Source organism: Microcaecilia unicolor, chromosome 8 (assembly GCF_901765095.1).
Source record: "Microcaecilia unicolor chromosome 8, aMicUni1.1, whole genome shotgun sequence".
Lineage (NCBI taxonomy): Eukaryota > Metazoa > Chordata > Amphibia > Gymnophiona > Siphonopidae > Microcaecilia > Microcaecilia unicolor.
In genome coordinates, this window is record NC_044038.1 from 169073132 (window position 1) to 169145220 (window position 72089).

Below are 72089 nucleotides of genomic sequence, written 5' to 3' on the forward strand. Positions count from 1 at the left end.
CACAGGTGATAGAACTAGCAAAGCAGAAGGGATGGAAGCCCACAAGAAAAGACAAGGAAAGCTAACTGTGCAAACAGCACACTAACCTTGGGACCTAAGGCACTGTGTAGGCATTGGCAATGCAAAGGCACTGAAGACCAGAACACTAGTTCCTTAAGAAGGCCCTGACAGATGAGATCACCCCTTCAGGTCACAGGCAAGGAGCATACAGAAGCCCAGAGAGACCTAACCCACACAGGTGTAGTCTATTGAGGTAATTAGTGTCAGGCTGGAAGCAGCCAGCCCACCCAGCCTGAGACAGAGCTACCTCAGGAACAGCCCACTGAAGTACAGAGATGCCCAATACACACAAGTGTAGAGTAGTGAAGCCATTAGAGCAGCCAGCCCACAGAGACAGAGATAGAGCTAACTCAGGAACCGTATACTGAAGCACAGAGAGGTTAAACCCACACAGGTGCAGTATACTGAGGCAATCAGCGCCATGCTGGAAGTGGCTAGCACCCAGAGACAGAAACAGAGCCAACTCAGAAGTAGACAGAAACCAGCACAGACACTGATTCCCAGAAATAGGGTAAGTCTGAGGGTGGTCACGACCACAGACGTGACACGTGGTTATGAGTCAAAAGCAATGTTAAAGAGGTGGGCTTTCAGTCTAGATTTAAAGGTGGCCAAGGATGGGGCAAGACGTAGGGGCTCAGGAAGTTTATTCCAGGCGTAGGGTGCCGCGAGACAGAAGGCGCGAAGTCTAGAGTTGGCAGTAGTGGAGAATGGAACAGATAAGAAGGATTTATTCATGGAGCAGAGTGCACGGGAAGGGGTGTAGGGAAGGACGAGTGTGGAGAGATAGTGGGGAGCAGCAGAGTGAGTACATTTATAGGTTAGTAGAAGAAGCTTGAACAGGATGCAAAAATGGATAGGGAGCCAGTGAAGCGACTTGAGGAGAGGGGTAGTATGAGTAAAGCGACCCTGGCGGAAGACGAGACGGGCAGCAGAGTTTTGAACCAATTGGAGAGGGGAGAGGTGACTAAGTGGGAGGCCAGCAAGAAGCAGATTGCAGTAATCTAAACGAGAGGTGACAAGGGTGTGGACGAGGGTTTTGGTAGAGTGCTCAGAAAGAAAGGGGCGGATTTTACGGATGTTGTAAAGAAAGAAACGACAGGTCTTGGCGATCTGCTGGATATGAGCAGAGAAGGAGAGAGAAGAGTCAAAGATGACCCCAAGGTTTCGAGCTGAGGAGACAGGGAGAATGAGAGAGCCATCAACAGAAATAGAAAACGGGGGGAATTTGCAAATATATCGCTATTACTGATACAAGAGGCAATTGGTGTCTCCATTTAGGTGCACCAATGCCAATTGCTGAGCACAAAATCCATAGCGGCATCTGTACACCATTATAGAATATTAGCATAAATTGACAAGGGTGCACCTAAGGTTCGGCACGACCATTTCGCCATGTCAATGGGCATATCTATATGCACCAAGTGATGTGCATAACTCATAGTATTCACATGTTACACATGTCAGTTGAAGATACATGCATAGCCTACCCATGCTCGGCCCATGCATTTGCCCCCTAAAATTATGCGCTAAAGCAGTTAGGCTCTATCTTTTGTTTTGACAGTCTCTACAGATATGTGCTAATGTAAACACATATATCATAATATATTGGAAGTTTAACTTAACATGTGTATCAAAGCATTATTGCATAGACTCCATAGTGACTCAATATATCCTTTAATGTTTTTCCCAAGTTTGGCAGCGGCTTTTAAAACATAATTGGTTTTACAGAGTATGTGGATCATTACAAGAAGCCCTTGAGTCTGATTACTACAAGCGTTTTTTCTGGGTGAGGCTTCAAGGTGTGTCCAAACATGAAAAGGTTTCACCAGCCTCCAAGACACTTGAAGTACTTCATAGTTGTTCAAGTTAAACCAAGTGAGCTAAATGTTCATAGGTAATTCTCAACAGCAATAAATATATGAGTGCCAGCACTGAATATGCATGCATAACTTTTTTATTATTATTTTATGACTTTCAACAAACACAATAAACAATTAACCACTTGTTCATGAAAAGCACCATACAAAATTTATGGAGTATAAAAACTCTCAGGAAGAAAATCCAAGCAAAGCTTCATACACAGAGGAGGTCATTTTAGAAGACTCGCATGACGTTTAAATATGTGACACCCTCCTCCCGAAATTTGCTTCTGTTGCAGGCAGAAGGTGGAAGGATTTTCTGGGTGTCACTATGGCACCAGGGGCTGGTAAAGTTGACCCAGTGGGTGGACATGGGAGGAGCCATGCCTCCGGACGCAGGGCAGAGAAGTGATAAAAGGGATTGTGAAAAGTGGATCCAGGTCTTTGGTTGCCCGCCCCCACCGAGACCCTGAGCACCGAGGGGAAAGTCTGGAATGAAGTGGGTGAAAACCTGGAATGTAGTGACTGCTGAATGAGTTCCTTGCCAAGGGTAAAGGGTGCCTGCAGCTGGTTTACCCGGTGTGGGAAACCTTAAGTAGGGTTACCATATTTGGTCCCCCCAAAAAGAGGACACATGCCCTGCCCCCTACCACACCCCACCCAACCCCTGTCACATATCGCCCCACCCCTTTCACCACCACCACCAGCCCCCGTAACATCCCCCTAAGGGTGTCCTCCCCTCCGGCGGCCATTTTGAATTGGCGCCGGGACCATCAGCATTCAGCATTGCAAGGGGAACAGGATTCAGGGCAGCGCTCCGGGCAGAAAAGAGGGGTCTCTTTCCTGCCCCAAAGAGGTCACTAGACCACTAGGGCATTAGAGTAAGTAAGGGGAGGGGAGGCTAGGATAGGACACCATTAGGCCCGCCCGCCAGCCTGCCCGTTTTAGGAAATCCGGACAAACGGCCAGGCTGGAAAAACCCACCCGGTTGCCCGGCCATGTCCTCAAAAAGAGGACATGTCTGGGTAAAAGCGGACATATGGTAACCCTAGCCTTAAGGGAAGGAATGCCTGGTGGCAGAGGACACCACAGGCAGGAGAGGAATGAAAGTGGAGGAGCCTCATTTCTGGCGAGATGCTGCCAGTGCTCAGAAACAAACCTGATCTGGGATGGGCCAGAGATAAGTGGAACATTATTTGAATTTGGCTTACAACCTCTATATGCTCCTGAACTGTATATATTAAACTGCTTTTCAGGAACTGGCTCTGAGTTTGCTGTTCAGTAAAAGGAAAGTTGAAGTTACCGTCCAAGACTGCTGATCATTTTTGGGAGTGGACTACTGTGGAGGGAAGGGAGAGAGAGCCCTTCGGCCTACTGGGATTTAGCCCAGCCCCAGCCTGCACCCAGCTCATCTGAAGTACCAACCTGTTTTGTGAATCCTGGTTCCATGTACCTGACCAGTGGAGCTTAGCTGGCGGCCCTGACTGAGGGAGAAAACCAGGGTCATACATTTGTAAACAGCAAGTTTGCACCTTCTTTATACACATGTATGTCCACAGCATGCACAGTTTTCTGAGCAGGACTTGAGTAGTCCTCAAAGTATGCACACATTTCCAGCTTTGCAAAGGAAACACATGTCAACTCCATGGAGCTCCAGGAAGTGAATGCCGGCTAAATGCTTGGACCTAGGGTTTGCAAGATTGATGGGGAGGTGGGGGGGAGTAACTGTGCTTAGCTGGCATTGAAAACCATCCCAAAATTTAATACAGTTTTGCAAGTGATAATAAACTTGATTTACATGTGTGTGTGGCAGCACTTATACATGTAGGTTGCAAAGTACCTGCTTACACACATATGAACTGGCTCTTCACATTCAAAACTCTGAGTAATGGGAGGAGAGGTGGTTTGAGGACCAAGAGGACACCAGGCAAACTGTCTATCTGGGATCATCTTGAGTTGGACAATCTCTATAGCAGTGATGGCGAACCTATGGCACGCGTGCCAAAGAGGGCACGCAGAGCCCTCTCTGTTGGCACGCACGCCGTCCCCTCAGCCAGTTCCAGCCCCCCTCCAACTAAAAGTCATACCTGCTCGGGGTTAAGGCGGCGTTGGCAGCGGCAGTGAAAAGCGCTGGCTCGGCATGCCTTCAGTCTTCCCTTCTGTCTCTCAAGCTCTGGTCCCGCCCTCATTTCCTGTTTCCGCAAGGGCGGGACCAGAGCTTGAGAGACAGAAGGGAAGGCTGAAAGCGCGCCGAGCCAGCATGCTTTTCACTGCCGCTGCTGACGTTGCCTTAACCCCGACCAGGTATGACTTTTAAATTTCGGAGGTGGGCCCTGGTGCTGGGAGGGAGGGATGCCTGGTGCTGGGAGGGATGCCTGCCTGGTGCTGGGAGGAAGGAAGGTCTGGTGCTGGGAGGGAGGGAGGGAGGGCGGCGAGCGGGAGGGCAGCAGCCCCAATGAGAAAAACCTAACGGGAGGTGCAGACCTCCCGTTAGGTTTTCCACGGTGACTTCCTCAGAAAACGGTAGTGCATCACATCGGATTAGTATTTTAATACTAATTTGCTCATTTGCATACCATTTTCATTGGCTGCTACTGTGACAGGAAAATGCCCTTTTCTGCATGTCCCCGGTTTACTACTTGCGTTCTAAACTGGCTAGAACCAGTTTAAAACTCTTGTTGCTGTTATTCAGGTTAAATTGCCCTGTTGGCACTTTGAGATAAATAATTAGATTTTGGATTGCTGTTTGGGCACTCGGTCTCTGAAAGGTTCGCCATCACTGCTCTATAGAATGGTCCCAGTTGCACTTTTTTGATATTATCAGGTGCCTGCAGGGTTGGTCTAAGAGTTAGGCAAGACTAGGCAGTCATCTACGGCAACTGCTTCTTGGGAGCAGAAAAAGTATGTCGTGACAGAACCATGGGTAGATATTTATATGTGATGATCATGACTGATGATATGTTTGTTATTAACTCTGGGGCCCTTTTACTAAGCCGCAGTAGGCTCTACGCATGTGCAGTGCGTGCCCAAATGAGACTAGCACCAGGTCAGCGCGTCCTGATGGTAGTTTCAGATTTGACGCATGCCCATAACGTGTGGATGAATTATTTCTTTATTTCCCGGTAATTGGCAGTTAGCATGCACCGACGGAGCGTGAGCCCTTACCACTAGATCAATGGGTGGCGTTAAGGGCTCAGGCCAGTTTTGGGTACGCACTGGTTTCATTTTTACTGCAGGCCCTTTTCCTGTCCCACTAAAAAAAGTCATTTTTTTGTAGATGCGGTAAAAAATGGCCCGGTGCGCACCCAATACACCTGTCTACACTACCACAGGCCACTTAGTAAAAGGACTCCTCTTACTGTGCATGTTGACTTGTGATCCGCATAGTTGTAGGCGGAATAACATTTTTTAAATAAACAAATAAATGACTGTTAAGTTTAATTATGTTCTGGTGGGGAAGCAGCTAGCTAGGGGCTTGAAAGTTAATGGTGGGGGGGGGGGGGCTTTTAAGGCTGAAGATTTGCGTAAAGTGCCCTTTCCCCTTGCACCAGCTCTAGATGCCTGGGACTGTAAAGCGACAACGTTTTGCAACACTCAGCCACAGACATACAGCTGCAGGGACATTCACTGAAGGGGTGTTACCAAAGGGGCAATTTCGATCCTGAAGCAAAAGTCCAAAACACAGTATCTCTTGATAAATAGTAGATATATTAAGCCAGAACATAGTCTGTATTAGTTTTGGTTAAGAATGATATTGTGGGATTTTATTCAGAGAAATCACGTTTTTGGACTTTTTCCATATTTACATTCACAACAATTACTGTGTTTTGGCTTTTTAGGGCAGTATAGTGCTTAGCACAGATTTAATGAATCTGGCCCTAAAGTGCTTAACACACTTTAGTAAAAGACCCCCTATGTTTCCTTCCTAAAATGGAACCTGGCTAATACATCATGAATTAGTGGTAAAATAATTTAACTTAATTTAACATATTTATATTCCACCCAACCAGCCAGTTCAGAGCAGATTACAAAAATAATATCAATATACGTGGAGGAGCATTACCTCCCAAATCTGAATAGAAAACATAATTTTTGAAACCGCAAACTATCTTTTTTTTATTTTTTCAAAAATACCATTTGTAACAAGGTTTTGTGCTCTGTGCGTTTATCTTTTCAGGCTATTTTCAGGAAAAAAATGTACAAGTGAAAAACAGAAAATCAAGCATTGGGATGTAGGAGGGGGGCCAGCATTTTTAGTGGACTGGTCTCCAGGCATACCAAGAGAGCAATGGAGCACCCTAGGGGGCACTGCTGTGGACATCATATAAATGCTCACAGCTACACATCTCACCGTTGCTCATTTAGCTTGTCTAATGATCCCTCCAAAGCCCACCCAAAACCCACTACCCCAAATGCACACCACTACAATAGTCATTATGGGTGATGGGGCACCTATATGTGGGTATAGTAGGGTTTTGGTGACTTTGGGAGGGGTCACCATTTCCACCACAAGTGTAACAGGTAGGGGGCGGTATGGGCCTAGGACCACCTATCTACAATGAACTGTACCCACCACTAGACTACTCCAGGAACCTGCATGCTGCTCTAATGGACCTGAGTATAACATTTGAGGCTGTCATAGAGGCTGGTGAGTACTATTTTTATTCACACATTTTGGGGGTGGAGGAGGTCAAGAATCACTAGGGGACTAAGGGGGGAGTCATCCCTGATTCCCTCCAGTGGTCATTTGGTCATTTAGGGCATCTTTTTGTGCCTTATTTATTCTGCAAACAAGTCTAGACCAAAACGTTGAAGTTTTTAGGTCCATTATGGCTATAAAACACCCAAGTGCACTCTATACCTACCCTAATCCTGCCTTCAAAATGCCCCCAACACACTCTCTTGTGATTTGGACACTGCAGATGAAATGCTTAGATGAATGTCTGCAAAACAGGTTTCAAAAATACCAATTTGAACGTTTTGAGAAAAAATCCATCCAAACGGTGCTTTATGACACTTTTTGGACGTTTTTCTCTCTTGAAAATGAGCCTAAAGATTCTCATAAAATACAACACATAATCAATAAATCAAAACAACAAAACTAATAAAAATACAATACTCAAGTTTCAAACAGATGAGAAGCTATCAGTCAATAGAGCTAACCAAATATTTGTTAAATAACCACACCTTCAGATTTCATCAAAATAGCATATAGTTCCTGATATTACGGGTAGCCCACATTGATAACTACGCCCCTGGGGATGCAATTTTGCACAAGTAGCAAAAGTCGTTGTGCATCCCATGTTAAGTGGTATTTTAGTGTGCATACTAAAACTTTTAGTAAGTGTGTGCTACAAAAGATTTTTCACAGACCCAGTACTGTAGAACAGCATTAAAATGAATTAATTTGAAGATGAAAAAATTAGAAAGCGTCTTATCCTCATTTTGACATAGGAAATTCTGCTAATCCAAGCATTGATTTAACTGTGTGAATAATTATTATCACATGTTTTTCAACTAGTTGTTATGCCAAAGAGAAATGTGATTAATTTTCACAACTTTAATGAGCCGCCGCATGAGCACATTTAATTGCAGTTTACTCGTATGTTTGCAAGCTCTTAAGTTGTAATTTCAAGGAGACAAATCCTTTCTCAACAGATAAAATATTATCATAATTGTTATTTCAAAGAAATGCACCTACCTAGCTCTGAGCTACTGAGAGGAGTCTTACCTTCTGCTGGGATCACATAAAACAGAAATGAAAGCTGTATTTCGCACGAATGTGACAGAGTAAAGAGTAAAATTCATGTTGAAGCACATCAACTTATATTGGCACTCTTTGATATATTGGGACTCATGTATTTAAAAAATCCAAATTTGTCATAAAGTAGTAGATGGATGATTTTCTCTCAAAAACGTCCAAGTTGTGATTTTTGACACTCCAATTTTACTTGCTTTTTTTTCCACAGTTTGTCCAAATTCCAAGGGGGCATGTTGGAGATGTGTTTTGGGTGGGACATAGGCGACACCAAAAATAGATATTTTTTCTGCAATAATGAAACAAAATGAAAAATGTCTAGGGTCAAAATTAAGACTTTTTGGCTAGACCTGTTTCAATCACAAATAAGTGAGCAAAAAGTGCCCTAAATAACCAAATAACCACTGTAGGGATTAAGACATAACCCTCCCTTACTCCCCCAGTGGTCACAGACTCTCTCCCAGCCACCTAAGAGTGACAGTGACAGTACATACCAGACTCTATGACAGCTTCAGATATGATGACCATGTTTGTTAGAGCAGCAGGCAGGTCCCAAGAGTAGTCTAGTGGTCAATGAAGTGGAATCTAAAGAAGGGGACCCAGGCCCTTATCCCACTCTAACTGGTACACTTGTGGTGGAATGTGTGAGCCCTCCAAAAATAACTAAATACCTACTGAATCTACATATAGGGTTATTGTAGTGGAGTACTGTGAGGTACAAAAGGTTTTTCTCTGTTCCCAGAGGGCTCACCATACAATATAAAGGGGTTGTGGTGAGATGTGTACCTGGTACTTTTTATGTGAAGTCCACTGCAGTGCCCGCTTGACTGCCCTACTTCTCTCCTGAGATGTCTGTGTGGCCAGTCTACTAAGAATGATGGCCTCCAGACATCCCAGTGACTGGTTTTTGGGTGTTTTTCTCTTGGATCTTTTTTTTTTTTGTCCAAAATGGTCCAAAACAAAAATGCACTGAACACAAAACGTTTAGAAAAAAGGTGCTTTTTGAACCAAAAAGATACATGTGTTTCAGGTTCAAAAATGGCTATATAGGTTCACCATTCGATTTTTGGATGTTTTTAGCAAAACGTTCAAAATTGGACTTAGACATTTTATTGAAAAATGCTGACCATCACTGGTTGAATTTCAGGCCTTTTATGCTTTTATTTATTCATTTTCAGCAAAGAAAAATGAGACCCACTATTACAAAATTTAGGGGTCTTTTAACCAATCTGTGGGGGAAAAGGGCCCTGTGCTAACCGTGGGGGCATTTTTCCCGTGCGTCAGGACCCTTTTTACCTCAGCAGGTAAAAAGCCCCCAGACAAACATGGCCATGCGGTAAGAGAACTCTTACCACCACCCACTGAGGTGGCGATAAGGGCTCCCACAGTAACCCGGTGTTAACTGAGCAGCACGTGGCGATGCCCAATTACCACTGAGTTACCACTGTGCAAGCCATTTCCAGGGGCTTTCTATTTCCCCCAGAAATTGCGCTCGCTTGGAGCGGAGATACCAGCGGCAGCCATGCTGGGCTTGCAGTAGTCCCAATTTAGCATTCAGTAAGCCCGTGTTGGGCTTACTAATGCTTTGTAAAAGACCTCCTTAGAGCAAGCAATACTTTTACAAAACAAAGGGTTTAAACAAGGAAACAGAATGGTTGTAAATGGTGGGAGGTTATTGCTATTTATGGATATAGTGGGATTTGTTAACCACCTTTATGAAGAGATTCATGTTATATCATTACATCATCAACCTATATCGGTAGACATTTACATTTCAGCATTTTTTGGCAGTTAGTGAGATTGATGATATTCCGCTTACTGGAGTTTGGAATTCCCTTTTGGTAAGCCGCCTGATTTACTTATTTTTGTGTTTATATTAAACTTTATTTGGTGATTTATTTATTTTAAATATTTAGATTTTGCTCACATCTTTTTCAGTGGTAGCTCAAGGTGAGTTACATTCAGGTACTCTGGATATTTCTCTGTCCCAGGAGGGCTCACAATCTAAGTTTATACCTGAGGCAATGGAGGGTTAGGTAACTTGCCCAAGATCACAAGAAGCAGCAATGAGATTTGAACTGGCCACCTCTGGATTGCAAGACCAGTGCTCTAACCACGAGGCCACTCCTCCACTCTTTTAATTTGTGGTAATCTTTGCATTGCTGTGCACTAACCACATGTTCAAAATTTTAGGGAACGATTTTTAGGGGGGTGTCAAAGTGGAGGGTGGGCATTCCTGTGCTAACCAATTAACACATGGATAACACAAAAAAGGAGGCAGTAAATACTCCCATGGTAATTTTTTTTTAATGGTCACACACTAATGGCAATATTAGCACATGGTCATTAATGAAATACATAGAAATTCAGGGTTCTTTATGGCCATGGTAAAAATGACCTTAGCGCAGGGGGATAACCTGCATAAGAGTGCATTAAGCCCATTTGCTACCATAGCTTAGTAAAAGGACGCCTAAACCTTATGAAAATATACTATTGAAAAACTACTTCAAACTAGCCTTTGGAAATTTTGCAACGTGATGAGGGGAATAAAATGCATGGAGCTGGCATCATTTATGGCCATCGTTCATAATGATAACTGAGCTCTTCAGTCTGTAACTTGTGGAAATATAACTAGAGTGAGCATATCTGACTGCAGGCTATGTCAAAATAAAGACAACACTATATTATCAAAAATACTAACACCCAAACCGTTTTTTGGTAAAAATGTATTCCTGCTGAAAAGAAAGGCCCCAGGACTAAGGGGAAGAAAGATCTATTTAGTGGGTATTTCATAATAAAATGCAGGAATACTTTCCAAATTGTCAATCATAAGCTGAAACTGAGGCCAAAGGAAAAGTTTTCTATCCCAGAACATGTAATAACACATTGGTTTAAAAATAATTTAATATTAGGTATTTCCTGTTCCCTCACTGCTTACCACAAATGTTTACAATCACATTTTCTTCAAAATCTTTTCTGCATCTGTTGCAATTTCTCCTTTCACCATTGTCCACAACTATTTATGACCCTCCTGTTTTCCAAAGCTTTTTAAGTGCAATATTTCCTGAAACTAGGCAGATTATTGTAGGGGCTTTAATAAGTTTTGGCACAATCAAATGTATGAATAATGCACCGTTCATACTTCTCTGCAGTCTTGTCCTTTCTTGACATTTTGAACAAGATTTCCAGGAGGCCCAGCTGGTGGGTAAAGTTAAGTGCTGGTACATAACTGTATAAGAACATAAGAAAATAAGAGTAGCCATTCTGGGTCAGACCAATGGTCCATCTAGCCCAGTATCCTGTTTTCCAAACAGTGGCCATGCCAGGTCACAAGTACCTGGCAGAAACCCAAATCGTGGCAGCATTCCATGTAGAACCCCAAAGAATAGCAAGATTCTGGAATCCTAAAGAGTGACGATTCCATGCAGAATCTCAGAGTAGCAACACTCCATACTACAAATCCCAAGGTAAGCAGTTACTACCCATGTCTGTCTCAATAGCAGACTATGGACTTTTCCTCCAGGAATTTGTCCAAACCTTTTTTAAACCCTGATACACTAACTGCTGTTACCACATCTTCCAGCAAAGAGTTCCAGAGCTTAACAATTTGTTGAGTTTATAGAATATGCCTAGTGCCCCGTCTGAGCAACTAAATTTAGTTATGGGAAGTTATGCCAAGAAAAACGGTGTAAATGCCAATGCCTAAATTAGACATGGACCAGGTATATTCTATAACCATGTGCATACATTTTAGAAACATCCACAACCCGCTCATTCCACACCCATGGCCATGGATTTGCACACGCAACTTACGTTGCACTATATAGAATCTGGGGGACTATGAATAAGCACACAATGCACACTATGATCGATAATGCACACTATTACAGAATAGTGCACACTGTTGAGCACTAGTGCATATTATTAACAACCTTGCCACCTAAAAAGAGACTGACTGCAGCCATAAGCAAACACAAACAAATAAGAGCGCAGGTGTGTTCCATTTTGGTAAGCACCAGAGCAGGTGATACGGTGAGAATAGACAAGTGAGGTGTGCTCAGGAAGGGGTTAAACAAAGTTACAGGTGGGAGACAGGATGGAGCATAAGAATCAGCACAGAAATGTGACCCCTTCCCCCCCCCCCCCCCCCCACCCCTTTGCACAGGTACCTGGAGCAGCTCAAGAGGTCTGCTCAACTCTCATGTGGTTTTATGTCGAATGGGACCCCCATTGTATTTGCTGGTAACTTGCTTCACGCTTCACTTATGTATGGAAATAAAGAAAATGATACTGAAAAGACTTGACTAGGTAGCTTTATGAGTTACCCAGAAAAATATTTGGTATCAAAAATGCTGCTCTCTAGACATCTTACATTTTCTCTGGCCAACTTGCTGCCAACATTTATCCAGTTCTTTTGCACCATAGAAATAGCTGCCCTAAATTTATCCAGATAACTTTTTAGTGGACTTATCCAAACTTGTGTTAACTATTTTATTATGCTGCATTGTGTTAACTGCTGTTCCTTAGTTCTTCTCTTGTATGGAAGTTACACATTTCAGTGGCTTCTTCTGGTCACATTGATAAAGAATCATTTCTTCCCAGTGACCTTTAAGTTCTAACCATAAGCATGAGACATTCTTCACTATTTCAACCAGGAAATTAAAAACAAGCCATAAATTACGCACCAGAGTTCTGCTGCCAAACACCCACACAATCTCCTCCCTTACAAACCCACTAAACCACAATCTTTTGGCTTTGTGGCCAATGAATGCCTAAACTGCCAAGAACCTAGGTGAAGCTGAAGTCCTACATCACAAGAAAAAATAGTCTGGTTGTCATGATAATCCACTTTAAAGGTTAAAAGATTAATAAATAGACAAGGCAGGATTAAGCCTTTCAGGGACCCTAGGCAAACATGCACAATGTCCCCCACCCCAACCCCCTATCATAATAAAACTACATTTCACAACTCCGACAAATGGTTCTGACTGACGAGGAAAACCAAGCGCTGCTGTCCAACTTCTCTGATTGGAGGCCAACGCCCAGGGGATGGGGAGAATAGACAGATATCTGTGAATAGTACTGGCTCTATTCCCCCCCCCCCCCCCCCATCTCAGCCTCTCAGCCTCTCACCCTACCCCTGCCACACACATTTACTCATTCTTCTTTTTACCAGAAGTTGACATACCAGGACACAATCTGCCTTCGAAGCCACTGAATTAGCACATCTACTACTACTACTACTTAACATTTCTAAAGCGCTACTAGGGTTACACAGCGCTGTACAGTTTAACAAAGAAGGACAGTCCTTGCTCAAAGGAGCTTACAATCTAATGGACAAAATGTGCAGAGAATCAAATTGGGGCAGTCTAGATTTCCTGAATAGAGGTATAATGGTTAGGTGCCGAAGGCAACATTGAAGAGGTGGACTTTGAGCAAGGATTTGAAGATGAGCAGGGAGGGGGCTTGGCGTATGGCGACCCTCAGGGGGAGGAATGCTGGCTTCGGCCTAACCCCTGGTAAGCCTTTCCTCAGCTGAGACGTGCCCAGCTCTACCACCGGCTGCCTTTCAGGTGCTGTGGAGGACTTGCAGCTCATCTGCATATCCTTACAGCCTTCTCCGGGGTGACACCCAGGTCCACTCCGATCCACTCAGGGCCTCCGCTCTAGGTGTCGCACGCCTAAACGGCGCAGGGCATTTTTCTCTTTACATCTAATCTTCTTCCCAGTTGCTAAAGTACCTCAGTCATTTATGGCCCCTATTCACATTCTCTTCCTAGCCCTGTCCCTTCCTAATCTTTTCCCTCACCCCCTACCTCTCTCCACTACAGGAACTCACTGCCCATCCATCGACTTCATCACCTCACCTTCTCTCCTACCCTCTTCCTCCCTCTTGGCTTTTAATCTCCGCCTCTTTCTTCCGTCCATTTTGCCTTCCCCATTCCACCTAAATACCTCTCGCCTTCGACGCCTTCGTGGCCACACCTCTCCTACTCTCCTCCGCTCTCTTTTACTCCTTCTCTTACTCTCAGCCGGTGACATCAATCCCAATCCTGGCCCCCCTCACCAACTATTATCCCAACTCTACAGATCTCACCGCGACCTCTCTAACCTCATCTCTATTTCTCTACTTCCCTCCTCTTCTCTGCCCTTCTCGTGCGCCCTATGGAATGCCCGCTCTATCTGTAACAAACTCGCCTATATCCAGGACCTCTTTATCTCGCGTCACCTCCATCTGCTCGCCATAACAGAAACCTGGCTCTGCCCTGATGACTCTGCTTCAGTCACAGCCCTGTGCCATGGCGGTTATCTATTTTCACATACTCCTCGCCCTGCTGGCCGTTGGGGCGGTGTTGGACTACTTCTCTCTCCCTCCTCCAGATTTCAACCCCTTCTTCCACCTCAATCTCACTGTTTTTCCTCCTTTGAAGTCCACTCTATCCGCCTTTTCTCTCCTCTGCCTCTTCGAATAGCGGTCATTTATCGTCCCCCTGATAAGTCCCTTTCATCCTTTCTCAGTGACTTTGACGCCTGGCTTGCCTTCTTCCATGATCCTTCCTCCCCCTCTCTCATCCTTGGTGACTTTAATATTCCTGCTAATGATCCTTCCAACTCTTATATTTCCAAGTTACTCACTTTAACGTCCCCCTTTAATCTCCAACTATGCTCCACCTCCCCCACTCATCAAAATGGTCACTGTCTTGATCTTATCTTCTCCTCCAACTGTTCACCCTCTAGTTTCCTTGCCTCTGATCTTCCCTCCTCTGATCACCATCTTATAACTTTCACACTTAAATCTCCTCCCTCCCAGTCCCGTCCTATCTTATCTAATTTATCTAGGAATCATCACGATATTGACCCTTCATCTCTATCCTCCCATGTTTCAAACCTCCTCTCTACTGTGGCACCATCCACGTCTGTCAATGAGGCTGTTTCTTCTTACAACAATACTCTATCCTCTGCCTTAGACACTCTTGCACCTTTGATGACCCGCCCTGTAAGGCGTACAAAACCCCAACCTTGGCTGACTTCTAATATCCGCTACCTACGTTCCTGTACCTGCTCCGCCGAACGTCTCTGGCGGAAATCTCGGGCCCTTGCTGATTTCTTACACTTTAAGTTCATGCTGACCTCCTTCCAATCTGATCTTTTACGTGCCAAACAGGATTATTATATCCAACTGACCAACTCTCTTGGCTCTAATCCTTGACTTCTCTTCACCACATTGAACTCTCTCCTCAAGGTGCCCCCTCCCCCAACTCCCCCTTCATTATCTCCTCAGACCCTTGCTGAATTCTTTCACAACAAGGTTCAAAAGATAAACCTTGCTTTCTCTACCTCACCACCTCTCCCTCCACTAGTCCGTTCCCCTCTCTCTCCTTCCCCTCATTCCCTTCCCTCCTTTCCTGAAGTTACTATTGAGAAAACCACACTTCTCCTTTATTCCTCAAAATGTACCACCTGTTCCTCTGATCCCATTCCCACCCACCTTCTTAATGCCATCTCTCCTGCTCTTATTCCTTTTATCTGTCACATTCTCAACCTCTCATTTTCCACTGCGACTGTCCCTGCTGCCTTTAAACATGCTGTGGTCACACCTCTCCTTAAGAAGCCTTCACTCGGCCCTACTTGTCCCTCTAATTACTGACCCATCTCCCTCCTTCCTTTTCTCTCCAAATTACTTGAACGTGCTGTTCACCGCCGCTGCCTTGATTTTTCTCCTCACATGCTATTCTTGACCCACTACAATCAGGTTTTCGCCCTCTCCACTCAACCAAAACTGCGCTTACTAAAGTCTCCAATGACCTATTACTGGCTAAATCCAGAGGTCAATATTCCATCCTCATTCTTCTTGATCTTTCCACTGCTTTTGACACTGTCGATCACAGCATACTTCTCGATACCCTGTCCTCACTTGGATTCCAGGGCTCTGTCCTTTCCTGGTTCTCTTCCTACCTCTCCCTCCGCACCTTTAGTGTTCACTCTGGTGGATCCTCTTCTACTTCTATCCCTCTGCCTGTCGGCATACCTCAGGGTTCTGTTCTTAGTCCCCTCCTCTTTTCTATCTACACTTCTTCCCTTGGTTCATTAATCTCATCCCATGGCTTTTCCTACCATCTCTATGCTGATGACTCCCAAATCTACCTTTCTACCCCTGATATCTCACCTTGCATCCAAACCAAAGTTTCAGCGTGCTTGTCTGACATTGCTGTCTGGATGTCTCAACGCCACCTGAAATTAAATATGACCAAAACCGAGCTTCTCATTTTCCCCCCCAAACCCACCTCCCCGCTCCCCCCATTTTCTATTTCTGTTGATGGCTCTCTCATTCTCCCTGTCTCCTCAGCTCGAAACCTTGGGGTCATCTTTGACTCTTCTCTCTCCTTCTCTGCTCATATCCAGCAGATTGCCAAGACCTGTTGTTTCTTTCTTTACAACATCCGTAAAATCCGCCCCTTTCTTTCCGAGCACTCTACCAAAACCCTCATCCACACCCTTGTCACCTTTCATTTAGACTACTGCAATCTGCTTCTTGCTGGCCTCCCACTTAGTCACCTCTCCCCTCTCCAGTCGGTTCAAAACTCTGCTGCCCGTCTCGTCTTCCGCCAGGGTCGCTTTACTCATACTACCCCTCTCCTCAAGACCCTTCACTGGCTCCCTATCCGTTTTCGCATCCTGTTCAAACTTCTTCTACTAACCTATAAATGTACTCACTCTGCTGCTCCCCAGTATCTCTCCACACTCGTCCTTCCCTACACCCCTTCCCATGCACTCTGCTCCATGGATAAATCCTTCTTATCTGTTCCATTCTCCACTACTGCCAACTGTAGACTTCGTGCCTTCTGTCTCGCTGCACCCTACACCTGGAATAAACTTCCTGAGCCCCTACGTCTTGCCCCATCCTTGGCCACCTTTAAATCTAGACTGAAAGCCCACCTCTTTAACATTGCTTTTGACTCGTAACCACTTGTAACCACTCGCCTCCACCTACCCTCCTCTCTTCCTTCCCGTTCACATTAATTGATTTGATTTGCTTACTTTATTTTTTTTTTTGTCTATTAGATTGTAAGCTCTTTGAGCAGGGACTGTCTTTCTTCTATGTTTGTGCAGCGCTGCGTAAGCCTTGTAGCGCTATAGAAATGCTAAATAGTAGTAGTAGTAGTAGTATGGGCTCAGGAAGTTTATTCCAAGCATAAGGAAAGGTGAGGCAGAAAGGGCGGAGCCTGGAGTTGGCGGTGGTGGAGAAGGGTGCAGAGAGGAGGGATTTGTCCTGAGAGCAGAGGTTTTGGGTAGGAGCGTAAGGGGAGATAAGGGTAGAGAGGTAATGAGGGGCTACAGATTGAGTGCATTTGTAGGTTAGTAGGAGAAGCTTGAACTGGATGCGAGGGTCCCTTCTAAACATTTGGGTCCTGGGCATGTGCCTAGTTTGCCTATTGCCTTAATCCTGCCCTGAATAGAAATAAACCAACAACAATAACAAAAACAGAAAAAGAAAAGGAAAATAAGGTGGTATCTTTTCATTAGACTAAGAATACATGTTTTGACTAGCTTTCAATGGCCAAAACCTTCTTCCTCGCGTCATAAGCAAAAGATGACAAAACACCAGAATAACTGTTATGTTGCAAGCAAAGACTGTGTGCAGCATACAGAGCTCCTCATGCTAAAATGATTGCAGATACTCTAATGTACAGTAGGACCTGCCTCTAAAGAAAGTGTATCAGGATTATGATCAACCTTTTCCAACATCTTTCATGTTTTGAAATCTCCCAAATCTGGGGAGGAGCTAAGCAAAGTATTTAGATACAATAATGCAGAATGCACGCTTGTTATTATTCTTGTTACACCTCATCATCGCATTAGAAAGCTAAGAATGTCTCGGGAAGCTCTAATTGCTGGAGATTCTTGCATCTCCTCCCAGTCTTCTGGGATTCAGAGCTAAGGGAAGGTCTTAAACATACTTTTTCTAAACAAGGAAACAATTTTCTTTATTTCTGTATTTCTTTTCTGTCTCAGTCTATTAAAGCTTTAAAAATATGTGGTTCAAAAAACAATAGGTTTAGGGAAGTGGAGGTGACAATAGTGAGACCCCTTTTGTTTAGATGTTTTTGCCCAGCCCTATTGAAAACAAAGCCTTTGGTGTATAGAGGATTGTGGGTGAAAAGCCATGACCATCTTCTGGATCTGTGCCAAACTACGAAAAACAATCCACTGTCGACCCATTGCAGCCAATCGAATGGCTTCAGGTTGCCCTAGCAACTTGCAAGATGCTCTAGATTGTGGACATGCTTAATCTCAGTAAATGCTGGTGCAAAAGCTGCAAGCGCTGGGATTCATAGAGAGGAAGAGAAGCAGAGACCTTGGAAAGAGGGAAGAGACCTTCAATGCAATGCAGAGGTTGTGAATTCTGCTTTTTCCCTTTCTGTTCATCCAGCATCACCTTTCCCCCCTCTCTCTTCACAGCTTCTCATCCCCCCCCCCCCCCCAAAAAAAAAGGACATTAGAGCACTTACTGAGTTTCAAGATACAGTTATGAAGTGATTTGCTCACATATTTCTTAGTAGTTCATAAGGAAGGGCAGCTAGAAAATTTTTGTGGGTGTTTTCTGTGGGGGGAAGGGGTTTTTCATTTTTCAGTGCACCTTAGTAAAAGGACCCCTTAATGATTTACATCCTGAATCGGTGTGTGTTAGTGAATACTTTATAGAATTACCCTCTTATGTGTGCTTCGTTTATATTATACTAAGACGTTACTGCTCTCTCAATCCAAACTCCGTTTTACTGGGATTCTGAGGCATTTAGATGTTGCAAGTTCTACAATCAACATACTCACATTATTTTGGTTACATTAACAGCTCCACCTAATCCTTAGAGGCAGGAAAACTTGTTTCCAGATGAAAACCCTCTTACATAATATTTCTGTTTGCATTTTTTTTTCACTTTGTCTGGAAATTAAGGAAGAAACAATGGTGAGGGATTATTTTTCATTTTTAACCTACTTTCAGAACAAAAAGAAAGCTTATGAGATTGCTCTGTGTGTGTGGGTACATGCATGTGTGTGTGAGAAAGAGAGAGAGAGAACAGGCATTTGTGCTTGTGTATCTGAGTGTTTATGTGAGTGTGTATATGTATGTATGTGTGTAAGTGAATGTGTGTTTCTGCGTGTGTGCGTACTTGCATGTGTGTGTGCATACGTGTGTGTGTGTGAGTGAGAGAGAGAGAGAGAACAGGCATTTGTGCTTGTGTAGCTGAGTGTTTTATGTGAGTTTGTGTATATGTATATGTAAGTGCATGTGTATTTCTGCGTGTGTGTGTGTGTTTATGTGCACATGTGGAAGACTGTGTGTGTGTATGTGTTTATATGCACGTGTGCAAAACCATGTGTGTTGTGCTTCTAATCCTCACCAGATTTTCAAGACCTCTCAGAAAGAATACGTAGATTCTGACCAGGGTGTATTTTTCTGGCCCACACATATACATGGTGTGTGCAGACATGCATATCTATGAAAGTCTGCTTCTTATCTGTTCCCTTCTCCACTACTGCCAACTCCAGACTTCGCGCCTTCTGTCTCGCTGCACCCTACGCCTGGAATAAACTTCCTGAGCCCCTACGTCTTGCCCCATCCTTGGCCACCTTTAAATCTAGACTGAAAGCCCACCTCTTTAACATTGCTTTTGACTCGTAACCACTTGTAACCACTCGCCTCCACCTACCCTCCTCTCTTCCTTCCCGTTCACATTAATTGTTTTGTCTATTAGATTGTAAGCTCTTTGAGCAGGGACTGTCTTTCTTCTATGTTTGTGCAGCGCTGCGTATGCCTTGTAGCGCTATAGAAATGCTAAATAGTAGTAGTAGTAGTAGTAGGATGGCACTTCTTGTCTTTTAATTAATATTTGAAATCTAGTAATGAAAAGAATTACACTGACAAGAGCTGCCATATCAAAAAAATACCTATTAGCTAAATAATTGGTCATTATGGAGTTGATAATCAAAGTATTTTAACCAGGCAGGACAGGCCTATGCAGGGCTCTCCGCTAATATTCAGTCAGTCTTAAGCGGTTTGTGTAACCGCTAAAGCCATAGCCGGCTGTTCTGTCAGCAGTTTAGGGGTGGAATCAGTACTTAACCACCTAAGGGGTCCTTTTACTAAGGTGCTCTGAAAAATGGCCTGCGGTAGTGTAAGTGCGTGTTTTGGGTCCACGCAGATCCATTTTTCAGCTCGCCTGCAAAAAATGGATGTGCGGCAAAATCAAAATTGGCGCGTGTCCGTTCTGGGTCTGAGACCTTACCGCCAGCCATTGACCTAACTGTAAGGTCTCACCCGGTAACCGGGAGGTAATGACCTATGTGCATCAAATGCCACTCACTTGGCATGTGTAGCGGATGTTCACCAGAAAATAAAAATTATTTTTCAGATGCGCGTATCGGACGCACACCAAAAATGAAATTACAGCAAGAACCACATGGTAGCTGGGCGGTAACTCCATTTTGGCGCACACTAGGCATGTGTAGACACTTATGCGACTTAGTAAAAGGGCCTCTGTTAACTGGACAGATTGAGCTGCATAATACAGAGTCTTGTCCTTATGTGGTGTAGCATAGGTGCTTAAATGCTAAATTTTGCACCTACCACATAAGAGATAACTGGCTGCATAATCTCAGACAGGGCCCAGCACTGAACACTTGAGTTTAACAGCAGCATAACTAAAAACATTATCATTGCTTTTACTAGGATTTAATTTGTTTATCTCAAGTTTACCTCATTGTTCTGTGTATTACACTGACATTTAATACAATGTAAGTTCTTCATATCAAGCTATACTTGTTATAAACTGCATTGGATTAATTTCTTCGTAAAGGTGGTTAATAAATCCTAACAAATAAATAAATCTATGCCAACCATAGTGTCACAAGCAAATCTGGGTTTCTGATCATTAAAAGTAGAAAAAATGACCACACAGCACAAAACTCATACCCCCCAATAATCGGCTGTCAGCGGATTTTAAACGCTTACCTTTGCTGGCTAGATTAGCCCCCAATATTCAGTGCCAGGCCATTTCCAGACACTGGTGCTGACTATTGGGGCCTAATTTTGGGCAGGCTGGCCATCGGAGCTTATGCAGGCCCAGCCGATATTCAGGCAGGGCCCACCCAAGACAGTTATGCGAGCCCCGGCTGAATATTTGCCAGAACCCGATTAAGCTTCAGTGGCCAGCCATCCTGAAATTAGCCCCAAATATGTAGTGTCAGAACCCAAACCACCAAGGACATCAGGTAGAACCCAGGGGACCTACCTACACCTCGGGGGTGGGGGGTTCGTTCTGAGGGGGGAGGAGAGTGGCTTTTTTCCCATGACCTGGGGGGGAGCGGGGAGGAGAGGGGCTGTTTGGGAGGCTGGAAGGGGATCGGGGGGGGGGGGGGGGGCTTTCCTGGACCAAATTAGTTATGCAGTCCCGGCTGATATTCAGTGCCAGGGCTGCATAACTAAGTGGGTTGATTGAGGACAGCCTCTGACCTGTCCTAAATTAACCTGCTTAGCTATGTGAGTGCCAGCACCAGCATAACCTCAGGCTCCTCCCTAATGCCAACCCCCAGCATCGCCCCTGACCTGCCCATTTTTTTTAGGGCCAGTCAGAGGTAATATTCAGCCATCGCCCTGTTTAGTTCTTCTGAATATCAGGGCTTAGATGGCTCAGAGCCTTTCCTGCCCATTTACATCACTTTGAATAACAGAGGGATTGTGTTGTTCAAAAATAACCTGATAACCAGATCCAGGGCTGGCCCATCTATTAGGTAAGACTATGCAGTCACCTTGGGCAGTACCTTCTGAGGGGCAACTAAGAGCTACAGCAGCCGGGGGGGGGGGGGGGGGGGACCTCAAAGAACCATCAGCACATATTGTGACATGCAATTATATAGAATGTTGAGTGACAATCATAATTGTTGAGTTTAATTTTTTTTTTTTTTTAACTTGAGAAATGTCTGCAGGTTAGGGGCCTGAAAATTAATTGAGAGGTGCGGGGTATGGCTGAGGACTTGCTTAGGGTGCCCACACCACCTTTGCACCAGTTCTGACCAGTTCTTCAAGATTCAAAGTCTGACACCTAGGCAGCACCACTGCCTGAATAGCAAACTAGTACAGAAGAGAAGCGACAGTTATTAAAAAACTCTGTGTTCTAATTGTCGAGGTTGTTTACTGTTTCCAGCCTGCATGGCATTATGGTTGTTACTGACCCACTCTCTACATCAAAGCCTGAAACTGTCAATTATCTCTTCAAAGGAAGCCTGCAGAAAAATCACTGTCCTGTTACCATGGTTAACTCCTTTCTGTAGCAAAATTTGAAAACCAAAAGAGGCAAAGCAAAGGTCTTGTCCAAAAAATAGTACAAACATTCAAAGAATTGGTCAAGCCACACATTTAACTTAGCCTTTTACACTTAATCTTATTGAGAAGGGGGAGGTAAGCACACAGTTTTAGTGGTCCTTTTACTAAGGTGCGCCAAAAAATGGCCTGTGCTGGTGTAGGCACTTGTATTGGACGCGCGCAGGTTCATTTTTCAGCGCGCCTGCAAAAAAGGCCTTTTTTTCTGAAAATGGACGTGCGGCAAAATAAAAATCAGCGCGTGTCCATCTTGGGCATGAGACATTACCACCACCCACTGACATAGCGGTAAGATCTCACGTGTTAACTAGGCGGTAATCGTCAGCATGCATACACTGACGATTATCACCCGGTTAGTGCCACGTGGTATCAAACATATAAACGGCGAGTGACCGTACTCACTCGCAAATGTGCAGTAGAGACTTCCCTCTCTGCCCCGCCCCCGCGTCAATACGTGATGAGGGGGGCGGGACAGAGAGGGAAGTCTCTACTGGCATGCTGCAGACGTCGGAACCGCTCCCCCTCCCCCCTCCCCTGGAGCCGCCGCCGCCGCCCCTCCACCCGGCCCGAGCAGCACTGTAAACTTACATTACCACGCAGCAGCAGGCACATCAGCAAAGCTGCCGTCGGGCTTCCTTCTCTGCCTTTGTCCCACCCTCGCCGACGTTACGTCACATGAGGGCGGGACACAGACAGAGAAGGAAGCCCGCCCTGACGGCAGTTTTGCTGATGAGCCTGCTGCTGCGTGCTGATGTAAGTTTACAGTGCTGCTCGGGCCGGGTGGAGGGGCGGCGGCGGCGACTCCGGGGGAGGCGGGGAGGCACCGACCTCGGGGGGGGGGCTCGGAAACCCCCCCCATTCCAAAAGTAGCCCATTTTCACGGGCTCAACGGCTAATAAAATATAAATTATCTTCTGCCACGCATTTTAAACGCACATCAAAATTAGAATTACCGCCCGGGGCACGTGGTAGCTGGGCAGTAGTTCTAATTAGACGTATGTTGTACGTGCGTAAGCGCCTATGCATCTTAGTAAAAGGGCCCCTTAATAAGGTATGCACCTGACCAACTGAGCTAATTGCACACCATTTGAAAAGTGAATGCAAAAATGGATGACAAGTGCATGAACCAGCTGTCAACATTAGTTTTTGACTCCAGTTGGAAAATGGAGCCTTCCATTCCAGCCCTGGAAAGGATCAATCATCTTCCTCTGACTCAGCTGCAAGCAGGTACAGGGGACCTTTTACGAAGCCGCATAGGCACTAACACGCGCTCAACTCATGCCAACTTGGAGTTACCGCCCTGCTACCGTGTGGCCCTTGCGGTAATTTCTTTTTTTATGCCCGTCCGAAAATTAATTTTTAATTTCTGACGCATGTCAGCTATGCACGTCAAGTGGCATTCTACAGATGTAGGTCGTTACCACCAAGTTAACGTATGATACCTTACTGCTAAGTCAATGGCTGCCGGTAAGGTCTAAGACCCAAAATAGAAACGCGGCAATTTTTATTTTGCCACATGTCCATTTTCAGCAAAAATTTAAAAAGGCATTTTCTGCAGATGTGCTGAAAAATTGATCTGACCGCACCCAAAACCCGCGCCTACACTACCGCAGGCCATTTTTCATTGCACCTTAGTAAAAGGACCCCACAGTGCCTTGCAAAATTCTTCACATGCTTTACATTTTTCACATTCTGCTGCCTAAAAAATGCTGTTCAAAATGCATTAAAGTAGGAATTTGTTTCATTTATCTATAGAACCTATCATACATTTTCAATATGAAAGAACAATTACAAAAATATTCAAAGAGAAATTACAAATAAGAAACCAAAAATCTTGATTTCTTAAGTCTTTACGCCCTTTGTCTTTGCAAACCCAACTTAGTACCAGTTCCAAAAATTACCCTAATACGGGCCTTAAGTTAAATAGACCTTGCCAGTATTGTATGCCTATTGTATGAACTGAATTTGAAGCAAAGGTCTAAATATGTCAAACACAGATCTGCTAAACAAATGCTCGATGAGGTATGAATATTGTATATCACCTCGTGTGAAGATTTTGTTAATTGCTTATCACAAGATGTGAAAAATCAACGTTTGCAAATTTAAAGCAAACAATGATATAGGTTCCCTTATTTTATTGGTTTTCATTTTTTATAGAGGGGTTCCTTTACTAAGTATCGATAAGCCCAACACGGGCTTACCGCTCACTATTCCCGAACTACTGTTGGGCTACCGCAGGAACCCAGCAGTAGTTCCCACCCCCTGCATACGCCATTTCTGGCGCTACAAAAATATCTTCTATTTTTGTAGCACTGATACTTACCCGGCGGTAATCAGGCAGGACTGCACGCTACTCAGTTACCACCAGGTTAGCGCAGGAGTCCTTACCCCACCTCAGTGGGTGGCGGTAAGTTCTCTCCCCTGAAATGGCCGCGTGGCAAGTGGTTCACTTACCACATGGCCATTTCTTGTCCTCAGAAAAAGATAGATCCGATCCACACACCTTTTTTTGTTCAAAAACAATGTAATCAGTGAATCACACATGCACACTCAGAAACACTGCGTGTCTGCATTTATACTTGTAACGAGAGGAAAAACCTCATACTACCGTTGCCACTTGGTTGCTTTTAACCGAAAAAGTAATACTGGCGCACAGTGAAAAGTAATCATGGGTAAAAACCTCTCGTCTGTCTAATTTTGATATAATAATCCAAATCCACTTATCTTTTATCAATGCTCCATTGCTCCGTGGATACTCTTCAATGAGAGTGAGGTCCCAACGGACCCGTTTCACTGTCGCTTCATCAAGGGTCCTCACCATACAACCGTGGGGGCCTGGGAGCCGCAAGCCGTTAATGAATTAAGATAAGTGGATTTGGATTATTATATCAGAATTAGATAGGTGAGAGGTTGTTACCCATGATTACTTTTTATTTTTTCGGTTAAAAGCAACCAAGTGGCAACAGTAGTATGAGGTTTTTCCTCTCATTACAAGTATAAATGCAGACACGCAGTGTTTCTGAGTGTGCATGTGTGATTCACTCATAAAAAGATAGCCTTTTACCCGCTAGCACAGGCCCCCTTTTACCACAGCTTGGTAAAAGGATCCCAGAGTGCCTTAAAACAGGTTAGATAAATGCAAACTTGCAAAATAAACACTATCACACAAAACATACTACTACTACTACTATAAATCATTTCTATAGCGCTACCAGTCGTACGCAGCGCTTCACAAATGAACATGAACAAAAGACAGTCCCTGCTCAAAAGAGCTTACAATCTAAATCAGGACAGACACACGGGACCAATAAGGGTAAGACAGACAGACAGACAGAAGGACACATAGGGAAAGGGACTATTGAAGAGAGGAAGACAAGAAAAGGTTACAAGCAATTGACTCAAAAGCAGCATCAAACAGGTAGGCCTTTAGCCGGGATTTGAAGGCGGCCAGGGATGGAGCTAGTCGTAACAGCTCAGGAAGCCCATTCCAGGCATAAGGTGCGGCGAGACAAAAGGTACGGAGTCTGGAGTTAGCGATGGAGAAGGGTGCAATTAGGAGAGATTTGCCTAGTGAACGGAGTCCTATCACTGGGACACTTTATCACTGAGACAGTTCATCGCTGAGACACTTCATCACTGAGACATTTCATCACGTGGACAAATCATCACTGGGACATTTCATCACTGAGACACTTTATCACTTGGATATTTCATCACTGAGACATTTCATCACTGTAGGCCGGGGCATCTCCGTGAATGATTTTATGAACTAATGTGCAGATCTTGAACGTGATACATTCTTTAAGTTGTAGCCAGTGTAGCTTTTCTCTTAGTGGTTTTGCAGTTTCGTATTTTGTTTTTCCAATATGAGTCTGGCTGCAGTGTTCCGGGCTGTTTGGAGTTTCTCGATGATTTGTTCTTTGCAGCCAGCATAGAGTGCATTGCAGTAATCGAGATGACTCAGCACCATAGACTGTACCAGGTTGCGAAAAATGGCTCTTGGGAAGAATGGTTTTACTCTTTTAAGTTTCCACATTGAGTGGAACATCTTCTTAGTTGTGTTCTTCACATGTGAGATTTCGATCGATGGTAACTCCAAGGATTTTCAGGGTGTCTGACACTGGAAGGGAAAAGTTTGGTGTGGTTATAGTGGTGAATGTACTTATGTTATGTTCAAATTAAAAGTTTGAATCTAAAATGACCCCCAATAACTTAGGATGATCGTCAATTGATAGCACCTCTAGATCCAGATTTTTCCTAAGCAATAGATTATATGCTCCAAACCACACTATTTTCATTTTGAACCTGCTTAGCTTTAAAAAATGATCATTCACCCAACAATCTGACTTAGCTATTACATCTTTTATCAATATCAAGGTATCTTCACACTTCTCCAATGCTGTACACAGTTTGACCCTTTTACTAAGATGTGGTAGGTCTACTGCAAGTCTACCATGCGCTGAAAGAGTACTACCACGGGATATGCTGAGGCAGTACACGCTAATCCTGCACTAGAAAATATATTTATTTATTTATTGGGATTTATTAACCGCCTTTATGAAGAGATTCACCCAAGGCAGTGTACAGTAGGTAGAGTTTAACATCAAACTTACAATTTTGTTAACAGCATAACAATAGTAAAATGACCAAGTATAAACATAAATACAATGAAAGAGGAAAAGCTGAAAATAGCAAATTGGAACCTAATAATAAGACCACGAAACAGGATCAAAAATATACACATTTAACAGCACTGAAATTCAAATAACAGAGACATAATATGATGCAAGCATAATAGTGATGGAATATCTAATAAGCACACAATTAAAACATTCAAATGACATTGCTATGATACTAATGCTTTTCTACAGTACAGTTTACCATATAGCCGAGAGGCCAAATGCAGATATATAGATGGGGACAAGATGTGTGACACAGAGTCAGTTGGGATAAATAAATGGGTGGCTAAACTAAAGGCAAGTTTCTTTGTACAGTTAATCAAGATATAAGGAACTGGTCTAAGATACAGCGTGTGTAGCAAGTTAGTCCAGGTACAGAATGGGTGTTTAGTCAGTCACCCTATTTTACAGCATGGGAGTCTGGTGGCAGAGAGTAAGTAGTAATGGCCACACGCTAATGGGGAAATTAGCACATGACCATGTTAAAAATGTTGAAGGTGGCCACTTTTCAGCCACGCTAGAAAGTGGCTGGAGCATACAGCAAACCCATGTGCTACTATCAGGATCAGCCACTTTCTAGCATGCTTTAGTAAAAGGATCTCAGAACAAAGATATCATCCGCATATGAGGGAACCGATACTCCTAGCATTGACAATGCATCTCCTATCTTACTTAAATTAATATTGAACAGAGTTGGTGAGAGAGGGGAACTTTGCTTTCCCTTCTCCCACAAAATAGCTAATGGGATCCCCTAGCTCAGCCGACACCAGCTAAACAAATCTAGAGTCCCAGTCATCTGAGAATAATAAATGCACAGCAGTTAGCAAGCATAGAAACTAGCTCTGTGGGTGCTTGAGCCCCCCTCCCCCCAATATTAAACAAATTCCTTGACTGTGTCCAGGGAGAGGTGATTTCCATTGGGTTTAGCACCCTCAATAATTTTGAAAAGTTGACTCTTCAAGCTGCTGTTTCTGGCTCTGCTAAATGGGGTTGGGCTGTTGCTTGCAATAAATGCAGTCTGCTGGTAATACTGCACCTTCTTCTTAAAGATTATGGGTGGCATGCGATGAAGCTACAAAGTAGTGAATTTAATATGAATCAGAGAAAAGTTTTCTTCACTCAACGTGTAATTAAACTCTGGAGTTCGTTGCCAGAGAATGTGGTAAAGGAAAGGTGGTTAGCTTAGCAGGGTTTTTAAAAATGTCTGGATGGTTTCCTAAAGAAAAAGTCCATAGACTGTTATTAAATTGACGTGGGGAAAATCCACTGCTTATTTCTGGGATCATCAGCATAAAATGTATTGAACTTTTTTGGGATCTTACCATGTATTTGTGACCTGGATTGGCCACTGTTGGAAACAGGAAGCTGGGCTTGATGGACATGTGATCTGTCCCAGTGTGGCACGTACTTATGTACTTATGAGGCAATTCTGTAAAGTGGCATCTAACTAATAATTGTCACCCAGGCCCCGCCATTATCAGCTAAGGCTTAGGAAGCTTGCATGGACCTCCATGCCCTGCCACGAGTCAAAAAGACCCAAAATGATAATCTTCATTTTAACGGCCTGGTAAAATTAAGGTTCAGCCACACAAATTAGCTTGGGTGTACTGCTAACTGCAACAGCCGTGAAGGCTCTTGGACTTTGATCTAATGACATTCATTTGGAAGGAAAATAGTCCAAATGAAACTGACACAAAAAATGTTCTGGCTGCCCATCCCTACTGCTAGCATGTTGCGTTCTGGCAGGCTAACTGAGTATGCTCATAGTGCCTGTATCAGCCACTTGAAAGTTGAAAAGCTGCCTCTGACCGCCCTGCTTCTTCACTTCTCAGCTAAATTCAGCTTTGGATTTCTTCAGCTGGTGAAACTTGAGGATCACTGCCAGCTACAGCAATGGTGCACCCAGCTGCTGGGGTGGGGGTGGGGTGGAGTTCCTTGAAAAGTAGCCCAGACCTATCCCTGACTATCCCCCTGAGCCTCAGTCTGGTTTCTTAATTACAATGAAACCTTTTTCAGAATGCACATTTTCCTCTTTGTGTATATAGAATTTAAAATTAAAATTGTGTTTTGAATAAAACCCATCATTTCAACCTATAAAAGGTGTATGTTGAAGCTGTGATTAGTAACATGGTAACATAGTAAATGATGGCAGATAAAGACCTGTACGGTCCATCCAGTCTGCCCAACAAGATAAACTTATTTTACATGGTATGTATACCTGAGTTTGATTTGTCCTTGCCATTCTCAGGGCACAGACCGTAGAAGTCTGCTCAGCACTGTTCTTGTACAAAGTTCTGGAGCGTCGAAGCCCCTTAAAATTTACACTCCAGCCTTAATAAATTTAACTAACAATACATTTTCTGATGAGCTTTCAAAGGTAACACTTCCTCATCAGATCAGAAAAAAATCATCGAAAAGCTGATCAAAAAATGTATTTAGTCCAATAAAAAAGGCATCATCTTATTTTCTTTTCTCTGTTTTATTTTATTTTATTTTATTTCTATTGATTGTTGATTGATTTATTGCATTTGTATCCCACATTTTCCCACCTCTTTGCAGGCTCAATGTGGCTTTATCTTTAAAAGTGGACTAGCACGTCTACCACATCCAGGGCTTTTTTGAGGGGGTACTTGAGGGTACTGAGTACCGGCACCTTTTCCATTGTCTACTAAAATTGACCTATGGACCGCAAGTTTTAATGAAATTGCTCAGGCTCTACACACCAATTCTGCCTTGTCATAGATTCTGTGGCTGGTTACAGGGGGCCTGGCCATTGTGGGGTGGGTCCATCAGTGATCACCCCACTCCTGAAGGGTGGACTAACATTTGAGTACCAGCACCCCTTTTTGCCAGAAAAAAAACACTGACCACATCACGCAACTTGGAGGAAGAAATCGTCTATACTTTGCCCCCATACGAGGCGTCTGATTCTTTCCTGTTTGTAAATATAGTGAAGATGTTCAGTCATTAAATCACTCAGTTTAGACGGAAGCAGCCAGGTTCCCTTCCCCTCCCCTGTGGTTGGAGAAATGACTGTGAGTCGTTCAGTTGCTATGCATATTAATGAGCGTATACCGGGGGCAGTGAGGATCGCTTTAAAGGAAGACTAGAAGCCAGGACAGCCAAGGGAGCAGCAGCATCTGACAGACCTGCTTGGGACCTGAGGTAGCCTTGAAGCCCTGGTTTTACAGAAAGAGCAACTTGTCAAAAAGCAATCTGAAGGGACATCTCTCAGGGCTAGCCATGAGGAGACTGATAGGAGCTGCATTGGTGCTGCTCGTCGTAATTTGCTCAGTCAGCGTGCAAGGTGAGCAAACGCGTTCTGAGAATCACCAGGATCTTTTTTTCCGTTCGACTTTTTCGATTTGTCACACCATTTCGTTTACGTTAGACTTTCTCTGAAAGGAGTTCGGTCGACCTTACTTTCATAAACTTTGCAAGGGCAGAGTCTTTCTCGAGTTGGCACTTTGAACCGAACGAGCTGAAATGTTAAGCCTGCTCAGTGGGTTTGGGGGTTCGAGATCGGGGCGAACTTAAAACACAAGTGCTTTCTTTGTATTAACTTCGTATTTGTGCAATCCTAAAACTAAATAAAAACTTTTGAGCTTAAAAAAAAAGTGCTCCCTGCAAGTTCTGATTGAAGTGACTTTGCAGCTTTCCAGTTTTGTCCTGCGCTAACGTGTGAGCACTGGTAAAGCTTATGTCAGAAAGCATAGATTTAGAAGTTGTAGATCGTGTTTTAAATCGTACTTTTAAGATTTAGATATAATACAAATGAGAAGTCGCCTGTGATTTTGTTGTTTGCTATTGCTGTTTTAGGATTTTAGTTAGTGATACTTTATTTAGATCCATTTTTTGCCGATATTCATTTATTTCTTATATACCACCTGCAAGGCATGAAAGCTGTGTAACATTCAGGTACAGGGTTCACAATCTGAGTTTGTACCCGAGGAAATACAGGGTTAAGTTACTCGCCCAAGATCACAAGGAGCTGCGGTTAGGATTTGAACTGGACTCCACTCCGGTTTAAAAAGTGTGGCAATCAGTGCCTTATGGATGACAAAAACCAAACCCCCTAAAACAGTCTCTCTTCTACAGGATCCAAATGCAAATGTTCCAGGAAGGGACCGAAGATAAGATATACAGATGTGCAGAAACTGGAAATCAAGCCAAAATATCCCCACTGCCAAGAAAAAATGGTCATGTATGTAATCAGTCTTCTGCTTTTGGCTTTTATATACCACATCCTTATCTTCAAGATATGTCAATGCTATAGCTTGCACCTGCTAAAACGGACTTTCATTCTCGCTTAACATTTTATATTACTCGTTACAAATAATTGCATTTGTTTCTACAACCTGTCTTGTCCTGGATTTGGTCACAGAATGACCTACTTTTATGGTCCCACAATGCACCGAAAAAAAAATGATTTCTCTCTCTGTCAGCAGAGACAGAATACATCTGCCGATAAGAAATAACTGAGGCATTGTGTTGAGAAGTTACTTCTGCTGTGGTTATATCATCTAAACTGCAAGTTTACTAGACTGATTTTCAACCAAGTTTCTCTTTGGAGTTTTCAGGAGAGCAGTAGCTAGTCAGAAGTTTTATTTTTCCCCTTGGGGATGTGTGTGGGCTGGGAGAAAGACATCTGTTATTGTTTGAACAGTGGGCATAATTGGCAAGAGAGAAAGAGAGCGAGAGAGCTGTTCCATAAATATTACTTTATCTCAACTAAGACAGCTGTAGCAAAAAAAAAAAAAAAAAAACATGGTTAACCCTTAAGGTTCCGTTCAAGAATGAGTTTGTTTGGTGGCAAAGTGAATATGAGGAGACCATCTTAAGAGCCAAAATATATCTGTATTTGCTCAGAGAAAATTCTTGCGCCCTGCAGTTAGCACATAGTCCACCGGATTCTATATAGCGTGACCTAAGTTGCGTGCGCAAATCCAATCGTATTCTGGATTTGCACGTGCAACTTAATTACTTTACTTAACAAGCCAATCAGCACCAATAATTGCCACTTAACAAGCAATTATTGATACTAATTGGCATTAGTTAGAATTTATGTGCAGAACAGTCTAAGCATATTCTGTAATGTGATGTACGTAAATTCTAAGTCGCATAGCTGAAAAGGGGCGTGGCCATGGTTGTGGAATGGGCGGGTCATGGGTGTTTCTAAAATCTATGCACGTTGTTATAGAATACACCCAGTCCATGCGTAATTTAGGCGACATCATTTACACCAAGTTTTACTTGATGTAATTGCCCGCAACTAAATTTAGTCATGCGGAAAGGTGCTCGGCATATTCTATAAACCCCACAGAAACTTAGGCTTATTCTATAAGCCTAAGCATATTTGGTTCAGCACTGATTTTTAGGCATGATATATAGAATCTAGTCCAGTATGGATAGACACTCAGACATTGTTTTCACCCTCTTGCATTAGTAAGAACTATATATTCAATTACTTAACAACAAAAACTAGTTTTCCATTTGCAAGCTGATTAAATGTCATCCTAATTGGAATACCTGTTTATAAACATAGTTCATAGTATAAACAACTGTATTTAACTTGCTGAACCCCTGAACATTTAGGATGTGACCAAAGAACCTATAAATTCAGACATTTGCTAAAAGCAAATTAATTTGCCTATTATATGCAAACAGATAAACCCAAGGTATGAATATTCAAAATGATTTAACCAGACAGGAAGACTCCTGTTCAATTAAATTGTCTTGGCCAGTTCTGCACTGGTATTAACAAGACAATATCACTAAATATCAGCTGTGACCACTGCAGCTCTAGCTGGTTAGTGTGGGGGGTCCAAGGTTTGAGTTGGACAAAGCAAAGACTGATCCAGTTATCAGTGATTTTTAATGTGTTGAGTAAGTAAGCCCACAGCTGTGGCTTTTAAACTGCTGACCACTACCCCCAACCTGAATATGGAGGAGGAAGTTTACAGAAGGAACATTAGTATTTTTCTTGTTGGTCTAGACCAGGGGTTCTCAAACCTGTCCTTGGGACACACCTAACCAGTCAGGTTTTCTGGATATCCACCATGAATATGCATGAGATGGATTTGCATAAATAGAGGTAGTGCATGCAAATTTAACTTGTGTATATTCATTGTAGATGTCCCAAAAATCTGACTGGCTAAGTGTGTCCCAAGGGTTGGATTGAGAACCCCTGATCTAGACCAATACACAATATACAGCAGTCAGCAATTTTTAAAACACCAGCCAGTGATGCTGCTACTCTCACTGATGCTAATGATACTCAGACCAGTACCAAGATAAACTTACCCAGACAATTACCCAGTTAGTGGAACAGTACTGCCACTAACCAGATTAATGCCAGCTTGGCCATGTTCTGCCTCTGGACCACCCTGGCACCACCCACATAGAACTGAGGCAGTCTGTCCAGATTTACAGCTCCACTATCCAGATAGCACCCCCTGAAAATCCGAATATGGACCCAGTGAGCAGGACGTTTCCAGATAGGTGACATTCCTACCCAGATAAGTCCAGTTGAATATTGATCCTAAAGAATATAAACAGATTGCTAAGGCTTGAAGCGCTCAGGTTGGTTATGCTTTGGTACAGAGCAGTGGGTTTCAACCCAGTCCTCAGGGACCACCTGACCAGTCGGATTTTCAAGATAGCCACAATGAATATGCAGGGGAGATATTTGCATGCAACAGAGGAAGTGCAACTAATACATGTCAGGCATAGTCATTGCGGATATCCTGAACACCCAACTGGCCAAGTGGTCCATGAGGACTGGGTTGAAAACCACTGATTTAGAGCATGGAGGGGGGGGGGTCTTGAAGGCATGGTGATATTGTAAGTGCAGATAAAAAGGCACTTCTTGTTGTAAGCTGCAGGGGAAAGTGTTATATGAACTGCATTGGGTCTGACAAAATAGGATTTTGTTTTTATTAGTAAGAATTAAGTACATGCATGCAGTAGCTCATATGTGGTTTCTTAAGGCACCTTAAAAACTTTAATGCACACAAAATTGATTTAATATGCATTAACATATAAATTCACAAGTGGATAACTGATTTCAGTACATTAACAAAAGTTGGGGGACGTGCCAAACTTTCTGAAAATGATCTGGAATGTTTTGCCTGCATGCATCCTTTGTAAGAATTCTGCAACAATGACTTTCAAAAATGAGAAGAGTTTATTTCTGAAGGTATTTCCCTGTGTAAAAGAGAATCAAAAAGCAGAAAGCGACACGCAAATTTGGCCAAGGTGCCTTTTTATCTTGACCGTCTATGCAATCATCTCCTTAAAGTTGGAAAACCACTAATGAAGCCCACTCAGTACTAATGGAGAAAAAGGACCTCAATAAAGAAATGTGACCCCTTAACAAAATCAGGACCCCATAAATTAGCAAACATCACTGGTCCTAAAAAAAACTCCATTAACGTAAAAAGTGCTCTTTCAAAATTCCAAACAGAAAGAACTGTTAATCTTCAATCCACAGTTATATCAAATAATATCAAATGCATATTATCTCAATCAAATAACTGTATAAAGCTTCAAACGCGCTCTTATCTTCAAAAGTAGGTTTACATCCAAAACATCGTGAACTTCCAGCACTGCAATGGTAGTCTAAGAACTAGTTGCAAATTCAAATCACAGAGCCGTTTTCAATCAATCGACATAGCTACTGTATTTTGGGCACTTAGGGTTCCTTTTACGAAGCGGAGGTAAGCCCAATGCAGGCTTAGCACATGCTAATCTGGAACCTCCGCCGTCCCAACGTGAGCAGCGGCAGTAGATCCAGCCCAGCGCATTTCATTTGCCGCACTAGGGAAAATAGCTATTTTCTAGCAGTTAGCTTAGTGGGGTTTTAAAAAGGTTTGGCTAGCTTCCTAAAAGAAAAGTCCGTAAGCCATTATTAAAATGGACTTGGGAAAATCCACTGCTTATTTCTGGGATAAGCAGCATAAAATGTATTGTACTGTTTTGGGATCTTGCCAGATACTTGTGACCTGGATTGGCCACTGTTGGAAACAGGATACTTGGGCTTGATGGACCTTCGGTCTGTCCCAGTATGGCAACACTTATGTACTTATGCGCTAACCAGGCAGTAATCAGGCAGTGCCACACACTACCTGGTTAATGCCAGGTTAGCACAGGAGTCCATACCACCACCTCAGTGGGTGGCGGTAAGTGCTCCCCCATGCATGGCCACGTGGTAAGAGCAATCTTACTGCAAAGCCATTGCTATTTTCAGGCATTGTTACCTGCTGTGCTGTGCTGTGCACTAGTGTAGGGCCATTTTTACCGCAGCTTAGTAAAAAGACCACTTAGAGAGCTGTGTTAGCTGTTTAATGTGGTAGTAGCACACTACTGAGCTAACAGCACCTTAACAGTAATTCCCGCATGTGTAATCCCCTTTAAGGTAGAACATAGAACAGAATTGATTATGTCCAGCTCAGGATGTGTACAATTCTGGTAATACTTTAGAAAAGGATCTGCCAATGTAGAGTCTTTTCTAAACTGCATGCAGGTGTGCATGTGTATCTGCCTACACGTGGACAGGAGCAGCCATTTTACAAAGATACATGTTTATTTATTTATTAGGATTTATTTACCGCCTTTTTGAAGGAATTCACTCAAGGCTGTGTACAGTAAGAATAAATCAAACATAAGCAATACAGCAGTAAAAATATTCAAATAGCAATGCAAAGTATGGCATAGTATACTGTTCACTTGACTGTTCACTTTGTCATCCATGTTATATATCTATTACCAATTGTATCTTTACTCTGAAATGGCATAAGTCATGACAGAAAATTGTAAGCCACATTGAGCCTGCAAATAGGTGGGAAAATGTGGGATATAAATGCAATAAATAATAATAACAACACAATACGTAATGACATTTTAATTGACAGTGCAGGGTATAAGCAAAGATGGAACATATAGATAGGTAAGAGAGTAAGAGGGGTTAGAAAGTAAGGTGACTGATTTAAAGAAAGGTGCACATGAGGTAAGAGTGATGGTTAAATGTTATCTCAGTGGATAAACATGTCCTGCTGCAGTATGTGCAGCCTGTGTCATTCCTTGTGTGTGTGAGTGAAACTAAGAAGTTAGTTACTTCTTCCATTAAAGGCCTGGTTGAAGAGACAAGCTTTCACCTGCTTCCTGAAGTAGAGATGTTGGATAAATGCTTAATTTTTATAAAGTATGAAATGTTTCCTGTTTATTTATCTGAAATTTTAGACTGACCAATTACCACAAGTGTGCAAATCCAGGACAACTCAACCAAGTGCTTGTTCAACTCTAGAATATTCATAGAAAATGAGGAGTATTTTCTAAACCCCAGACTTGTTAGTTTATGATCCTTTTTATCACCTCTCCTGCATACATCTTGTATGTATTTAATATATTAGTCATCATATTTGTTACATTCATAATCTCTTTGGAATCCATGTTCAGGCAACCTAAGCAATAATGAATCACCAAATTGCCAAGAGACTTAAACAAAATCCAGTCAAGGAGTTGTAAAGCTTTGTAAGCTTAATCATTTAAAACCATAAGGTTAGCAAAGATAATATTATGTGCTTTGGTTGTCCTATAATAATGGTTCCTGTTATGTTTTAGTGGAGCCATGCAGAACACATCGAGATTTCAAGGCCAGCAGTTTAATTGCGTATCTTCAATTTCAGTGTAACAGTGCAGAAAATGTCGAGATTTCGAGGCCAGCAGTACTGCCTACATCCCAAGCTCCACAGTACCAAGAGGTTGGTCAAATGGTACACATTATGGAAGGAGAAATGGAAGTAAGTGATCAACTATGGCTGAGGTTTATTGCATGTCCTGGCTAAACGTCCCATGAAAGCACAGAAACACACATGCTGACAAGACAGCGTCCACTCAGTTTGTCCATTTTTACCTACCCACTGTGCTGTTACCAGTCTTACTCAAGGTCTTTTTTTAGCTTTATTCTATGGATGGGCAATCCAAAAATTGTGCTTTCGTTTCATTCCCCTGTGCTATTTGTAGCATTGTTCGTTTTGGTTTGGTTTGGTTAATCTTCATTGTTGTTTGGCAGGCAGTGGTTAAAAGTGCATGCTGTTTCAAGAGAGTGTGCCCTCTTTCCAGAATAGCTTGTGCATGCACAATGGCTCATGCATGCACAAGGGTTCATGCACACTATTGGCAAATAGTGCACACTCTTTGAAAGTAGTGCACATTGTTTGCACAAAATTCACACTACTAGCAGAGAACAAATAAATGCAAAATGTTTGTTTCTACTGCTCGTTTTTGCTTATTAATTTTATTTATTTATTTAGGATTTATTTACTACCTTTTTGAAAGAATTCACTCAAGGCGGTGTACAGTAAGAATAAATCAAACATGAGCAAAAGACAATTACAGCAGTAAAATATTCAAGTAACAATACAAAGTATGGCATAGTTAAATGTTTTGAATATTGGGGAAGGGGACAGAACTGGAAAAATTAACAAAATATCGAAACCTGACAACAGAAATGGTAAAATTAATGACATAATCACACCTGCAGAGCAAAACAACGCATATTGGAGAAAAAAGTGAGATGTTTGCTCTGCAGGTGTTTTCGGAGGAGGCTGGAGCCATTGATGAGAGCCCATTAAGGGGTTGTCCAAATATTTGGTACCCTGGGCTTATGAGGCTTTATTTGTTTAAAATATAATAACTTATATAGTGAAATATTGTCTTTAGAGATGTGAGGCCAATATCGTGAGTTTAGAGCAAATAGTGTGATTAGTTTCTTGAAGAATTGCTCTCTAGCAGATTTTTGAATATTTGAAAGGCTAATGACATGCAATGACATGGAATATGTTGTAGACATTTCCCATGTCATTGGAAGAAACAGTCTGTCCCTACTGTCCTCATGTCTGCTTGAATTCCACCGCTTGATTCTTACTGTCTCTACTGGAAATGTCTTCCAGATGTCCACCACCTCTTGAACTAGAGAAAAGACCCAAAGCTCATATACAGTAATGCCTTTAGATAAATCCTATGTTGTTCCCACTGAAGGCATAACATCTGCACAGAATCTGTGATATAGGGTCCCCTCAAGTAAGTTTATTTCATGAATTAGGGAAAAACTAAGTAAACTGAATGGGCCAACTGGTCTTTATTTACTATACTACAATATAAAGGTGGCTAATTAACAGAGAACGTGCTAGCGTAATTCCAAAGAATCAGTTCAAAGAAAGGTAAATTTTATACCAAAGCAGAAAGATAATTAAGCAAACCTATGTAATCAGGATACATTTCAGAGCACAAACTGATATATTTATTGATATTTTACACCCCAATTGTCTCTGTCTTTTACCAATCGCATTCACGCTTTACCACTGCGAGGAATATGCTAACGGGATCTAAAATAGATCTGGACATATATAGAATTCCTGCTCTTGTTGGCAGTCAGCACTGATTTGTCAACTCAGCATACTTGCATCACTAATGATAATTCAAAACATGAGGCAGTCCTTTGCTGACAGCTTCAGTTGCGTGCAACGAGATTTTCCCCGGAGGCCCTTTTATAAACCAAGCCATCAACCTGCAAAAAAAAGTACAAACTTGCCAGCAGCAGGATTCTTTTGTAGGTGTAAAATATCACGTCTGCATTAACATAGGTATTAGCAGATGATCAAAGCGCTTGTTTTCATCTGGAATTCATCTTTCTGCAAACCACTGCCAACATGATTGCAAAATATATGTTTTTTTTTTAATACACAAAATGAGTGTCTGGGAATTCTATTGCATATCAGGCTTCCTGTAGCATAAACAGGCGACTGACTGTGGGCCGCTCCATTAGTTAGAGATAAAAAGTGGCACCGAATCAACTCTGTGCTTGAGCTAGAACCAGAAATGAAAATTAATGGATGCCATATTAAGGACTGAAGCCCAGGAATTCAGGGATATACAGTATCAAAAGGTTCTTCAATTGTTACCATGCTCTTTCTCTTTTATCTCTGGGTCTCCTGTTCTCATATCAGGGGCGTAGCCACGGGGGGCCATGGAGGCCTGGGCCCACGCAAATTTCATCCGGGCCCCTGGTTTGGCTAGCGAGGGTCCCCAAGCCCCGCCAGCCGAAGCCTTCTTCAGTGCAGGTCTTCGGCGCAGCCGCACTCACTGCCTGCCCCCTGCTCTTCTTTCTTCTTGCTCCTCCTATGTGCGCTGACACCTACTCTTCTTTCTTCTTGCTTCTCCTGTATACGCTGATGCTGAGCGTCATCGTGCACAGGAGGAGCAAGAAGAAAGAAGAGCAGGGGGCAGGCAGCGAACGTGGCTGCGCTGGAGACCGGCGCTGAAGAAGGCTTCAGCTGGCGGGGGTTGGGAACCCCCTCCAGCAAAGGTATTTGTTTGTGAGGCGAGGCAGTGGGGGGCGAGGAAGCGAGGCAAGGCAATGGGGGGTAAAGTGGTGGGGGGCGGCACTCAAAATGTGCCCCCAACCTCAGGATCTGGCCCCCTCCCTCCGTGAGGTCTGGCTATGCCCTTGTCTCATATGTGTTAGAAGTTAATTCCCAGCGTTTCACAGTATGGCTGATACCAAAAACAGAAACAGCACATATTAATTGATAATTTGACACAATATAATGAAGAGTACATTGGCATGTATTAATTCAGTTCAGTACAATCTGGCACTGGCGCTATTGGCTGCTGTGCTGTACCAGGCTGAATAACTGTCATAATGAACTGCAGAAACATTCATAATAATAATAATAATAATAATAATAATAATAATAATAATAATGATAATATTAAGAGAAAATGAAAAAAAATGAGATTTTATGGACCAAAAGTTGAAACATAACACACCCAATATAGTAACCATAAACAATACTGTGATTTTCATCAACATTGCGGTACCAGGAGACACATAAATTAAAGACAAAGGGTACGATATTCAGACTGCAGGAAGTAGCCGAGGTGCCTCAAGCGGTCAGTGCTGAGCCCAGATATTCAATGACTGGCCATTTCCAGTGACTGGCGTTGAATATCCGGTTAATTTTTCGCTGGTTCCAATTTAACTAGCCAAGCTGATATTCAACACTGGCTGGTTAAGTAGGAACCAGCCAAAGATAGGCCTGCTATTTGCGTGGTCAAATGTGGCAGCCAAACTTAGGGCCCCTTTACGAAGTGGCAGTAAGCCCAATGCGGGCGTACTGCTCGCTAAACAGGAAGTACCACCGGGCTACTGCAGCAGCCTGGTGGTACTTCCCACCCCTAGTGTGTCATTGTATCCGGCACTACAAAAATATATTGATTTTTGTAGTGTCGAAGGTACCCAATGGCAATCGGTTACTGCCGGGTTAGTGCGGGAGCCCTTACCGCCACCTCAATGGGTGGTGGTAAGTGCTCCCCCCCAAAAATGGCCGTGCGGCAATTGCTTTACTTGCCATGCAGCCATGTTCTACAGGAAAGAGAGACTTCCCTTTTACCCACTGCAGTAAAAGGGGGCCTCAGCATGCATGAAAAACACATGCCAACGCCCGCACAGGCCCCCTTTTGCCGCAGCTTGGTAAAAGGGGCCCTTAGACGGCAATGCACCAAAAAACGGCAGATAGACAGTTATATCATGCAATATAACCAGCTATCTGCTAGATGCTAACCAGCAATATTGAGTGGGAAACAACCAGCTGTCTCTTGCTGAATATCACCAGATAGCCGGCCACGTACCATTTAACTGGCCAGGTGCTGTTCCTGGCTAGTTATATGGTTTGAATATTAGGTGGAATTGGAAAAATTAACAAAATATTGAGACCTGGCAATAGAAATGGTAAGATTCTGGAACAAACCTTGTCGGGTTATCCTTATTGTTGTAAGAGCGTTAGGCAGTGTTATGCCAAGGCTGGACACATTTCTACAAACCTTTGCATTTCAGATTTGATACCAGTGGACTTACGGAAAACAGTCTTGCTGGGTTCAAGCTACATTTCACAACAATACCTGGATAATTCCTTAGCTTCTGGATGAAGCCAATATTCAGCACATAACCGTCTAAGTTAAGTGGCCAAATCAGACCGCGTAAAACTAATGTGGTGTTGGTTAGGCAGTTAAGTGCTGACTATCGCATTTAACCACATAAGAGATAACCAGCTGAATAAACCCAGATAATCAATGCCTGCAGCAGCTAAAAAAAAGCCACTCACCACCGCCGACTGAATATCTTCTTCGAAATACCTTGATGTGAACACCTTGTTGCTTTTTTCCTTCTTTACAGAGTTTACACAGAGTGAAAAACGAGCACACAGAGAAGAAAGAATACAGATGGCAGCCTTTAATGGATGGACTTCACAGACAAAGGCTTCTCTTTCTCAGACACAAGACTTCATATGCTATTGTACAGCACTTTTTATTGAGGGTCAGTTTTTACATTTTATAGCCAAGGTTTTTAGAGTTCATAACAGTCTCGAACATTCAAGGTTGTGCTATTGTCTGCTTAGTACTGAAACTGGGAAGATGTGTGTTGTATATTAATAAGACCCTGTGTGTGGGTGTGTGTGTGTGTATGACACTTGTAATGCACATGGGCTTTCTAAAGCTCAACAGAGAAAACAATCAGGCTGATATTCAGCCCATGGCAGTCGATGATCCTGTAAGCGCTGACTGCTGAGGGTAGAATATGACCTGCATGTGAAATGCTGGGGCCTAGTCCAGGCATTTGCATTGGATATCCGGATCTTGGTCAGTCACTAGAAGTCATCTGGATGCTGTTCAATATTCAGGTGGCACCCCCATATCTGGCCAGACAAAATCAGGACAGCCTTTTTTACCCAGGCACTTGTTAACGGTCTGAAAAATGTCGCTAATTGGGTAAATCCCTGTCCCACCCAGACTCCGCCAGCAGGCTGCCTTGGCACTAACAAGATGGTATTGCCACACTTCCAGTTATGTGTTGCTGAAAATCTGGAGATCATCTAGCCAGAGCAATTAATCTGGACAGGAGTCTTTCCAGCCCTTTAAACTTTTAAAGATATTAACAAAAAGTTTTCATTCCTATTTGATTGCCCTACTTAGTAAGATTCTGGTACTAAGGTTAAGACTCAACTGATATCAGGTTCATGCTGATGTTATGAACTCATATTTTCCATAAGATCCTACTAACAGGTATCATATGAGGTATAACAAGGAGTATTGCACCTTTCTCACGCGCACACTCTCTTTCACTTTCTACGCCAACAAAATCAATAAAGCAAAGCAGGCATGAAACTTGAATTCAAGGGCCACAACTTTACTAAGAAAGTACCATGTGACCACATCTGAGTCAGCCAAACTATATATAAGGCCACTCCCCCTTCAACACATGGGCAGCCCAACAAGATAGACTATACTTCAGACCAGTCTAGATTTTTCAGGCCACCATCGAACCAACCAAAATAGAGTGGGTCACAAAGAACAGAATTCTACAAACACAAACATTTTATTGGGTCCTTTTGAATAAAATTCTTCATCCTCTTTTACATGGCAACTATTTTTCAGTTTGTTTGGTGGATTGATTTAAGGTGTTTGGATTGGATCATTCTCATCACTACACTTTTAGAGTGACACCATCAAAGAAATCTCAACTTCATCAGGTAACCGCACCCAGTTATTCCAAAATCATCAATTACAACAGCCCCTCCTCCACATACGATTGTACCATTGATGTGTCACAGACTTCCAGAATTGTCCGCTACCAGCCAGGGTCCATACTTCCCAGAACAAGTAATGGTTCAGGTATCCCACATCCACAACATTTCTAAGAACAAGCGATAGGAAACTAAGGGGCCCTTTTACAAAGGTGCAGGAGGGCAAATGCACAGGTAGCATGCGCCCAATCGGAACTACTGCTAGAGTAGCACATGCGCTCGGTTGTATTTCCAAGTTTGGATGCACCGAATGCCATGGTAGAAAATAATTTTCTATTTTCTACCATGGGAGGTGTTCCCAGCGGTAACCAGCAGCATGCCAACGTTGGCATGTGCTGCATGGTTACCATGTGGGTAGCACATGAGCCCTTACCACTAGGTAAGTGGCTGATGGTGAGGGCTCAAGGACATAAATAGGTAAGCACTAGTTTTAATATTAGCGCAGGCCCATTTCCCGGCCCATTAAAAAATATCCTTTATCCCAGCAACAGTAAATATAATTTGGCCCATCGCACGCCTAAAGGTTGCACCCACACTACCGCATGCCACTTTTTACCGTGGCTTTGTAAAAGGACCCCTAACAGCAATAATACCAGATGGGAGGCCAGGCTACATGTATTTCTAGCAAACAAATTTGAACTTTCCCTTTTGGCGAAAAACCGGGAAGACAGCATTAAGCAAGCAAAATATATGAATTTGAAATATTTTCTAGAGTCCCAGGGATGCACTGTAGGACTTTAAAAGCAATAATACAGATTTATTTTCACTGTAATTTTTTTAAACGTAAAATCAGTGCAGTCCTGTTTTTAAAAAAAGTAAATCCTAATTCTATGTTTCTTTGTAAATACATGAGAAGTTTTGTAATTATTGTGTATGCTGCTAAATTATCATGTATTTAAATGTTTATTTAGAATATTTGCATGCAGGCTTCATATTTCTTTTTATAATAAATGGAAAACTAAGCAATAAAATATGGCAGAAAAATCAACATTTGTTTCAACTATTAGCGTACTTTTAAAAACGTATCTGAATAGATCTATTTATTTTTTTCTTTATCTTATTTTGAAATACTTATATCCTGCACAATCTCCAAATCTGAGGGGGTCATAACAGTATGCACGCAAAAAAATGATATAACAAATACTAATTTTAAAAAATAATAATCTAAAATTGTAAAAAATTCTGATCATGTTTAACATCTGATTGTGCTGTCTAAGGGGTTCTTTAACCAAGCTGCAGTAAGCACTAGTACATGGTTACCACTGCTTAAAAGGGCTTACCGCAGAGCATGCATGGGATCGTCGTACATTCAGGGAGTAACATACACAAACCACATGGTAAAAAATTATTTTTATGTTTAGTGTGGAAGGAGTGTGCCTGGGGGCAGAGAGTGAGCATGTCTGTGGTAACCGGCACAGATACATTGCCACGCGCTAGACATTTAGCATGTGAGCTCTTATTGTCTTCAAAATAGGTGGCGGTAAGGGCTCACTCGCTAATGGTCAGACACTGATGGGAAAATTAGCATGTGGCCATTAATTCAAAAAATAGAAAAAGCAGCCATTTTACCCATTCAGCAAAAATGGCCTTAGCGTGCCGCAATGACCCCTGTAAGGACGCACTAAGGCCACTTTTTACTGCAGTTTGGTAAAATAGCCCCAAAGTAAGGGCAACAGAGGGTTAAGTGACTTGCCCAGGGTCAGAAGGAGCTGCAGTGGAAATTTAACCAAATTGCCCAGGATCAAGGTCTGCTGCACTAACCACACTAGGCTACTCCTCCACCCCATGCCACTAAAAATCAGCACTCAATGATATTCTATGAATGGTGCTCCAGGATGCGCTCTCTTTACTGAACAGCGCTGAACGCCAAATTCCAAGTGCAACTTTGGGCACTGATTATGCCAGCTGAAACCTGGTGTAAATCCTGGTGCACAAGTTGGGTGTGGATTCCTGCTATTCTGCAACACTGTGCACGTCTTTTGCCCCTCCCATAGCCACATCCCCTTTTAAGTTGCACTCAATCCAGTTTAGGCACTCATTGTGGAGGAGTGGCCTAGTGGTTAGAGCACCGGTGTTGCAATCCAGAGGTGGCTGGTTCAAATCCCACTGCTGCTGCTTGTGATCTTGGGCAAGTCACTTAACCCTCCATTGCCTCAGGTACAAACTTAGATTGTGAGCCCTCCTGGGACAGAGAAATATCCAGAGTACCTGAAAGTAACTCACCTTGAGCTACTACTGAAAAAGGTGTGAGCAAAATCTAAATAAATAAATAATAAAATAGCACACAGCCAGATTGCTGCCCACATCATGTGCCAATTAAGGATTTGCTAACTCCAATAATTAAAATCATTGCAGCCCATTAACTGATTATTTTGGACACCAGTCTGGGGTCTATGTCCAATTTTGGGACAGTGTCAACTATTAACAGCATTGCCCCCTAAACAGGAACAAAAAAAGCTGACAGAGAACGAACATGTCTGTCCTGCATAGCCTTAGGGGCCCTTTTACTAAGCTGTGGTAAAAAGTGGCCTGCGCTGTTTTGGATGCGTGAAATTGGCAGCCGCTGAGCCATTTTTTACCACGACGAGAAAAAAGGCCTTTTTTAAATGGGACAGTAAATGGCCGTGCGCTAATATTAAAAGTAGTACATAGATATTTACTCCCTGAGCCCTTCTACCTATTTACGTGGCCATAAGGGCTCACATGCTACTCGAGTGGTAATCAGTCAGTGTGCAACAATGTGGCCACACTGCCGATTACCGCCATGAATTCCCCCTGTGGTAGAAAATAAAAAATGATTTTCTACCATGGGAAACAGCACACACCAACTTCAAAATTACAGCTGGGTGCCTGTGCTACCCTGGCGGTTGTGTTGATTTGGCACACGCTACCAGCGCGGTAGCCTTACTGCAGATTAGTAAAAGGACTCCATAGAGTGAACTGTTTAAAAAGTAGCTACTATGTACTCACTACACAGCAGATAATGTGTGATGCAGTTAGTTATTCTATGTTAACTGCTCTGCTTTGTCTGCTGCGTTTTTAGTTCATGTACAGTACCGACCTCTGTTTTAACTGTAAAGCATAATCTCTGTCCATTTCACGCCCCAAAATGTTAATTTCTATAGTCATGTATTCAAGCCTTCTTTCTAGCAGATATACAAATAATAGTAAATATCCCCTCCAGCTCAGTGATTTGAAGACATGCAAAAAAATATTTAAAAGGTAACTAGTATCAAAAATCAATGAAAACTATAAGAGGTAAAGTATATTGATTTCAAATGATCAAGACGCACAATGCTGGGTGGGATTCAGCAAGTCAAGATGGGGAATTGAGGTTTATGTTTATTTATTTATGTCCCGCCTTATATTCAAGGCAAGTAAGAATGCAACATCCAGAATATGAAAAAAAATCAACAACAATAGAGACCACTCAACAATACAGTAACATCAATGCAGCACAAATACAAAGACATCAAGAGAATCAATGTCTCTGTCAGCTCCCAGCACCAGCGGAGCCATCACATCAAAGGCTGTGTATGCTGCCTTTTGTGTCTCAGGCTACATTGTCAGTCCTGGTTTCATTTTTCTCCCTTTCATTCTTTGCTGGTTTTTGTCATCATTTCAGTGGTGTTCTATAACCTCTTGACACAGTTCAGTTCACCTGGACAACGCCCAAGCTGCAGGTGCTTTAAAATGCTTTGGAAAATAAAAATGTGAAAACTCCTGGTATGTATTGAGCAGTTTGCCGAGCTTAGCTGGCCACCCAGCTGTGCCATAGAAAATGTCTCATCTTTACCTTCACCTCTTTGTGTGTGTGTGTGTGTGGGGGGGGGGGGGGGTCGGTATTATGTAGAAGTCAGTGTCAGCTAAGCTATTGAGTTCCTGTTTTGTAAAAATCACAAGGAGAATAATAGCAGATGAATAAAGCACAACAAATTTTTAAAAATGCTCTGCTTTTTCTTGTCCTTGAATAAATATTGATAGAAGTAACAGCTCCAAAGACTGAAGCAAAATCAGCAGACATAATGATGAATTTTGCAGGTACATGTGTTTATTTTCATACTTCAGAATTGCCACAATTTCTTTTCTGCTTCTTCGCTGGCTTGCCTCAGCTCTCTCTCTATTTGCCCTTCTCCCTCAGGGCCTTACGCGATAAAGATTTGTTTTCCATAGGCACAGAATGAAGAAAACGTCATTTTAATGAAGAACATACATTTTCATTGCCTCCATCAGTTCCTTAAACTTGCTTTTGTTGAAAATCTTATCCATATGCCCAGCTCTGTAGAACTGATTTAAGAGCCCCTTTAATAAGCCACATGTGTCCTATTAGGGCCCCTTTTACCAAGCTGTGGAACTGCCGTGCACCAAGACCCCTTTCACCACAGCGGGTAAAAGCCAAAAATAAAGGAAATGGCAGTGCAGTAAGGGCCCCTTTTACTGCGCCGCGTAGGCACCTACGCACACCCAACACGCGCCAAAATGGACTTAGCACCCGACTACCACATGGCTCTTGCAGTAATTTCATTTTTGCCATGCGTCCGCTATGCATGCCTGAAAAATAATTTTTACTTTCGGACACGCATAGCGGATGTGCGCCGAGTGGCATCTGACACGCGTAGGTCCTTACCGCCCAAATTCTTTACCGCTAGGTCTATGGCTGTCGGTAAGGTCAGAGACCCAAAATGGACACACGGCAATTTTGATTTTGCAGCATGTCCATTTTCAGCAAAAGAAAAAAAAGAGACGTTTTTTACAGGCGCGCTGAAAAATGATTCTGCGCACGTCCAAATCCCGTGCCTACACTACCACAAGCCACTTTTCAGCGTGCCTTTGTAAAAGGACCTCTTTATGCGCTCTTGCCGAGCAGCCATTTCCAGGGGGAGCCCTTACCACCACCTATTAACTTGGCGCTGCCCGATTACTGCAAAAAAGAAAAAATAATTTCTGTTGTGCCGAAAATGGTACGCAGTGGGGGTGGCACTACCTCCAGCTCCTGTGGTGGGCCAGTGGTAGTGCTGGATTGGTGCATTCCAACCCTACGGTAGCTCTACCATGGATGGCGTGGTAAAAGGGCCCCTTAAGGCAGCAAAAATGGGCTAACGCAGGCCGCAGTAAAGCATGCTGTGTTAGTTTTGCCATTAGAATGCAATAATCACATGCTAATTTTTTTAAATAATTTGGAGACTGGGGGTGTGTCATGGGCGGAGAATGTAAATCAGGGGGGTCTTTTACTAAGGCGTGCACTAATGGGTGCGTGCTAAATGTTAGAGATGTCCATAAGAATGCATTGGCATCTCTAATGTTTAGCGCGTGCCTAATTTTAACGTGCGCCAAAAACGTAAGCACGCTTTAGTAAAAGGGGGTCTTAGTGCGCTGACATTACCGTGTTCTAATTGATTTATGTGTGCTTAATGTGGGAGCCCTTAGCGCCTCTTAAATAGGAGGCAGTGAGGGCTTCTTTTACAAAGTCACACTAGTGATTCCCACGCAGCAAATGAGAGGAACCTCATAGGAATTGAATGGGCTTCCTCTCATTTGCCACACCGAGAATCGGCAGCGCGACTTTGTAAAAGAGGCCTTCAGTGCGCCCACGTAATGTTTTTTCTGTTGCTCACCTTACCATGTGTAAGTCCATTTCTACTGCAGCTTTGTAAACTGCACTGTTCCCTCTGGTTTTTGCAGCCCAAATGCATGACCCTGCATTTTTTAGCATTAAATCTAAGCTGCCAAATTCCAGACCACTCCTCTAGCTTCACTAAGTCCTTCTTCAAATTATTCACACCATCAGGAGTGTCTACCCAATTGCAGATTTTGTTATCATCCGCACAGAGGCAAACCTTACTAGGCAGCCACTCAGCAATATCGCTTACATAAATGTTCAAAAGAACAGGCCGAAGAACCGAACCTTGCAGCATGCTCATTACTGTCTGTCACCTTCCACTCAACTAGTTCCTAACCCAGTTAGGAACTTTAGGGCTGAAGCTGAGGGCACTTGGTTTATTTATTAGCCATCTATACGGAACCGTGTCAAAGGCTTTGCTAAAAATCGTTACTTTCTGGGCTGTCCTCAGTGCAGCCAATCAGACAGCAGACACCCAACAGACATACAGGCAGGAACGTGTGAGGACACAAAGCCAGAAACAGGAGATAACACAGCTCCTCCTATAGGAAGGGAGGGTTATGACTAGCATGGCACAGGTCTATACCAGCTCCCTGGTGGCACAACACAAATATTGTTTGACTTGTTCCTGTTCTCTCTTACTGCTCCGGTCTAGTGGTCACTTCTTTTGACCACAATCTTTAATTTGTACAATTGTAACTTCCAGCATCATCTTACTACTACTACTACTACTAATAGCATTTATATAGCTCTACCAGACGCACGCAGCACTGTACATTTGACATAGAGAGACAGTCCCTGCTCAAAGAGCTTACAATCTAGGTAACACAAACAGACAAGACATTACGGGCAAGGAAATTATCTCTCATTTTCACTGGGTTTTCCAAAAGAAAAGCCCAATTCTATTATCACATGAATCAAACTATACTCTACCGATAACCCAATATGCTTTATCAGAGTTGTCATTTCACTTGTTTTATCTTTCCTAATGAAATAAGTATCTATAAAATGTATCAAAGTAATTAAGGGCTCAACTAATATACAGAACAATCGGTTCAGGTTTCCTCAATTTGCTGCATCAATGAACTGGAACATGGTAATGGCCATGTGTTAATTTCCCTTTCCACCACCTATCTTGTAAGCACTAAGGGCTCCCATGCTAACCCTGCACTAAGTGGGCAGTGTGTGGCAATGTGCCCTTGCTTCTCGATTAGCACAGGGCACCCCTACCCTCCACCCACTGACACACCTCCCAGGCTAACAGTGGCGTACCGAGGGCAGGGCGGTGGGGGCATTCCGCCCCGGGTGCACACCGCTGGGGGGGGTGCAGAAAGCAGCCGCATGGCTGTCGGCTTCACTGGTTTCCTGCTCCCTCTGCCCCTGAATAGGTTACTTCCTGTTCCAGGGCAGAGAGAGCAGGGAACCAGTGGAACCAACAGCTGCGCGGCTGCTCCCAGCAGGTAAGAATGCACTCGGTGGGGGGGGGCTTTGGGTGATAACGCTGGGAGGGTGTTGATGCGCCAAGGGAGGGTATTGTTCTGCACTTGGGGGGATGCCACTGCACCCAGGGGGTGTGCAGTGGCGAACTGCCCTGGGTGGCAGCCAACCAAGGCTCGCCACTGCATGCTAAAAAAAATTAAAAAATATTTTTTAGCACAAGATTAATGTGCTGAACTGCACATTACCACAGGATGCCTCAGTGCGTCCCACGGCATTGCTTTTTGGGGCACAGTAGGCCCACTCTGGAGGCTTAGTAAAAATGCCCCTTTGAAAATAGCATGATTGCAAGAACATTTCTTTATGCAAGCATATAATAACACATCTTGATTAACATATAGAAAAAAACCAAAATGATATAAATAACAAACTGCTCGAGTTACAGGATTTGGGATTTTTTGGATGCCCACAGCATTCTCAAAATCTTTGTCTTAATACACTGCAAATGTACTAAGATGTGTTGTGAGCTGAAACCTGATTTATTAAGTTTGACACGGTTTAGATCAGTTAAGTCACAGACTATCATTGAAAATACTGTGCTGCATTATCAGTTTGCAAAATACCAGCTGTGGAACATATGACTTTACTTTGAGGTCAGAGAAATCCTTTTTTTATATATTGTTTCTGAAATGAATGTTCTAAATGACAGAAAATCAGTCAGAAATTTAGTGGAATCAGTTTAAAAAGTTTTTCACAATGTATTACTAAAAGGCCTGGTTACAAAAGCCTAAAGGGACCTCTAGTGGTGAAACTACATAGTTACACAGCTACATAGCAATGACTGCAGATAAAGACCAGAACTGCCCATCCAGTTTACCCAGAAAGGCGGCCAGAGATGTACCTGTGACTCTATGGGGCCCTTTTACTAAGCCACGTAAGCATCTAAGCGTGCTCAACAGGTGCCAAAATGGAGTTACCGCACGGCTAGCACATGGCTCTTGCAATAATTTCATTTTTGGAGCTCATCCGATACACACGGCCAAAAAAGAATTTTTATTTTCTGCTGCTCATATCAGATGTGCGCCAAGAGCCATTTGGTGCACATAGGTCATTACCGCCAGGTTACCATGTGAGACTTTACCGCTAGATCAATGGCTGGCAGTAAGGTCTCAGACCCAAAATGGACGCATAGCAATTTTGATTTTGCCGCACGTCCATTTTCGGCAAAAATTTTAAAAAGGCCTTTTTACAGGTGTGCTGAAAAATGATTCTGCGTGCGCGCTCAAAACCCATGCCTACACTACCGCAGGCCATTTTTCAGCGCACCTTAGTAAAAGGACCCCTATGTGGGTTACCCTCCCACCTTGTCTTTAACTTTGGGATTATAACTGACACCCGATGCAGTGTACTGCCATCTTTGCCTTGTTTTTTTTTCCCTTTAAAGTTTGAAAGTTATTTTAAATTTTGCTGTTGAGTAGAAATCATCAATAATTTTAGTCCGTCTTCATGCCAAATAGGGAACCTCTGTGTGTATTCCATACCTTTTTGAATTCTGTCACTGTTTTTGACCCCACCACTTCCAGTGGAAGATAATTCCAGGAATCCACCACCCTATCCGTGAAAAAGTATTTCCTGGTGTTGATTTTCTCAGTTTCCCAAATTGCAGTTTCATTCCACATTGAAAAGTATCCCCATTTTTTGGAAAAGGTTTGTTTGTTCATTTGTATCTTTCAACTATTTAAATGTCTGTATCATATCTCCCCTCTCTTTCCTCCAAATATTCATATTTATGTCATCAAATCTCTTCTATGTCTTCTGGCAGAGAGCCCATACCATTTTGATCGCTTTCCTCTGAACAGCTTGAAGTCCTTGTATATGGCCTCCAAAATTGAACACACTACTCTAAATGTGGACTCACCAATGTCTTGCATAAGGGTATTATCATCTCCTTCTTTCCACTGGCTACACCCTTCTTAATGAAGTCAAGCATTCTTCTGGCCTTGGCCATTGCCTTGTCTCCATCTTGAGACCCTCAGACACCATCGCCCCAATGTCTTTCCTGATCTGTGCATATCAGCTTCTCACCTCCTATCGCATACAGCTCCTTTGGATTTCTGTACCCCAAATGCATCTCCCTATGTTTCATCACATTGAAGTTTAACTGCCAAATATTAGCTCAAGCTTTTAATTTTTGTAGGTCATTTCTCATGCATTCCACTCTCTTTGGGTTGTCCGCACAGTTGCCAATCTTCATGTCACCAACAAAAGCTTTTATCAGCAGATTTGTTTCATACCCCTAATTATTTTTTATTGTAGTTTGAAATAAAATAATTTTTTATATTGTTGTCTGCTTCTTTTTTATGTTTTTTTTTGTTTAGTTTTGGAAATAAAAGGTCCTTTTAAAAAGCCACAGTAGAAAAGGACTTAGCAAATGGTATGGTGGGACTTTTCCACACGCTAAGTTCATTTCAACCATGGCCATGAAATTGCCATTTTTCTACTACTTATCCTTCTCATCCTTTGGCAATATCACTCATAAATATATTGAACAGAATCGGCCTGAGGCCAGATCCATGAGGCACTCCACTACTCACCTTTCTTTCCTTTGATTAAATTCCATTTACCATCACCCTCTGCACATATCAGTCAACCAATTTCTGATCCTCAAGTCTCATTCTCAAGCTGCTCAGTTTATTTATGACACTCCTATGAGGAACAGTATCAAAGATTTTGCTGAAAATTAAGTAGTGGATACATCTGGAAAGCCCCCTCCCTCTCTGGTCCCCCTCCCCCCTCCTCTCAGGTCTCAGGACCCCCCTCTCCCCTCCGTCTCTGGTCTCAGGACCCCCTCCCCCTCCTTCTCCTCCTCCTCCCCCTCCTCCCTCTCAGGTCTCTGGTCCCCCTCCCCTCTGGCCTCAGGACCCCTTCCTCCTCTGTTGTCTCAGGTGGGGGGGGTCCATGGGTTGGTGAAATGTGAGGGTGGTTGGAGGGGGGTCAGCATTTGTTGAGGGGTGGATTGGGTTGTGTCTGTGTTGTTGCTGGGTTTTTTTTTATTTTTCTGTTCTGTTTGTGTCTGCCCATGACAGTTGTGGTGGGGGGGGGGGGGGGGGGTCCGTGGGTTGCTGAAATGTGAGGGTGGTTGGAGGGGGGGCAGCGTTTGTTGAGGGGTGGAGTGGGTTGTGTCTGTGTTGTTGCTGGGGTTTTTTTGTTTGTTTGTTTTTTTGTGTTGTTCTGTCAAAGTAGGAGGAATTGTTTTTGAATTCAGAGGGGTTTGCAGTGGTTTTGGAGTTGTTTCTGCGTGTTTTTTTGGGGGGGTGGAGGGGGGTGTATTGTGTGTGTGTGTGTGTGTTTGTGTTTGTGTTTGTGTTTGTGAATGACAGTGGGGGGGCATGGGTGGTTGAAATATGGTGGTGGTTGGAGTGGGGTCTGCGTTTGTTGAGGGGTGGAGTTAGTTGTTTCCATGTTGTTTCTTGTGGTTTTTTTTTCGTTACACCATCGATGGAGGGTGCTGCTAGTGTGAGTTAGGGTCGGGTGTTACGGAGGGACGAAGACTCTTGAGCGCGGGGGTAGAGGGTGGGGTCCTGTAAGCCTGGAGGCATGTCGTGACGGGAGGTGGGAGATCATTTATGTTTTTTTCGCCGATTCGGAAAGGAGGGAGTGTTTTGGTGGAGGAGGGGGAGGTCCAAAGTGTGATAGCAGAGGGCGGGTGTCCATAATCGGATGAGGGTGTTTGTTGCTGGGGTACGTGGTCCAGTGGCATCTCGGGAGGGGCGAGTGTCAGAGCAAGGGGGGGGGGGGCTGTTTGCAAGTGTGTGAGGTTTTTTTGTGCTTTACCGGCGCTGTTCTTCTTGGCGGTTTTGTGCCGTTGATGTTTGGGCACACTGTTTGAGGCGTGTTGCTTTGTTTTGGTTGGTTAGTGTCTCTGGTGACGTACCAGGAAGTTCCAATTCATTTCTTCGGAGGGTGAGCACGAATGGCTCAAGGTTTTTGTGCCTCGGAGTCAGCTTCAGAACGTTGGATGTGCTTTTTATTATATAGGATGTACTTGGGATTCTGAATGGAATCTTGCTACTCTTTGGAGTTCTTCATGGAATGTTGCTACACTTTGAAATTCTGCATGGAATCTTGCTATTTTTAGCATTCTAGAATATTGCTACTCTTTGGGGTTCTACATGGAATGTTGCTACTATTTGGGTTTCTGCCAGGTATTTGTGACCTGGATTGACCACTGTTGGAAACAGGATGCTGGGCTTGATAGACCTTTGGTCTGTCCCAGTGTGGCAATACGTATGTACTTATGAAGTAGAATTCTTCAGAGGAAAAAGCCTCTGTACGTCTGCGGTCAAAGACTAGTTTTGTTTCATGACTCACAGAACCTCCATTCTTCATCGGCTGAAAAAACCTTGGGGTTCTGTGAGTCATGAAATAAAACTAGCCTTTGACCGCAGACGTACAGAAGCTTTTTCCTGCAAAGAATTCTACTCCCTCTTTTAATGCATTGATAGCTACATGTATGAAGGTGTAGTTTATTTATCACCACAGCCTTTGTAACCATATTTAAGTTTAGAAAGAAACTTGATTGTTGTAGGCGCCAGTTATGGAGTTCACCCCTGTATGTTAAAAATAATATTAAAGCAACAAAACTGTGGGACAGTAACCAGCCACCTGCTGGCGCTGATACTTCTTTTTCCTAGAGATTTGTGGTCTGCTGCTACCAACCTTATAGCCCAAGGGCTTGAAGTAATGCTATGGTCTACTTACTTTCTACAGTTTCTTTAGCCTTTTTGCCTATCCCCATGTCTCTATTCTTGAGTAAATAAAGGTGGTATGTTAGCAGTGCTATCCTATTCCTACTACTGTTTCAGACTATCTGTGTAGCAAGAACCATTAGGCTCATTTACACTGCCCAGCTCTACTACAAACCCCCTCCCTCTCTCTGTGAGTGTGCGATCTCTGACTTTCCCTCAGTTCAGAGTTGTAGGATGGCACAAGTGAAGCAAACCTCTGATCTCCCTTCTTTGCTACATGTCACCATTCTTAGGACACCAATCTTTTAATCCTTAGACGTCTCCACAATAATAATAATAAGCTTCTCTCCTGAAGAGTCTCTGTTCAGCTCTTTGTTAAGTTCCTAGGCCCTAAATGGGTTACATCAGAAGTTCAACGTCTTAAGGAAAAGAGGCTTAGCATGGGGAAAGTATCTTAACAACTGACCCCTTCGGTCTTTTGCAGTTTCCAGCCCATTTCTAATCCTTGAAAGCAATGGTTAGTCTTCAGTATTTGTGTCGTTACACAGTGAAACAAAAAAAAAAAAATAGTAAAAAGAACAGAGTTGATGGAGAGACAATTTGGAAATCTTTGCACCGATGAAACGGGTCTTTTTACCCACTGCGGTAAAAAAAGGCCCTGGCGTGTGGGAAAAATGGCCCCTGCTGCGAGACCCTGGGTGACTAATAAATACAATAAATAGAAACCTCTGTAGTGTTTTGCAAGAAAAGGTCAGACATTGCGGTGGTCATGATCATCTAATCCTGGATACCCAGAAATGGGTAGGGAAAAGAGAGGGGGAAACCCCTATTTTCAATATCTTCACCTAAAAAATGAACACTTTGTGGCATTTGGAAAATGGTGGCAAATTTGTGTTTTCTGACATCAGTAATGTATTTTCTGAGTAGAAATAAAAGGCCTTACCTTTGAAAGGCTTTCTTTTTTCTGCGTCCAAACTTTTAATCTTCTGGAAACAAGGGCTGAGACAAATCTTTTGCTAGTTCTGAGTCAGTAGATGGCGATGTTTTCTGCTCTTAAGTTATGTGAGACCAGCACTGCATCCTTCTTTCTCATCAACTAAGATTTGTTAATGAAAAAGAAGAAATATGCAGGCCCATCTAGAGAAGAAATATAATAATTTAATTTACTTACATAAATAGATTTAAAGTAAGCTTTGTGACTATCCAGTTTAACAGCCTGTGAGTTTAATGAAGAACAAAAAAAGCAAACAGTAAACTTAAGCCCCCTTTTACCAAGCCACGCTGGCAGCTGCCGGTGCGGTAATACCAACACAGCCCATTCTCCTTGAAAGTACTGTATTGGCATTGCCGCACTGCAGCCGATAGAATGAGTTTGTAAAAGTGGGCCTTAGTGATATACATCATGGGCATAAAAACATTTTAAAAATGATAACATTGTTTTCTTCTGTAGTATTCTGCATATGCATTACAGAAACTGAAGTCCTATGACCTGAGAGAGTCAATTACTAATCTGTCCTGATTTCATTTTTAACTGCTTCCAAACCTCCCCCCCCTCCCCCCCCCCCCCCAGTCCTGTGAGAAGGTCACTATGATAACTTGCACCAAAGTAGCAGAAATGTCCTCTGCAGCACTCTCTCATCTGTGCATAAGTACATAAGTATTGGCATACTGGGAGAGACCGAAGGTCCATCAAGTCCAGCATCCTGTTTCCAACAGTGGCCAATCCAGGTCACAAATACCTGGCAAGATCCCAGAATAGTACAATACATTTTATGCTGCTTATGCTAGAAATAAGCAGTGGATTTCCCCCCCAAGTCCATTTTAATAATGGTCTATGGTCGTTTCCTTTAGGAAGCCAGCCAAACCTTTTTTAAACCCCGCTAAGCTAACCGCTTTTACTACAACTTGCAAACCTCCCACGTGGTGATCCGTGAGGTTTTCTTTTTGTTTGTCAGGGAATCTTTTGTGATCACATCTGATATACAGATCAGGATTATTCAGGCTTTGGTTTAACATAGAGGGTCAACATTTTTTAATTGAACTGAGCCCCATATTGAATTCCTAGTTTTAGCACCAATGGCAGACAAAAAAAAATGTTGTCTGCCGCTGGCTGGACATGCCAGAATCATTTTTAAAATAACAAGAATCAATATAAAATTCCTAACTTATAAAACATACAATGACTCACTAAACAGATGCATAACCTTGCATTAAAAAGTATTAACTTTTATTCCCCATGTGCTTTGGGATAGTTTGGTTATAAATCCATGTCAAATATGTAATAAACTGAAGCAGTGTTTCAAGGTTGCCATTTTTGTGGAAGCAGATATATTAGCTTTAAAATATCCACTGGAAAATAAATGCTGTTTGCAAAATTCTTTAAAATATCCACTAGAAAATATTGTTTGCAAAACCCTTTACCGACCAGTTCTTTCCTCAGTTTGTTAAACATCCCCCAGATATTGGAGATGATCTTGCTACAATGCTATTGGGTAATTGAGGTTAAGCAGTACAAAAGCTTTTGATCTGAGCAGCTAATCAGGGAATGTATATTCCCTGTTGTCAGGCATTTTTTTGGGCCAGAAATCCTTCATTTTGGAAACAGTGGCAAGGAATGCATTCCTGATCCTTGTCCCCCTCTTCAGATGCAAAACAAGTGGACATATGGCTCATCTCCATCCTTGGGGGAGTGTCTGTCTGAAGTCCTCCCAGAGATTCGACTTGTATGACAAATCATGTTCCAGACTATGACAATGAGAAAAGGATGAAACATTTGCATCACTGGCCCCAGACAACAGCTCTGTTAGACTGAAAGGGAAGTCTGCAGCACGGCTAGCTCCGGTTCTGACCCCGACTTCTCAATTTCCCTATTGTTTGTGTACTGCAGGCTATTGCTTTCCAAACCATATGGTTCATTCAGATTCTAAAGATAATAAAAGTTTTAAGACATAATTTTTGACAAGAGCTGAAGTGCCTCATGGTGCAAGAATGCCAGACTTTGGCTTTTTTTTCAGATGATAAAACAATTTTACTCAGATTTAAAGACTTGACTCACAGTTGTATACATGTGAAATAGATAAACTGCTAGGCCAGTTTTGTGGAATCCTGATGATTTGTGTATTTTAACTCAGTCCCTCATTTTTGGAAGCAGTTAAAAGCATTTTTATTAGAGATGGATAGCCAGAATATTTTTGCTTTATATCATTTCCCGTGTCATTTCTGAAAATGTTTGTTTTATTCATTTTCATTTGGCCTTTTTTTGTCATGGGAGCAAAGTCATTGAAGGGCCCTTTTACTAAGCTGCATAAGCACCTACGCGCGCCCAACACATGCCAAAATGAAGTTACCACCTGACTATTGCGTGGCTCTTGCGGTAATTTCATTTTTGGTGGGCGTCCAATACGCACGTCTGAAAAATATTTTTTATTTTCAGGCGCACATAACCGATGCATGCCAAGTGGCATTCGGCGCACGTAACCGATGCGTGCCAAGTGGCATTTGGCACATGTAGGTCATTACCGCCCAGTTACCGTGTGAGTCTTTACTGCTAGGTTAATTTCTTGTGATAAGGTCTCAGACCCAAAATGGACGCGTGGCAATTTTGATTTTGCCACACGTCCATTTTCGGCAAAAAAAGGCCTTTTTTACAGGCAAGCTAAAAAATGGATTGGCGTATGCCCAAAACCCATGCCTATACTACCGCAAGCCATTTTTCAGTGCGCCTTTGTAAAAGGACCCCTGAGGATAGAATTCAATAAATGGTACTGAATTTTCATGCCAAAAAAATTTAACACTACGTGCTATTCTATAAAGGGAGCGCACCCTTCATAGAATAGCTTTCGATGCGGATCCGTTTGAGCACCATTCTTACACCTGCTAAAAGCAAGCGAAAATGCCAATGAATGACCAGCTTAGGTGTGCTTCAGGCAAATTCTGTAATTACATTTCCAACTTTGGAACACCTCTGACACACCCCCTTTTCAGATACGCATGATTGAAACTAGGTGCCATGCATTATACAATAGTGCAAACAATGGTTCATGCTACAGATTCATGATATTAGATTCTGTACATAAGTATTGCCACACTGGGACAAACCAAAGGTCCATCAAGCCCAGCATCCTGTTTCCAACAGTGGCCAATCCAGGTCACAAATACCTGGCAAGATCCTGAAAAAGTTCAATACATTTTATGCTGCTTATCAAGCAGTGGATTTTCCCCATGTCAATTTAATAATAGTCTATGGACTTTTCCTTTAGGAAACCATCCAGACCTTTTTTAAACCTTGCTAAACTAATCACTTTTACCACATTCTCTGAAACGAATTCCAGAGTTTAATTACACACTGAGTGTAATTAAACTTAGATTTTTTTACTTTGTGAGTTTGGTGCCAATTACTGTTCCCGCTTAAGATTCATGTCTTTAGATTCTGTACGGAACTCGGGTTTTTTACTTAGTGAGTTTGGCACCAATGATAGTTCATGCTGCAGATTCATGTCTTTATAGTCTGTGCAGAACTTACATTTTTTACTTAGTGAAATTGGCGCCAACAATGATTCATGCTGCAGATTCATGTCTTAGATCTTGTACTGAACTTAGATTTTCTTACTTTGTGAGTTTGGCGCCAACAATGGTTCACATTGCAGATTCATGTCTTTAGATTCTGTACGGAACTCAGGATTTTTACTTAGTGAGTTTGACACCAACAATGATTCACGCTGCAGATTCATGTCTTTAGATTCTGTATGGAAATCAGGATTTTTACTTAGTGAGTTTGGCGCCAACAATGATTCACACTTCAGACTGATGTCTTTAGATTTTGTATGGAACTCAGGTTTTTTTACTTACCCCCCCTGTTTACAAAGCCACACTGGTGGCTTCGGGTGTGGTAATGTCGACACAGCCCATTTACTTTGAATGGGTTGTGTCGGCATTACCACGCGGCAACCATTAGCGCAGCTTTGTAAACATGGGGGTTGGTCAGTTTGGTGTCAATGACAGTTCACACTGCAGATTCATGTCTTTAAATTCTGTAAAGAACTAAGATTTTTTACTTTGTGAGTTTGGCACCAATGACAGTTCATGCTGCAGATTTGTATTTTTAGATACTGTACAGAACTTCGATATTGTTCTATTACTATTGATTTCAAAGATTTGTTTATTGGACTCCTGATGCAGGCCTTGTAGCTGAACCATGGCCCGTGTCAATTCCCTTCTGCTACAAGCCAATAGCTTTGATAAAGGATTTTTGAAATACTTTTTGTTTGCTGTTGCGGTTGTTCTCCTCTGTTTGGTTTTTTGTGTGACTTTCGTTGTGGAGATCTATTCTTCCTTTTCTTCTGTGCACATGCTAATGACAACATTAGTGCATGGCCATTAATGGGAAAAATAGACATTTGGCCATTTTAAGTCAAAAGGGCCTTAGCACATGGGAAAGACCCATATAAGAGTGCACTATGGTCACTTTTTACCACAGTATAGTAAAAGGACCCCTAATTGCTATAGTGCATAACTGTGGGGGGCATATACATAGGCAGAGCATGGGCAGGCAATGCATGTGTCTCCAAATGATGCATGTAATGTATGCAATATAACTATCAGTTATACACATCACTTAACGTATGTTGGCACATCCATCTACACCTGCCATTAACATGGCATACATGGTCATGCCTAAACTCAGGTGCACCTATTCCAATTTACACTAGTATTCTATAATGGCATCTTGGTGCACAGATGCCATTATAGAACTGGAACCCAGTGGTCAACATTGGTATGCCTAAATGGGGGAACCTCACTATGGAAATCTTATGTGCTCTGTACTAACCAAAAGTAGTTGAAGATACTGAGAAGAGCATGAAACTCAGCACAGACAGGGAGAAATAGCCGGCAAATAGTCAATCTTCTATCCAATTCTGCTTGTTTCTCTCTCTCTCTCTCTCTTCTGCCTTTTCCTTCCTCTGCTCTTCCCATGAAGAGTTTATCCCTCAATGACTGTACTGGTCTATATGTCGTAACAGGAGGAATTCTGCATCTGAGCTTCCTTTTGTAGCCTAGCTGAGCTCAATGCTCTGAAAAGTAACTTATCACCAGACCCAGCTGACCATTGTCACCACTAGTAAGTGTGTATGGGGGAGGGGGCTTTGGAGGGACTCACCAAGCTCAGCTCTCTTTGCTGTTTGAATGTCGCAACAGCTACATGTTCGGCCATGAACGGTGATAGGCTGCATAAGGACTTGGCAGGGAATAAAGGAGAAGTTCATAGGATGCTTTTTCTACTTTAAAGTCTCTTCTACCTGTCTCCTTAGTGTCACTTGCTCTGTTAGATTGTAAGCTCTTTGAGCAGGGACTGTCTTTCTTCTATGTTTGTGCAGCGCTGCGCACACCTTGTAGCGCTATAGAAATGCTAAATAGTAGTAGTAGTCTTCTGGTCACTAAGCAGTTTAGTGTTTTGCAGGCGACCCAAATCAATTATTATTTCTGGGCAATGTGTTGCTCTCACTGGGCTGGTGGTGGCTTTCTCTTAGTACAGTTTAGAACATAAGAATTACCATACTGGGTCAGACTGATAGTTCATCTAGCCCAGGATCCTGCTTCCAATAGTGGCCAATAGAGGTCACAAATACATGGCAAAATCCCAAAGAGTAGAAAGATTCCGGAATCCCAAAGAGTAGCAAGATTCCATGCTACTGATCCCAGGGATAGGAAATGTCTTTCTCCATGTCTATCTTAATAGCAGATTATGGACTTTTCTTCCAGGAACTTGTCCAAATCTGTTTAGAAGCTAGATATGCTTACCGCTCTCACCATATCCTCTGGCAATAGATTCCGGAGCTTAACTACACATTGAGTTAAAAAAATATTTTCTCCTATTCACTTCAAAAGTACTATCATGCAACTTCATGGAGTGTCCCATTGTCTTTGTACTTTTTGAAAGAGTAAAAAATCGATTCACGTTTACCCATTCTACTCCACCCTGGGTTTTGTAGACCTCTATCATATCCTTACCTCAGCCATCTCTTCTCCAGGTCGAAGAGCCATGGAGGGGCATAATTGAATGAAAACGCCTATCTCCATGGGCGTTTATCTCCGAGAACGGGTCCGTGAAGGGGTGGACCGAACCGTATTTTGGGAAAAAATAGACGCCCATGTTTTATTCAACAATGTGTGAGCTGGGCGTTTTTGTTTTTCAGCAATAATGGAAAATGAAAGCGCCCAGCTCAAAAACGAATAAATCCAAGACATTTATTCGTGGGAGGGGCCAGGATTCGTAGTGCACTGGTCCCCCTCACATGCCAGGACATCAACCGGGCACCCTAGGGGGCACTTTTACAAAACCAAAAAAACAGGTAAAAGAGCTCCCAGGTGCATAGCACCCTTCCCTTGTGTGTTGAGCCCCCCAAATCCCCCTCAAAACCCACTGCCCACAAGTCTACACCATTACTATAGCCCTAAGGGGTGAAGGGGGGCACCTACATGTGGGTACAGTGGGTTTGGGGGGGTTGGACGACTAATAAGCATTAAGCAGCACAATTGTAACAGGTAGGGGGGATGGGCCTGGGTCCACCTGCCTGAAGTCCACTGCACCCCCTAACAACTCCTCCAGTGACCTGCATACTGCTGCCAGGGAGGTGGGTATGACATTTGAGGGTGAAAATAAAAAGTTGTGAAACATCATTTTTTTGTGGTGGGAGGGGGTTAGTGACCACTGGGGGAGTCAGGGGAGGTCATCCCCGATTCCCTCCAGTGGTCATCTGGTCATTTAGGGCACTTTTTGGGGCCTTATTCGTGAAAAAACAGGGTCCAGGAAAAGTGTCCTAAATTCTAGCTAAAAACGCATACTTTTTTCCCATTATCGGTGAAATGCGCCCATCTTTGTTCGGCAGATAACCACGCCCCAGTTCCGCCTTCGCCACACCTCTGACACGCCCCCATCAACTTTGTCCGCATCCACAACGGAGTGCAGTTGAAAACGTCCAAAAATCGGCTTTCGATTATACCGCTTTATTCGTTTTTGTGAGATAAACGTCCATCTCCCGATTTAGGTCGGAACTTGGGCGTTTTTCTCGTTCGATTATAAGCAGGATAGCCTCTTAAGCCTTTCCTCATATAAGATGAGTTCCATCCCCTTAATCACTTTGGTCACCTTTCTTTGAACCTTAAAGCTATACAGTATCTTAAAGTTTACAGTTTATTTTGGACTTGATATACCACTATTTCTATGCTGTCATAGCTGTTTACAAATAATACTATATTTAAAGCAGAAAAAGAAATATGATATCAAGTAAAGTGTAGACATTTAGAATATAGTTGCAGCATGTCACAGCTCTGCATAATTCAACTATCCAGCACGCCCTAAAGCTGACATCAGTTCAATCTGAAATATAACAACATATACAGATCTTATTCCGAAGCAAATTCATCTGAAAAAATACGTGACTTGAGGCGCTTCTTGACTGCTCAAAATGAAGTCTCCATTCTTACAGAATTAGGAAGCTTGCTCCAAATTTTGGGGGTCTTTTACTAAAGCTTAGCTCAAGTTTTCCGCAGCAGGGCCCATTTTATTCCTATGGGCCTTGCTGCAGATAACTCAAGCTAGGTTTTAGTAAAAGACCCCCTGAATCACTAAAGACACAGGGGCCCTTTTACTAAGCTGTGTAAGCATCTACGTGTGCCTAATGCATGCCAAAATGGAGTTACCATGTGGCTACTGTATGGCTCTTGCGGTAATTTCATTTTGGGTGCGCGACTGAAAATTTTTTATTTTTGGCCGCGCAACGAGTGGTATTTGGCGTGTGTAGGTCATTAGCACTCAGTTACCATGTGAGACTTTAGTGCTAGGTCAATGGCTGACGGTAAGGTTGCAGACCCAAAATGGATGCACGGCAATTTTTATTTTGCCGCACAACCATTTTCGTCAAAAATTTTAAAAGCTATTTTTCAGTGCACCTTAGTAAAAGGACCTCTCAGTGCGAGATTTATACGACTGAATGAAGGTACCAACAGTAAGCAAAATCCCACAGAGAACCATTTATCACCCTGTAGTTAACTTCGTATACCAAACAAATTTTGTATAAATGAGCACACCATATATATATATATTTATACAAAATTTGTTTAGTTTATGAAGTTAACTACAGGGTGATAAATGGTTCTCACTAGTGGTTATGAATAACTTTCCCTGCAGAGTGACATTTTTTCTTCTCATGATTTTTTTTGAATAAAGGTATCATATCATCAAGAAATGTTGCTGTGTTGATTATAGTGCCCTGAATGTTGAATAGGGTATCAATGAACATGATTTAAAAAGAGGAAAGCCCTGAGAGCTGACTCATAAACTAGTATTAGAATCTTAAATGTAATTCAATGTGAAATCAGAAGCCAGTGTTCATTTTTTAATAGCACAATTACATGATTCCATTTTCACCCCTTTAATAAGTTTTCCCACTGTATACTGAATTATTTGAAGGCAACAGATATCAGTTTGATGAACACCAGAAAGCAAGGAATCACAGTAAGCCATTTCCTGTGACTTAGGAAAAATTGCAGCAAAGAACAGCATAAAAAGTATGAGCTGGGTTGTGACCAGAATGTGGTCAGATTTTCAGAAGGCGTTTGATAAGGTCCCTCATGAAAGACTACAGAGGAAATTAGAGGGGCATGGGATCGAAGGTAGTGTCTTACTGTGGATTAAAAACTGGTTGAAAAATAGGAAACAGAGAGTAGGACTAAAAGGTCAATATTCGCAATGAAGAAGGGTAGTTAGCGGGGTCCCTCAGGGATCGGTGCTGGGACCTCTGCTTTTTAACATATTCATAAATGACCTAGAGATGGGGGTAACTAGTTAGGTAATCAAATTTGCTGATGACACAAAGTTATTTAAAGTAGTCAAATCGCAGGAAGATTGTGAAAAACTACAAGAGGACTTTACGAGACTGGGAGACTGGGCGTCTAAATGGCAGATAACGTTTAATGTGAACAGGTGCAAAGTGATGCATGTGGGAATGAGGAACCCAAACTATAACTACGTCATGCAAGGTTCAGTGTTGGGAGTCACAGACCGAGAAAGGGATCTATGTGTCGTCATTGATGATACGTTGAAAACTTCTGCTCAATGTGCTGCTGTGGCTAGGAAAGCAAATAGAATGTTGGGTAACATTAGGAAAGGGATGGAAAACAGAAATAAGGATATTATTCTGCCGTTGTATCGCTCCATGGTGCGACCGCACCTCGAGTATTGTGTTCAATTCTGGTCGCCGCACCTCAAAAAAGACATAGTGGAATTGGAAAAGGTGCAGAGAAGAGCGACAAAGATGATACAGGGGATGGGACGGCTTCCCTATCAGGATAGGCTGAAGAGGCTGGGGCTCTTCAGCTTGGAGAAAAGGCGGCTGAGGGGAGATATGATAGAGGTCTATAAGATAATGAGTGGAATGGAACGGGTCGATGTGGAGCGTTTGTTTACGCTTTCCAAAAATACTAGGACAAGGGGGCATGCGATGAAGCTGCAGTGTGGTCAATTTAAAACGAATCGGAGGAAATTTTTCTTCACTCAACGCGTAGTTAAACTCTGGAATTCACTGCCGGAAAAGGTGGTTAAGGCGGTTAACTTAGCGGATTTCAAAAAAGGGTTGGACGACTTCCTGGAGGAAAAAGCCACAGAAAGTTATTGAATGGATGAGGGCATACAGTATTTCTAGGATGGGCGGGACAAATTGCTTGTTCTTTTGGCCGCTGTCGCTGACAGGGTGCTGGGCTCGATGGACCCTTGGTCTGTCCCAGCATGGCAATGCTGCTTATAACCTTCACTTGACCCTACTTGTCCCTCCAACTACCGCCCCATCTCCCTCCTACCCTTCCTCTCCAAAATACTTGAACGCGCCGTTCACAGCCGTTGCATTGATTTTCTCGCCTCTCATACCATCCTCGATCCGCTTCAATCTGGCTTTCGCCCACTTCACTCGACAGAAATGGCATTATCCAAAGTCTGTAATGACCTGTTCCTCGCCAAATCCAAAGGTCATTACTCCATCCTCATTCTCCTCGACCTATCCGCCGCCTTTGACACTGTCAATCACAACTTACTTCTTGACACACTGTCCTCTTTTGAGTTCCAGGGCTCTGTCCTCTCCTGGTTCTCCTCTTATCTCTCCCATCGTACCTTCAGAGTACACTCTCATGGCTCTTCCTCCACCCCTATCCCGCTCTCTGTTGGAGTCCCTCAGGGTTCTGTCCTTGGACCCCTTCTTTTCTCTATCTACACCTCTTCCCTGGGCTCCCTGATCTCGTCTCATGGCTTCCAGTATCATCTTTATGCTGACGACACCCAGCTTTATCTCTCCACACCTGACATTACTGCAGAAACCCAGGCCAAAGTATCGGCCTGCTTATCCAACATTGCTGCCTGGATGTCCAACCGCCACCTGAAACTGAACATGGCCAAGACCGAACTTCTTGTCTTCCCACCCAAACCCACTTCCCCTCTACCTCCACTCTCTATTTCGGTTGATAACACCCTCATCGTCCCCGTCTCATCTGCCCGCAACCTCGGTGTCATCTTCGACTCCTCCCTCTCCTTCTCTGCCAAGACCTGTCGCTTCTTCCTCTATAACATTAGCAAAATCCGCCCTTTCCTCTCTGAGCACACCACCCGAACTCTCATCCACTCTCTCATTACCTCTCACCTTGACTACTGCAACCTACTCCTCACTGGTCTCCCACTTAGCCACCTATCCCCCCTTCAGTCCGTTCAGAACTCTGCTGCACGTCTTATCTTCCGCCTGAACCCCTCTCCTCAAGTCACTTCATTGGCTTCCGATCAGATACCGCATTCAATTCAAGCTTCTGCTACTAACCTACAAATGTACTCAATCTGCAGCCCCTCCTTACCTCTCAACCCTCATCTCCCCTTACGTTCCTACCCGTAATCTCCGCTTTCAAGACAAATCCCTCCTTTCAGTACCCTTCTCCACCACCGCCAACTCCAGGCTCCACCCTTTCTGCCTCGCCTCACCCCACACGTGGAACAAACTCCCCGAGCCCATACGCCAGGCCCCCTCCCTGCCCATCTTCAAATCTCTGCTTAAAGCCCACCTCTTCAACGTCGCCTTCGGCACCTAACTTCTACACCTCCACCCAGGAAATCTAGACTGCCCAACTTGACATTTCGTTCTTTAGATTGTAAGCTCCTTTGAGCAGGGATCGTCCTCCTTTGTTTATTTTGTACAGCGCTGCGTAACCCTAGTAGCGCTCTAGAAATGTTAAGTAGTAGTAGTAGTATGTACTTATGGTATTGACCTACTGGATGGTGCCTGAAGTCTAGTCTGGGCTGAAGGTGGTCTGTCTCACTGGTCCTGGGTGTAAGTATGTTTCTGGTGTTTGAAGCTGCTTCAGACTTGCCTCTGTTGCTTTGTCACTTAGGCTTCATTTCTTTATTGATATAAAAGGAGGGGAGGGAATCAAAGCACCAAAGTGGCCTGGATGCTGGAATGAATTAGGGGTCAGGGGAAACATTAAGTACTTCTGTGGTCTCCTTTCCTACTTATTTAAGGACAAAGAGGAACTCAGGAGGCATGACATTAGCAAAACTGGCCAAAATGTGCTCATTTTTAAAAATGGGGCACTCAGGTCTGTAAAACATCCTCAAACAGACCATGAACTTGCAGGGCAACTGCAAACCTCCTGCTGGTGATACCAAACTAGAGGCATTTACCCAGCTTTGATATAGCCTTCATCACATCCTCAAGGCCACTTCATCATCCTTCCCTTAGGGAATGGAGCCTATGAAGGTATGCGCTGTAAAGGGAACAAACCAAACAGAATGAAATTAGATGGGTTGGGGTGATGAGGTGGAGGGGAGAGACGGGTCTGTTTCTTCGAGATCCTGGTTGAGCTCTAAGCCTTTCGGATATTTCAGAATGGAAGTGCAGAGCCTCGAGACCCTAATGCTTGAACAAGTACAAAAGAATTGGTTTGCATAGCTGTTGTAAGCATGAACTTTCTGATCTGATTCTCCCTTTTTTTTCACTCTTAACAGGATGAGGGGGGGTGGGGGGGAGCTCTTGCAGTGTCGAGAACTGCATTGTTATACAACCGAAGTACTGAAGTAAGGAATTAATTATCATTCACAAGCAATGGTCCTATTCTGCCTTGCTCGATTTTATTTTAAGACTGATAGAGAGGGGGAAAAAAAAATCCCTCTTGTGGCTGCCCTGCCTCTACAATGCCCTGGGAAAGGATTATACCAAGGATTAACATTTTAAACTCCTACCAGACTTTCTGACTCAAAGATCCTTGGGCAGTAATCGTATTACTATCCTCGGGATTACTGGTTTACCAGATACAAAACTGAGTTTAAAATCAAATTAGCGAAAGGTGCTTTTTGATGTTTTTCCAGATGAGGAGGGGGCAGTTTAAGAATAAGAATTTGCAAGCTTGCCTACAGCTTTCTTGTCATTAAAATGCCAGGCTGTAAGAAGACTGCATGGTTCTATTATTCTCTCATGCCAGTTCCTAATTCTTGGTAATTTATCTCATATTAAAACTTCTTTAAGTAGGCATGAACAAGAACCAAGCACCTGCTATGTAAATGTGCATAAATCCAGCCCAGTTTAGAGGCAGAGCAAGTAATGTTCATTCACCCTACTTCAAACAGCGGGGTTAGCTTGCTGTTCATATGTAAACGGACTTCCAGCCTTGCCAGATTTCTAAGCGTCTTCCACATTTTTTTTAAAATGCCAACATTTAGATGCATCAGCCTTTTGTTTTCAAACCAACATTCAAAAATTAGCCCTGAAGTTATGCATAGCCTGCAGACTAGTGGAGGTGGATTTTTAATACATTAAAAACAATTCTTGTGTATTTTACATATTTTTCAGGTTTATTTTGTTTTTACCCGGATTTTCCACTTAGTCCAATTTTGTCACTGCTTAGTTCTCACCTTTGAAAAAAAAAACGTTTAAAAGGGCTGCAAAAATGCTTCTTACAAGCTGTCAAGTAGATGTAAATAATAACAGTTTAATGAAAGTACAAAGGAAAAGAAATTCAACATTTTGATGCACTTTACATTCTCTTTCATAGGATTCAGTGTTTTCCTCAAAATATTATGTTAAAAACAAGCACCAGTTTGTTATATGGGCAACATCAAAACGAGGAAATTTCTAGAATGAGTGAAGGACAATGGGAAAACTAAATGTATTTCTTCCAAAAAGAAATTGCTGATATTTTGATAACTGCTATACAAATGATATACTCCAACGCTGGCAAGTTGGAGTAAGTGAAATCATTCAGGGAAGAAGTTCCTCCAAGCAATTTATTACCACGGTCCTTCCTGAGGGCTGACACGGATTAGTTTTGTTTGAACTTTTGAAATTGTTGCAGTATCTCCCAGAGCTTTAAACTCAAAACCACTCCCCTCTCGTGCACTTCTAATCCTATCAGAGGATACCTTGGAGTATCCTCTCTGTATGGAAGAGCACAAGGCAGAGACCACTTGCTAACCCACCAGGAATGCCAAACCTGAGGACCCCTTCGAGCCAAGCAGTTTCGTCCTCTTGTCTTGTAAAAATGTTATTTTTATCACTTTATGGGGGCAGTAAAGTTGAATTACCCTGGCAATGGAGCGAATTAGGACCTCCTCATTCCACTATCTCACCTTCCCCCCCCCCCAACTCCTCTACCCCTGCCACACACACATACACAAGCACACAATATCTCCAACCTGGACACTAACATCTTGGTCAATATCCTATACAAATGTCAGCTTTTTAGAAAATCTCCTTCAAGTGCCTTTGTAGTAATAAAGCTCCAGACAATTATTCAAAATCAGACAAGTCCATTAGCTCACATCAAAATTTCTAGCAAGCTTATATGAGATGCAAGACAAGCTATGAGAAGTGACAATGAGACCCACTAGGCATTATTTCTCAGTGCTTTTGAAATGTTAGAAACCCTTTAAAAAAAAAAAAAAAAGAAAGAAACCCACAGGAGAAAGTCAGACGACCTGCAAGACGGACAAGTGAAACAGCAGAAATAAAACACCGTCAAGATTCAGCAAACATCAAATGTTTCAAGAACACTTTTGACCATGATTAAAAAAAAAATAAAAACATATTTTGCATTTCCAAATCCCTTTCGTTTCGCTCAAAACATCAGAAAGCAAAACTTGTTTCTCCTTGAGCTCAGGTTGGGGTGGGGAGGGCACACAGGGGGGAAAATCCCTTAGGCTAAACAATTGATGAATGCCATAATTCTTCATTGCCCGTTTATAGTCTGGGAAAAATAAAGAAGAAAAGAGGAAAGATGGAAAGTTGGGGGTAAAGCGAAACATGGGCAGAAGTAACTGTCTTTCCTCATGCTGTGAGTGTTTGAATAAGAAGAATCTCAGGGACTAACCAGCAAAAAGAGGGCTGAAGACAAAAGAATTCTAGAAAAAGGTTTGGAAGGAAAACAAGGCAAGTGAAAGTGAAAAGATAAAAACGCATTTACAATGGAACAATACTTGTACTAATCGCTTTGATATATTATACAAACCCAGAGACCCAAAACATTGTGTAATTATTTATAAATGACTTCTCCACTCCTGTGGATAATACTGGAGGAAGAATAAAACTGCGGGCTGCTCTCTAAACTATTTCTAAATAGACGGGGTTGAAAAGACGGCAGAAGGGTTTGAAATAAAATAATTAATGGTTGATTTTACGCTTGTCTTACTTAAACATTTTAATTGCTGCAAATAAAAATGCATCTGCATGCCCAGTGGACTTTGCACAACTGCGCAATTATTAGAAAGATCTAAAAAAATATATAAATATGATATGATGTGCACGATTTAAGCAAATTGAGGAAAGGAGACGTCTATGAATAGCTTCTGAAATGAAAGTGGCAAAGAGAAAATCAGTAAAAGCTTCAAATAAATTTTATAGCAACACCTAGTTGAGAACATTGAGGGAGCTTTTCAAAGTTCATTAGAGATTGCTAGAATCTAGGCTAAAAGTCCACCTTTTTGATACTGATTTTAACTCCTAACCCTTATTCACTTGTTCAGAACCCTTATTTTATCTTCCTCACCTTAATATTCCCTTATCTCTTGTTTGTCCTGTTTGTCTGTCCTAATTAGATTGTAAGCTCTGTGAGCAGGGACTGTCTCTTCATGTTCAAGTGTACAGCGCTGCGTACGTCTAGTAGCGCTTTAGAAATGATAAGTAGTAGTAGTAGAATTCTGAGGCTGATTCTGCTACAATTTTATTGAATCTATGTTTACAACAAATCTTCAAATTGCAAAGACTAAAGTTGTATTTTGAGTAACATTTATGAAACATGCCCATATAGAAATGGACTCAAAGAAAGAATGGCAAATTTTAGGTGCTGAAATGATGAGTGCTCAGCATGTATTCTATAACAGCAGTAAGAATACTAGCGCAAGTCCACGGTTCCACACCTAACTTTACACACGAGCACTTACACCATGACAAAGGCTGGTGTAAGTGCTTGCACTTAAATGCTAGCAGTTAGGCATTTAAGACTAGATTCTATATATGACACCAAAAAAATTAACACTGAAAAAAGTGTTATTATATAAGCCGGGCTTAAAGTTAGGCGCGGTTTATAGAATAGCAATTATGACCAGGAATTGTGTGCAACTTTAGGTGTAACCATTTGCACTGACCAAAATGTGGTGCATATGTATGTGCCTACATTAAGCACGTATCCTCGTTATCCTAGAATAATGTGTGTTAATTTTAACAATGCCCCGTCCCACTCATGACCCTCCCATTTCTGTGCCCCCTCTTTCAAACCTTGCATAAAGTTAAACTAACTTTAACTAGTGCCAATAATTGCTTGTTTTAAAGCCAATTATCAGTGCTAATTAGTTTGTTATTTAATTAAATCACGCATGCAAATTGGGTGCGTGCCTTAATTTGCCTACACAATTTTTAACAACTTTTATAGAATTAGGGGGATAATCCCTAGTATTCTATAGCCTGTGCACTAATTCCTAGGCACATCCCTGACCTGCCCATGCCCCTCCCACATCCATGCCCCCAGAAGTTGTGTGTGTGGAATTGTAAAGCACAACTTCTAGAATAACTAAGGTAACTGTGTGTGCAAACACTAATTGGTGCCAGTTGGCACTGGTTAACACCAATTTAAGCTAATAATTTGCTATTAATGCCAATTAACAGTCAATTATTAAATAAAGTTGTGTGTGCAACTGCCCTTATTCTACAACTTGTGCATGCAAATTTGCAAGCTAGGCATAAATGTGAACACACAAGTTTCTAGGATCCAGGATATGGGGGTTACTCTCTATAGATCACCTACAGTTAGGTGCTAGGATGATGCGTGCTAAGCATGAATTCTGTATAAGTTTCATGCGTAACTTTCAGTGCAAGAATTTAGGCTAACTCAAAGGCTGGTGTAAATGTAGCAAAAGGAAAAAAAGCACAGCAGGACCTTCAAGATTAGAACAATCAAGAATCTTTTACTCATAAACACCTGACACGGGTTTTTCTACAACTGACAGCGTTTACAACAGAGGTTTGACTTGCTGCGCAATTACAATCCTTGTTGGATGTGTCTTTATCAAGGAAAGGGGTTTGACTGCTTAGATACACTACGGTGTTTTCATGTCATCCATTTTAGCTTGTTAGAGCTATTTAAGGGAGTTTATCATCCTGTTTGTTTTTGCCTTCGGTGTTGTTATGCCGAAACATGGCCCATGTCGGGTCTTTATGAATAAAAGACTCTCGATCGTTCCAATCTTGAAGGCCCTGCTGTGCTTTTTTTTTCTTTTTCTGCTTGTGTTTGTGTACACTTGTATTCTCTCTTTCGTTATATGGTGTGCCTAAATGTAGACAGGCGCTAACTCCTAGTATTTTACAACCTGCACATGTAAGTTCTAGG

General features: G+C 42.7%; 1 protein-coding gene and 1 long non-coding RNA gene across 2 annotated transcripts; both read left to right on the forward strand.

The window, feature by feature from the left end:
- Positions 1-18695: 18695 nt before the first annotated feature.
- On the forward strand, positions 18696-43419 carry LOC115475561. The gene is made up of 2 exons (XR_003943065.1): positions 18696-18728; positions 41234-43419. It is a non-coding gene; the product is annotated as an uncharacterized LOC115475561 (long non-coding RNA).
- CXCL14 (C-X-C motif chemokine ligand 14) lies at positions 29855-42961 on the forward strand. Its single transcript, XM_030211369.1, has 4 exons — positions 29855-30043; positions 30835-30940; positions 36423-36536; positions 40973-42961. The coding sequence occupies exons 1-4, from the start codon at positions 29980-29982 to the stop codon at positions 40986-40988; spliced, it is 300 nt and encodes a 99-aa protein (XP_030067229.1). The 5' UTR covers positions 29855-29979; the 3' UTR covers positions 40989-42961.
- Positions 43420-72089: the final 28670 nt, after the last annotated feature.

What these genes read in the sequence shown, in the direction of transcription:
- CXCL14 (XM_030211369.1), top strand. Translation starts at nt 29,980, where the DNA reads ATGAGGAGACTGATAGGAGCTGCATTGGTGCTGCTCGTCGTAATTTGC. An exon ending in TTGCTCAGTCAGCGTGCAAG is followed by an intron (nt 30,044 to 30,834) that starts GTGAGCAAACGC and finishes TCTCTTCTACAG; the next exon opens with GATCCAAATGCAAATGTTCC. An exon ending in TGCCAAGAAAAAATGGTCAT is followed by an intron (nt 30,941 to 36,422) that starts GTATGTAATCAG and finishes CTTCAATTTCAG; the next exon opens with TGTAACAGTGCAGAAAATGT.